This window comes from Ipomoea nil, unplaced genomic scaffold (assembly GCF_001879475.1).
Source record: "Ipomoea nil cultivar Tokyo-kokei standard unplaced genomic scaffold, Asagao_1.1 scaffold1074, whole genome shotgun sequence".
Taxonomy (NCBI): domain Eukaryota; kingdom Viridiplantae; phylum Streptophyta; class Magnoliopsida; order Solanales; family Convolvulaceae; genus Ipomoea; species Ipomoea nil.
This window is the reverse complement of record NW_017617502.1, coordinates 778,709-839,604: the sequence shown is the minus strand read 5'-3', so window position 1 is coordinate 839,604 and position 60,896 is coordinate 778,709. Positions and strand designations below refer to the sequence as shown.

The following is a 60,896-nucleotide window of genomic DNA, read 5'->3' as shown; positions in this document are numbered from 1 at the left end:
TTAGTATAGTATATAAAGTTTATATATTTAAAAACTATATTTAAAGTACTATTAAACACACAAACTTAAATCTAAAAATAAAAAAATACTAAAGAAAATAAGCAAAAAAAAAAAAACAAAAAGAGTTAGTTTGACTAATGAATAGGAAGTTATAAGTATGACAGATAAAATGAGACAGATGGAGTAATTATGACTGTTGATTTTCACGCTTGTTGATGCGTAAACGGTTATTAATTAGTCTTTATTAGGGTCAAGTTTTTTTTGGTCAACCATAACTCCATAAGAGGGTGTATCATTAGCAGCTCGCACGGGCTTAGTTCACTGGTTCAGTAGGCAGTATTTGGGAGAAGAGACCAAGATTCGAACTTGGACAGTGATAGTATGGGTCTTTATTAGGGTCAAGTTTTTTTTGGTCAACCATAACTCCATACAGGGCCGTATTTTAAGTTTTGGTGGCCCTGTTCTGGTAAATAAATGTGGCCCTACCGAAATAACAATTTTTAAAATTAATACATGAAGTTTTAAACCTTTGACCTCCAAGTTATAATACAATAAATACACATTCTTACCATCTCTTCATAAAACCTTTTAAGTTCAATTGAAAACTTTTAATTTTTATTTTTAAACTAGTTAGGTAAAAATTAAATATTGGACGTCTAAAATTTGGGGTCCTGTGCGTTAGCCCAGCTTGCACAGCCTAAAATCCGGCCTTGACTCCATAAGAGGGTGTATCATTAGCAGCTCGCACGGGCTTAGTTCACTGGTTCAGTAGGCAATATTTGGGAGAAGAGACCAAGATTCGAACCTGGACAGCGATAGTATGAGAATTATGCCCAAAGTGGCCAGATCCCTTGTGCGTACCGACATTTGGCATGTCTGTTAAGCTATTGAGTCACCATGATTTACATCCTCCCAAATGCTCTGTCAAGTCAAGATGTGAAGGCCCTTGGAGTTGAGATTCAACCTTTTTGGAGAAGGGTGTATCATTAGCAATAATATCACCACCACGTCTTGCAATATTTTCCATTAAAGTAAAAACATATAACAAATCTTGACTTGAACAAAATGATCTCATTTAATGTGATTGACTTGGGCCACTTATTGAAATACTAGTCTTTTTTATGCGAGATATGTAAAAATAGATGTCAAATATGATTATACAATTATAATTTTTTAATTTATATACTAATCTTTATAAAATATTTTAATATAACTATGATTTTAACATTAAGTGTTAATATTTGACAATTGCTAACATATATAAGTACATGATTTTAAAACTAGTATTTAAGTAATATATAAGTACATGTGAAACTAGAAGTTTGAACTTGAGAAACAAATTAAAATTTCTTGCCAAGCACCTTGTGTTCGGATGACACCTCTATGACACTCCTTGAGGGAAGATCACAGGATCAAATCCCGGTGGTGGGTATGGACTCTTTGTGTTTCAGTAGGTTGAAAATGTAGTTATGAACATATACTGCATTGTAATAGAGTCAATAGTACTCAATAAAAATAAAAATTTCTTTAGAAGTTAACATTACATAATAAAAAATAATATATATATATATATATATATATATATATATATATATATATATATATATAATTATAATTATAATTATAATAGCAAAAATAATAAATATGCATGAGAATCTTAGATAATTTAAGAATTGTGAGGGAATCACATTCCTTTCAAAATTCAATGTGGAGGGGGTATGTTGCCCTCCCCGTGTGTTTTCCTAGGTTATCCTGAGTCGTTTCGGGGGCATAGATGCATGAACTTACAGATTAACAAGGTTTATGTGTGTAGGCATGTAAGGTTTGATAAAACAGTTTATCCTTTTGCTATTAAAAATACTGTGCAGACATCTCAATCGGCGCAACATCATCCGTTGGCTGATTCGGTTCTTCGTCCCGCGGCTACCGTTTCTACGTCTCTCGGCATGGCTGCCGTCCGACCTAGCTCCATCGACAACGACCCCGTGCCGCCTCCACAGCTGCATGCTGCCACCGCCGATCACTCGGCCTCGCTCGAGCGTGAGCCACGTGACCAGGCGGACCAGCCTGTGAAATGCCCTCGCGGGAAGATGGTTAAGTCCACAGTTCGGACTCATGAGATGCGCACTCGGAGCCGGTCTTAGGCTCCACCATCAGCTTTAACGGTTCATGTTTGTCCGTCAGATCCTACTTGTTATACTGAAGCCGTTAAATATTCAGAATGGCGTGAGGCTATGGATCAAGAATTTAATGCCCTCCTACAAAATCAGACATGGAAGCTGGTGCCATCTCATCCAGATATGAATATTATTGGGTGTAAGTGGGTTTTTCGTACAAAACGAAAAGCTTATGGCTCCATTGAGAGACATAAGACAAGACCTGTCAGGACTTCTTTTACACGTTCAGTCCAGTGGTTAAACCAACCACAGTCAGGTTTGCTTCTTTCTCTGGCTTTATCATCAGCTGGGTGGTCTATTAAGCAATTTGATGTTCATATGTTTTCTTGAATGGAAATCTCTCTGAAATTGTGTATATGAAGCAACCACATAGGTATATTGATCCTTACTATCCGGATCATGTTTGCTTATTAAAAATGTCACTTTATGGATTAAAACAGGTACCTAGAGCCTGGTTTAACCGTTTGCACACCTTTTTACTATCTATTGGTTTTCAAGCATAAAAAACGGATGTGTCCTTATTTTACTATTCTTAGGGATCTGATTGTGTATATCTATTGGTTTATGTAGATGATATACTTATGATGGGCAGCAATACGAATCTAGTTACACACCTAGTTTCAAAACTCTCTACTGCTTTTAAAATTAGAGATCTTGGTGAGCTAGGATTTTTTTTAGAATTGAGGTAGTCAAATGCAGTGATGGAATTTTGCTTTCCCAACAGAGATACATGCATGATATTCTAAAACGTGATAGAATTGCAGAATGCAAACCATTGTCTACCCCCATTCCCACATCAAAACTCGTGACTTCCAGTACAGTGTTGCATGATGATCCAACACAGTACATGAGTTTAGCTGGTGCATTACAGTATCTAACTATCACTCGCCCTAACCTCTCCTTTGCAGTCAATCAATTCTGTCAACATATGCATGCCCCTATAATTGCTCACTGGGAACAACTGAAGAGAGTTTTAAGGTATGTGAAAGGAACTGTTAATTTTGGTCTACGTGTCAGACAGTCATCCTCAAGAGAAATTCATGCTTTCTCTAATTCTGACTGGGCTGGCTGTCCGGAGGATAGAAAATCCACAAGTGGCTTTGCTGTTTTTCTTGGGTCTAATCTCATATCATGGGTCTGCAAGAAGCAAAGAACTATTGCTAGATCTTCTACTGAGGCTGAATATAAAGCTCTAGCAGATGTTTATGCTGAGGTAATTTGGATCATGTCCCTTCTACGCGAAATTCATGTTCCAGGTATTTCAGTCCCTAAATTATGTTGTGATAATCTCGGAGCTACATATATGTGTGCCAATCCCATCTTTCATGCTCACACCAAACATGTACAAATAGATTATCACTTTGTGCGCGATAGAGTTGCTGCTGGTGAAATTCAAACTTCATCTCAACAAAAGATCAACTTGCAGATCAGACATATTTACCAAAGCATTGCATGGTCCTAGATTTTCTTTTCTCAGAGACAAGATACAAGTTACAAGTATACCATGTGCTTGAGGGGTAATATTAGAACTAGTATTAGGATTCTTGTATTTGAGTCATAGTATGACTCCCTATTCTAATCTCCCTGTGATTCCTCTTATATATATATTCTCCTTACATGTACATTATAATTATTGTTCATAATATACAATTTCATAAGCTACCGTTCTCATTGGTGCGATCTTTGATTTAATTAGGAAACTCAGGTCAATGAAAATCTAATTTAATAATATATAAAAAAAAAATATGCCGTGAGATAACTAGTCTAATTTGTATGGCTTGATTTGGAAGAGTACGTCCATGACCATGACATCTTAAAGATAGCTAGTATGGCTTTGATTAAGACAAAAATTGTAGCTCTTACCTGAAGGTGTACTTTGGGTAATGCATAGCTAATCGGTTTAAATAAAAAAGATTAATAGATAATTCATTTAAAGAGTTAAATTTGAAATTTTGTGGTTATTAAGTTAATAATTCGACTAACTCAATTAAGATTGGCCCATAGTTAGTCTAGCTAGTCTATATGGTCGTGGGGAAGTTATGTATAAGTTGTCGTCGTAGTCAATGACTATAAGTTAGATTAGTCAAGTCCTTTTGCATGTCAATTTTTCAGACACTAAAGTCATTACACGTTAATACATACTCGTATTTTCTTGCCCAAACTTCACGGCGTGCATTATTTCCATACCTTAGCGGCTTAGTGTGTATTTTCTTGCCCAAACTTCACGGCGTGCATTATTTCCATACCTTAGCGGCTTAGCTTCATCACTTCCTTAGGTTAGAGTTAATTTCATTTTTGATCCTAAATTTATAAGTGACAATTTATTTTAGTATTTTTTTTAAAAAAATATCTTCATTTGATTCTAATATTATGGGATGATTATTTTTGGTCATTCATCAACAAAACTATTTAAATTTCATAAAATACAAAAACATTTAGATTTTCAATTATGATTTCTATTCAAAACAAATAAAATAAAAATATAGCAAGTTGGCCCACTTTATATTAAAAAAAAAAAATCAAAATGTCCTTGTATTTAACGATATTTTAACGATTTTGTTGACAAAGGACCAAAAATGATCATGTCACAATAATATTAGGACCATAAGGGAATGTTCTAAAAAAAGAAGAAGACTAAAAGTAGACTGTTACCTATAAATATAGGACCACAAATGAAATTAACTCTTTATTGCTAAGAAAACTTTAATTTTCTTGTCATTTGTGGCAAATTATATCATTCACCAGGGCGCACAATGCATTGTGCGTCATGACACAAAACGATGTCGTTTCTATAAGTTGGGGGAGTTGATGTGACGGACGCTCCGTCCGTCCAATCTCGTTACAGTTTTATTTTTTTGTTTTTATTTGTATTATGTTAAGAGTTTTATGTGTATTATATTAAGAGTTCATGTATATTATGTTAAGAGTTTATGTGTATTATGTGTAAGAGTTTATGTGTCTTATGTTAACAGTTTATGTGTATTATGTTAGATTATGTGTATTATGTTAGGAGTTTATGTGTATTCTACTATACAATTCTGTACATACGAAACAAGGAATTTTTTAGGGCGCACAATGCATTGTGCGCCCTAGTGCACGATATACCGATTGGTCATTTGGCGAGCTGTCATAGGCTCCCAAATTAAAACCTTACAAACGTAGTAGCGGGAGTAATGATCGATCCCACGAGGAGTAACTAGTTTAATTTTTGTACTTAAGAAAATGATGGGGATTTGTAAAATAATGAGAATAAAGATTAAATAAAGGAGAAATTCAGTGAACGAGAAATTTAAATAAACGAGAAATCGATGAATAACAAGATATTGAAAGCACTCAGAATAGAAAATCTTGGTTAGTAAAGATCCACCACCGGAATTAACACTGATCATTGATTCAAAATGTAATTAATATGCAATTGAATATTTGTCGTGAAATTATTTCATTTCCATTTTCCCTTAACTGTAGATAACTAAAGCACACACGGTTTAATTACCCATAACTACTAAATAATCTAAGACAAGTGCTACATATTTAATTTAATAACAGCAATAGGAACTAGGAAAACCGACAAACTAAATAACACAAGCACAAGCGATTGCATTTAATTTAGGAAAATATTCTCCCTGAGACTAATTATTACTAAAGCTGTCAATAATTAACCTCAGTTGCTACTGAATATTAAAATAATTTGTAGCAAACATTAACTAATATAGCAAATAATTATATCAAATAATTTAGAAGAATATTTAATACTCAAATGCATAAAAAATTATATAATAAAAATAAATAAATAATCTCACAGCATAATCAATTCCGGGACTTCAATCCACTAAACCAAGCTAGAGAAATTAGCTACACAAGAACATTAATAACAACTTTAAAGAAAAAGAAATAATAAAAAAGGAGAATAATGAACGTTGAACAAATGAAATTTTCTACTATTTATACAATTCTCAAAATAGATCTAATTATTCTCCACCGTCTAATTTTGCTAATTTTTCTCGCCGCACGACATGGTTTCCCGGAATTGTCGCTCGCAATCCGAATAGTGCCATTGACGAAATCCTGCTCGCTGATGTGCCGTACCTTTGTACTGAATGAAGAAATGAAGGAAAGAAGCAACATAGATATAATGTTAAATTTTGTTTTGTCTTTTTGTGCCAAGCAATTAAGAATTGGACCAAAATATAACTTACTTAAATTATTAACTAAATAGTATTATAAAACATTTATTTAACTAATTAATTATTAAAAAGAAATAATTAATATATAATAGTAAATAATTAATAAAAATATATTATAAAATGTACGTAAAATAAGAGTATAAAATATGTCTATCAAATTCTCTCACACTAAAACGTTTGCTTGTCCCCAAACAAAAATATTATTTGCAAAATAAATTAAAATGAAATTCTTAAAACTCATAACACATTATGAACAATAATCTAAAACACCTTGCAATTAATAAGTTAGCACCCATGTTCAAAGATGGAGAGAACTAAACAAGTAAGCCCTCACAGGGATATCGCTCATCACTCAAGTGTTTGATGGGTATAGATTTCTCTCAAGTTCATTCCTACAAAATTGTTCTACCATAGGCTTGCATATCTTCTCAATCACCACTACAAGAGTCATGCATGACACAAATCATAAGGAATTTCCATAGGTTGTAATGGGGCTAGGGTTAAGGTAGGGAACATTTTAGGAAAGTAGCTTAAGCAAAAGCCTTCAAACTAGAGGAGCAAATAAACACACAGAATCCAAGATCCTTGCTCAACACCCTCAGTTTTTCATTCAAAGCATTTCCCATTGACACTTCAACTATCATTCTAAAAAATAAAGATTTCCTCAATATTACCATAAATTCCCCTTGCTTCATTTATTTAGAGCTAACTTCAGAATCAGAACAAACTACTGAACCTTTCTCATTTTTCCATGAATTTTCAGCAACATTTTTTTTTTCTTTTTTTCAACATATATTCATCTTTTCTCCCATTTCTTCATTTTTTTCAATTTTCATACTTTTTTTTTTTTTTTTGAAATCATGAGCTGTCTTCGTTTTCTTTTTCATAGAAGACTTACGACAAATTGACAATGAAGATACAACCCGCCTCATTCTCAATCATATTAACAAAAGTAAGTGATTCCCCTCACACTTATTCTTCACAACCTCACGTAGATTACAAGAATAATCCAAAATTTGCTCTATTAGTTATTCAGCTGGGTGAAGGCATTATTTTAGATATAAAAGGCTTGTAATGTGGTTCAAAATAAAGAAAAGAATAGCCGCAAAGCTCAAAGTGGGTTAATAAAGGGAAATAAATCATAGGACAACCCGATTATTTGGCTAGTGAGGCTCAAGATCAAATAATGACCTTAATCACACTTGAATCATGCATAGTCAAACTAGCTTTAAAAGAGAATCAACGTAAGTTCTAGAGAAACAAAATTATGGAAGAAATCACACAATAGAAATAAAATAAGACCGAAGTGTCAGTCAATGACTCAAAAACTCACGGGTTTATTGCTTACTTAATCTAGCCACTACATATCAAACATGAAATGTTAACAAACTAATCACAACTTGCCAGACTATTTATTCAATCACGTTATGAATTTCAAGAAAAGAAAATATAATTTTTTTTTAAAATAATACTTTTTTTTTAATACAGAAAATAGTAGTAAAATAGTAGTAAAATATTTCTGATTTTTTTTTTTTTTGGCATAAGCAAACAAAATAAATAATCAAACAAATAATAAATCTAAATTCCCTCCCCCACACTTATTATCAACATTGTCCCCAATGTTGAATAAAACAATGCATAAAAGATGAAGGAAATCAAATTAAAAAAAAAAAAGAATATTGAACAAAAGAAAAAGAATGGAACAAACTCCCCTTGGGTTGCCTCCCAAGCAGCGCCTTTGTTTATCGCCGTTGGCTCGACTTATGATTTTTCTTTAAATTTCCATCGTCTTTTCGAGTACCTTTGATGATTACGATTATTCAAAGAAATAGTCCCTTCATGCAGATTAGTGCTCAAAAATGATTTATTATTTTTTTCTTTTTTATTAGAAGCAATTTCATCGAATTTAACAAAATTCAAAGAATCAACAAAAATTAAAAAATTATCATCACTAGGAGATTTCATGGTATCATAAGTATTAAAACTCACAAATTTACCATTAAACTCCATTGTAAGCATACCACTATGAATATCAATTTTTGTTTTTGAAGTTTTTAAGAATGGTCTTCCTAACAAAATATGAGAAATTTTATTATTATTTTCCATATCAAACACATAAAAATCAGTAGGAAAAACCAAGTTATTAAGTTCAACAAGCAAATCCTCAATCACATCCCTAGGATATGTAGTAGATCCATCAGCCAATTGAATTACTATACTAGTTTTACTTAGGGGTCCAAGATTTAAAGAGGTATAAACAGAATATATATGGCATGACATTAATAGAAGCGCCTAAATCTAACATAGCTTTTTCAAGTTTCACACCACTTATCATGCATGGAATAGTAAACATACCTGGGTCTTTGCACTTTTCAGGAAGATTGTCTTGACTAACCATAGAGACATTCTCTTGCACTTTCACTTCCTGAACTCTTTCTTTATTTTGTTTCTTTTTCAAAGTGCATAACTCTTTTAGAAAATTCGCATAGCGAGGTACCTTTTTCATAGAATCTAACAATGGTTTATTGCTCTCACATTCACGAAAGGTCTCATATAAATCATTATTTGAGTTTCCTCTTATTGTTTCTAAAAGAGCTTGAGAAAATGGGGGTATTAGTTCATAATCAGAAAAAGATGAAAGCTTACCTCGGGACTTCTCTTTATTGTTGGCAATATTTCCTATACTTGTTTCCTTGTCTAAATCAACATTCTTTTCCATGGGCATACCTCTCACAGTAATTGCACTTACATTCTCTTTAGGATTAACAACCGTTTGAGATGGTAATTTTCCAGAACTCTGTGCCTCCAACCGACTTACCGTAGTTGCTAGTTGGCCCATTTGTCTTTCTGAGTTTTGAATACTAACCCTTGTTTCTTGAATTCTAGATCTTGTCTCTTGAATACTAGATCTTGTCTCTTGAATACTAGCTCTTGTCTCTTGTTGGAATTGTTGAGTCTCTTGTTGGAATAGTTGTGTTTCTTGCTGAAACTGCAAAGTGTTAGTAGCAAGAGATTTAACAATATCTTCTAGATTCATACCTGAACTAGAGCTTTGGGCTGGTTGTTGTCTTGAAGGAAATGATTGTCTATACTGCTGAAAATTGGGTCGATTTTGAACAAACTGGTTCCCTTGTGAGTTTCCATAGCTAAGGTTCGGGTGATCCCTCCATCCAGGATTATATGTATTGGAAAATGGATCATACTTACCTTGAGGTTGTCCAGGAAAACCTCCAGCCATGTTAACATGTTCAATAGGTTCTTCTTGAAGAGTTGGGAAAGTATCAGTTTGGTGTCCAATTACCGAGCAAATTCCACATGCTTTTACAGTTGGCATATTGCCTATAGCTAATTGACGAACAAGAGTAGTTAAACCAGAAATTTGTTGTTCAAGAGCATAAATATTTACCTCATTCACTTGGTTAGATGGTTGGACAAGTCTAATGCCAAACTGTTGAGAATTTGCTACCATGTTTGCATTTAGATTTCTTACAGCATCTGGTGTCTTGTCAACTAAAACACCTCGCAGCATCTCGCAGCATCAATCATGCTTCTATCAGTCGGAAAAAGTCCATCATAAAAGTACTGAATGAGTAATTGGTCACTGATTTGATGATGCGGGCAACTTGCACAAAGCTTTTTTAAACGCTCCCAATATTCATACAGTGACTCTCCATTGTTTTTCCTTATACCACATATTTTCTTTCTAATGTTGGCCGCCCTTGAAGCAGGGCAACATTTCTCAAGGAATGCTGTCTTCAGGCCGTTTCATGTGGCGATGCTCCTGGAAGGTAGATAGTATAGCCAATCCTTCGCTGAATCTTTCAAAGAAAATGGAAAGACTCTCAACTTGATTTGTTCTTCATTAACCCCTGTGGGTTTCATGCTTGAACACACCACATGAAATTCCTTTAAGTGCATGTGAGGATATTCACCTGCAAGTCCATGAAAAGAAGGCAAAAGATGAATTAATCCAGATTTTAATTCAAATTGCACATTAGCATCTAGAGCAGGGAAAGTGATGCATAAAGGTTGCTGAACTAAATTTGGAGCTCCAGGCTCTTTTAAAGTCCGATTTTGAGCCATGGGTTCTTCTTCTGAATCAGAATTGGTGGAAGATTGGGGACCGGTGGCCAAAGCGCTCTCCAATTTCCTCCGAGCTTGTTTCCTTAACCTGCGTAGAGTTTTTTCAATTTCTGGATCGTACGGCAAGATTTCTTGATTAGCATATCGAGTTATAGGCATAAACCGTTAAAGATAGTGCAGCAATTATGTAAAGTAATGAAGGCAAATTTTTAATTTTTTTTTTTTGGGACAGATGAATGAAAAAAAAAAACAAATAAATAAATAAATAAGTGAATACAAAATAAACAAGAAAATCTCCTCGGCAACGCTGTCAAAATTTGGTGGGCTGTCGTAGGCTCCCAAATTAAAATCTTACAAATGTAGTAGCGGGAGTAAGGATCGATCCTACGAGGAGTAACTAGTTTAATTTTTGTGCTTAAGAAAACGATTGGGATTTGTAAAATAATGAGAATAAAGATTAAATATATGAGAAATTCAGTGAACAGAAATTTAAATAAACGAGAAATCGTTGAATAACAAGATATTGAAAGCACTCAGAATAGAAAACCTTGGTTAGTAAAGATCCACCACCAGAATTAACACTGATCATTGATTCAAAATGTAATTAATATGCAATTGAATATTTGTCGTGAAATTATTTCATTTCCGTTTTCCCTTAGTTGTAGATAACTAAAGCACACGCGGTTTAATTACCCATAACTACTAAATAATCTAAGACAAGCGCTATAGATTTAATTTAATAGCAGCAATAGGAACTAGGAAAACCGACAAACTAAATAACACAAGCCCAAGCTATTGCATTTAATTTAGGAAAATATTCTCTCTGAGACCAATTATTACTAAAGCCGTCAATAATTAATCTCAGTTGCTACTGAATATTAGAATAATTTGTAGCACAACATTAACTAATATAGCAAATAATTATATCAAATAATTTAGAAGAATATTTAATACTCAAATGTATAAAAAATTATATAATAGAAAATAAATAAATAATCTCACAGTATAATCAATTTCGGGGCTTCAATTCACTAAATCAAGCTAGAGAAATAGGCCACGCAGAGACATTGATAACAACTTTAAAGGAAAAGATATAATCAAGAAGGAGAAGAATGAACGTTGAACAAATAAACTTTTTTTTTTTTAGAATAACTGGAAGGGAAAAACCCAAAAGAATACAATCAGTGGCTGTCAACTTGGCGCCAGATAGGCACACCAAATCTATCTTCTTCTATGATCTGAGCAATCTCATCTGTTACACTACTAATGATCTTAAGTCCTAGGGTGGAGCCGGCTGATTTTGCTAGGTGGTCAGCAGCAGTATTCTGTTCTCTTGATACATGCATCACTACCCAGTTTGTAATGCTTGTAAGTTCCTGTTTGCATGCATGGATTATGTTACTTGCAATCGTGTCTAGCATCCCACCCTCATTGATGCCCTTTACAATGGTCCTAGAGTCGCTCTCAAAGCAAACTTCTTTTAGTCCAAGAGAAGAAGCTAATTGTATACCTTTCAACAATGCCCAGGCTTCGGCCACTTCGATCGAACCGGCCCCAATTGTATAAGTGAAGCCTTTAATCTAGCTACCTTGATCATCCCTAATTAGGCCTCCACATCCCGCTTGCTTAGTAGTGGGGTTATAGCAGTCATCTATGTTTACCTTAACCCACCCATGTGGGGGTTTAGACCATTTAATAAGCCTCCAGCTGCGTACAGAATTTCCTGCGTTCACCTGGCTGCTTCTATTGAATGCCTCATTAATTTCTCTGACTTGTCTTTGAATCCAATATACTTTTTGGGAGACTCCCATCTCTTTACCATTAAAAATCCTATCATTTCTCCATTTCCATAGCCACCAAATGGTAGTGGCGAAGGTGATTTTGTGGCTGTGGCTACGCCTATTGCAGTTCCAACCCTCTAGTCCTGCATCGAACCAATCAAGGAATGACATTCCTTGCGTTGTATTAGCCATGTTAGGAATAAGTGCCGTCCAGATTTGCCTAGCTTTGGGACAGCACCTTAAAATATGCTCTGTAGATTTTATCGTGATGCAACACAAGTCACACTTGTCGCTGGCAGAAAATCCTCTTTTAGCTCTATTTTCATTGGACATGATCCTGTTATGCCTCGCAAGCCATAAGAAGATCTGGATCCTGCTCGGAATTTTCAGCTTCCAAATATTGGTCCAATGGCGTTCTTCGGGAGGGGCATGTGGGTTGCTCAGGAGAGCATAAGTTGATGATATAGAGAATTCCCCAGACGAGCTGGGGCCCCAACCATTAATGTCCTCTAACTCTTCCTCTTCTAAAATAATGAAAGCCGCTAGCTTCTGTATGATATGGTGTGGCAGAAGATCCATTATTTCCTCCCACTTCCAACCATAAGAGGCAACCCAGTAATCTGCCACTCTGGCGTACAGGATTGGTAGTGGAAGGGATACTGACAAGTAATTAACCAATGGTTGTTGCTCGATCCAAGGTTCCATCCAGAAAAGAGTTCTTCTGCCATTCCTTACAATCTTCTTATTCCCTTTCACAAGTATTGGGACTGCTCCCAAGATTCCTTTCCATGCGTTAGACATGAGAGTCTTTGGTTGCCATGTGTTGGGGTCGAGACTCTGGACATTATATTTGGCCTTCATAAACTGTATCCAAAGGCCCTCTTCACCCATTTGGATCCTCCATCTAAGCTTAACCATAAATGCTATATTCATAAGTTCTAATTTCCTTATTCCTAGACCTCCAGACCCAATTTCCTTTGTAATAGTTTCCCAAGCCACCAGATTGCATCTCCTACTTCCAGCATCACCTCCCCACAAAAAATTCCGAGCTAGTTTTTAAATCCACCTGATTACCCCTAAAGGGATAGCCATAGACTGCATTGTATAAGTTGGAATCGCAGAGAGCACTGATTGCACAAGAACTCTTCTACCTGCCAAGGAGAGAGTCTTCATTTTCCAGCCTGCTAGCCTTCCTTGAACTTTATCCATTAGACCCTGGAACGTGTCCTTCTTAAGTCTACCATGATGAGAAGGGACCCCAAGTATCTTCCCAGGTTCTCCGTGGTTGGAATATTATGGAGATCTGATATTGCGCATTTATCTTCAGCAGAGGTGTTTCTTGAGAAGTAGATAGATGACTTGTGAAAATTCACTCTTTGTCCTGAGCTATCACAAAAGGATTCAAGGTACTGTTTAATTACCGTTGCTTGTTGCAGAGATGCCTCCCCAAACAGCACCATATCATCCGCAAAGAGAAGATGAGAGGCGCATGGACCATTCCTGGATAATCTGATTCCCTTCCACCATCCTCCTTCCACTTTCTCAGTGATTAAGTGGCTAAGCCGTTCTATACATAGTACAAAGATAAGCGGTGAAATAGGATCACCTTGTCGAATGCCCCTAGATGGCTTGAAGCAGTGTGATTTCTGCCCATTAAACGAGATTGCCATCCTTGTACTTATAACACACCCCATAATATGTCTGATCCAGATCTGGTTAAAACCTGCTTCCCGAAGTGTTTCCTCAATAAATTTCCATGAAAGCCTATCATAGGCCTTTTCAAGGTCTATCTTTAGGATCATCGAACCAATTCTCCCTTTCCTGTGGCTAACTGAGTTCAGCACTTCTTGGTAGGCAACAATATTGTCCACTATCTGTCTTCCGGGAACGAAGCTTGATTGGTTGGGGCCAACAAGTTTTTGGATTGCCAGCTTAAGTCTGGTGGTTAGAGTCTTGGATATTACCTTATAAGACACATTACAAAGGCTAATAGGCCGCAGCTGTTTCACATTCTCGGGGCATTGAACTTTTGGGATCAAGGTTACGATCGTGTCATTACACCCCTCCGGAAGATACCCTGAGTTGAAGAAGTCCAGTACGTAATTAGTCAGCTTGTCTCCCACAACTGTCCATAGATATAAACTTTCAAAATAGATATAATTTTTCTCCACCGTCCAATTTTGCTAATTTTTCTTGCCGCACGACATGGTCTTCCGGAATTGTCGCTCGCAATCCGAATAGCGCTCCTGCATCCTGCTCGCTGCTGTGCCGTACCTGTGTACTGTATGAAGAAATGAAGGAAAGAAGCAACATAGATATAATGTTAAATTTTGTTTTGTCTTTTTGTGCTAAGCAATTAAGAATCGGACCAAAATATAACATACTTAAATTATTAACTAAATAGTATTTTAAAACATTTATTTAACTAATTAATTATTAAACTCAAAAAAAATAATTAATATATAATAGTTAATAATTAATAAAAATATATTATAAAAATGTACGTAAAATAAAAGTATAAAATATGTTTATCATCATTTGTCAAGTTGGAGGCAATATCTTTTCGAACTTCAAAGACTTTGAAATTAATGCTCTTATGTTTGTCTTAGGTATGGCCCGATCTCCAAACTTTTTAAAAATCTTTACCTACTAATAGAGTCGTCAAAACGGACTAGTCTGACCCATACGGGCTGACCCGTCTCGGGTTAGGCAGCACACAGGCCCGGCCCGGCCTTTTTGTTTACACGAGTTTAGGATTTACAACGAAACCCGCGTAGTGACGAACTGACGGGCTAAACGGGCCAGTCTGCCAGCCCATCCAAGAAAATAATAAATTATAAACATTATTATTATTAATTTATTATTCAAATTTCACACACCTATCTATTTATCTAATATTCTAAATTTCTAACACAAAATTACTATTTATATTCAAAGAGTTGAACACAAAAATCAACAATCAACATTCAAAGTTTTAAAAGTTTCAAAGTTTTCAAGTTCCATTGTCCATACTTAGATTAATACATTCTTCATCTTCAAAGTCTCAAAGTCCAAAATAATTAAAACAAGTCTTAAATTGACAGTAAACTAGTCTTAAACATTAGAATTTAGAAGCCTTCAATCAATCATCAATCATCCATAGAGTCCATGGCGACCATGCATCATCACTATCTTCATTATAAAATCAATCATTATAAATTTATAAGTAACCATATTAAGTTATTAACTATTAAATTTAAACTATATAATAATACATTAATACATGAGTTAATAACCAAAATGGTCCCCCGACTATGCCGTAATTACCAATTTAATACTCGATTATCATTCTTACCCAATTAAATCTTCAACTATGTAATCTTTGCTTAATTTAATCCTCTGTTAAGTTGATGATAAAATTAGAGGTAAAAATGTAATTTCAACTTTCTCCTTCGGCCCGCTTGTGTACCTGAAGAGTTTCATCGACTCCTCATCGTTGAAGGCGGTTTCTGGTGCGGGAGATGATGATCAACATCATCCAGGAGCTGGAAATCACCATCAACGCGTGATCCACCCAAGAACCCGGTCCCCGGCCCGGCGGCTGGTCTACTGCTAACCCGCTACGCCGTGACCACCATAGAAAACGCCTGCTGCGACAAAGAAACGCTGGATCAAGTGTTCATAGAGCAATAGAGCATCTGCGGGATAGTAGGGGGTGAGGTGGAGGGAGGAGAATCGCCTCTGTCCCCCTTCGAAATGCAGATAGCGAGGGCAATAGAGCTGCTGGACGCGAACATTCACGAAAATTAGAGCTACGTACGAGGCCATAACAATAAACATGGCGATACCAATGAATGCATGTGTTTTAGGGGCCAGCAAAGGATCATCGTGGAGTTGAAGGAGAAAGCGGGGATGAGACATTGGATGAAGAAGCAGGAGGAAGCAAAGTTAAGGTTCTTGTGAAGCGGGGCAACAAGCAACAAACAAAGCAGATGAGCGTGGAGGGGCTCATCTCCACCAACGGGAAGGTGCACAAGCCAATGTTGAAGGAGAAGTTCAAGACCTTTTGCTCCTGTCTTTGTTTGGCGCACTTAGATGAGAGATGAAGGAGAAAGCTTATGAAATTATATTTTTATTCTTAATTTTAACCATTAATTAACAGACAAATTAACAGAGGACTAAATTAGATAAAGATTAAATAGTTAAAGACTTAATTGTGTAAGAATAGTAATCGATGATTAAATTGATAATTACAGCATAGTCGAAGGACCATTTTGGTTATTATTAATACCTTCATTCATTAATCATCAATCAACATTAACAAAATTAGAAGCCCTGCAATCCATTGGTGGATCATCAATATTGGTCATGTTTGGTAAATGGTTGTTAGCTGTTAGCTGATTGTGTTAATTAGATGGTATAACTAGTTGATAACATTAGATGTTGTAGAAAAGTATTTGGTAAATTAACTGTTAGTTAATAGTTGTTTGATATAATTTCTTTTCTAAAAAAGCTAATTGAAAAAGTTGTTTGGAGTAGCTTTTTGAATTTTAAGATTTTGGAGTTGCAAAAAGCTAATTAACCAAACACTATTTTAACCAAATCAAACAATTAATAGTGGTCAAATAAACCAAAATTGACTTAAAATAAATCATTAGAGCATCCACACTAGTAGTTATTTAGGAGTTATTTCTACATGAATTCTCTCCACTCAAAGTTAATAGCTGATGTGGGGAGGAGTTATTTCAAAAATATTTCTTATGCAAAGTATGGTATATTTGTGGTCCCAATAAGTGAGAGAAATAATTAAAATATAGTCTGTTAAATGGTGGGTGCATAAAAAACTGAGAAATAACTCAAAATTGATGTGGAGAAGAGTTTTTTGTAATTGAATGAGATGATAGAGGATGAGGTGGATGCTGGGACCCACAAATAATTGAGAAATAACCTCAACTGATAAGGATGCTCTTAGAAGTTTATAAGTATTCATATTACATACTAAATAAAGATTAAATAATAAGACATTAATACCTTCACAAGCAAATCATTGCAACCAATTGCGAGTGCAAATGATTGCTTGAACATTTTTGTAGAAGAGGGATCATCTATACTTTGTTAGAGCATCTACATCAGAGGAGAAATGGAGGAGAATTCACTTCTTTTGAGGCCAAAATGCCATGGTGGCAGAAAGAGAATCAAGAGAGAGAAGGGGTGGGGAGCATCTGCAAAGGTTGGGATATTACTTTGCCCAAGAAAAAGAATTAATGATGAAGTAGAGAGAACCAATAGAGAAATGACATGCTTATTTTTTATAGTTTTTTTTTTTATAAAATCAGTTTTGATTTTTTTTCCTCCCCTCTCACATTATTCTCTTTCCTACTCACTCTTACATTCTCCCCCTAATATCCCCAACTGATAAGGATACTCTTAAGACTCTTGAACCAATGCTAAAAGAACTTTCACTAACAACTGTAGTGATTGGAATGCTCAATACATCAATAGCCATTTTGGATAGACATGAAAATCTTCCTTGACTCTCCTTCCAATATTGTAAAATATCCATGTTCATGTGTCTCTTAGCATCTAGCTTCCCTTCTTCTAGATATATATCTAGCTTAGATTTTTGAGAAGCATGAACATCACTAGAAAAATCAATAAAGTCCTTCACATTTACACAATAACACAATTGCATTAATCACAATTAAAAATAATAAGCATACTAAAAAAGATATTAAATATTTTTATTCAAAATACTCACACCAAAATAATTGACTTGTGATGCTTGAGAGGAATGAGAAGCACTAGCACTTGCTTGAACACTTGTAGAAGATGCATTATATTCATTGACATAGTTGGAGTTGGAATATAACTTGAACTTGTCTCATAACAAGCAAAGAGCTCATACGTATTTTTCTTTACTACATCCAACTTTTTCCAACCCTCAGGATCAACCTTTGCATAACAAAACTTTATCATTTCTATGTTAAATCTTGGATCAAGCACAATATCAATGGCAAGAATAATACTATACTCACTCCAATACTTGTCAAACTTAACTTTCATTCTTGTTGACATTTCTTTAATTAAAAAATCATCATTACTTTCCTTCTCTCTCAACAAACGCTCTATTGTGCAAATTTGCATAAAATACAAATTAGCAGTAGGATAAGAAGATCTAGAAAATAGTGTAGTGTTGTCGCGTTGATATAAAATGGAGCCAAGAAAGAACAAATCAGTTCCCCTCTCTTCCAATCCTCACTTGATGGACAAGTGATCTGACAAAATTCATGTCATGTAATATTAGACTATCAAAAGCACGTTTGTACTGCAAAACACTATCTAACATGGCATAAGTTGAATTCCATATAGTGGGGACATCTGTCTTCAAACTCACATTAGTATCAATTCCTACAACTTACTCAACACACTTAGTAAACAACATTTTTCTTGACTCTGAATTTTTCACATATTTGATACTTTCCTTAATCTTGAGTAAACTAGAACTTGCAGCTTTTAATCCTTCTTGAACAATTAAATTCAGTATATGTGCACAATATCAAATGTGAAAGAACTGACCATCACACAACAAACTATTCTGCAAAGATAATGTTATTTTATAATATTTTGCATACTATCATTTGCAGAAGCATTGTCCAAAGTCAAAGAAAAAAATTTCTTGTCAATTTTTCATTCTTTCAAACAATCCAAGACTGCTCCTGGCAACTCTATACCAGTGTATGGAGGCTCAAATTTGCAAAAAAAAAAAAAAAAAAAAAAAAAAAAAAAAAAAAAAAAATCTTACTATTTAACTTCCAATTCATATCAACAAAGTGAGCAGTAATACAAATATAGCCTTCAATTATTCAAGCAGTCCAACAATCACTAGTAGGCTACTAGTCTACTACCTATAAATTGTTTAATTTCGTGGTTAAGTGTATATATATATATATATATATATATATATATATATATATATATATATATATATAGGGGTGATCACATGTGGCCATGTTGTTAGGTGTGGTCATATGGTCAATTATAGGCCATTAGATTAGATAGATCCAATGAATCATATTAATCAAGATTTTTCCAGTATTTTCGCGCACATTCTCCTACCCAGCAAACTGCAAGGGTAAACTCATCATAAAACACCGGAATAGGGAAAATCACATTGTTGTGTATTTTATTACATTATTGGTGTATGTTGTCAACACTGTTGGTGTATTCTGGAACCCGGCCGCTATAAATGGCCACTGTAATTACTATAACACGGGAATACACCATTGATGTGTTTCACTGTGGTGTGTTTTATTACACTATTGGTGTATGTTGTCAACACTGTTGGTGTATTCTGGAACCCGCCCACTATAAATGGCCACTGTAATTACCATAACACCCCCACTTACCAAAATGCGCGAAAATTCTCAAAATTACCAATGTCGTTAAATTAAACTGATTCAATGACACAGATACGACCACACGACCACATATGAGCGCACTTCTATATATATATATATATAGCGCTTAAAATTAATGTTGGTTCTCCCAACATTTTTTTTATCAAATGTTGTTCTATGCACACACGCAAAATTAAACTTATTTAGGTTATAGACATATATCAGGATAAGTAAAATAGATATCTTATACTCTTATGGTCCGTTTGGTTCACCAATAGTTATGCTGTGCAACCAAATGCACCATGCGCATGCATGGTGCATACGATGCAAAACGATGTCGTTTTAACTAAAAACGCGCGTCCCACTTAAAAAAAAAATATCAGGTTCGATTCTCGGCAATAGCATTATTGTGGATATATAGTTATGAATTTATGGATATTTAACTCATTCATTGTAGATATTTACTTCATTCATTCACTGTGGATATATAGTTATGAATTTCTGGATATATAGTTATGAATTTATGGATATTTAGTTCATTCATTGTGGATATTTAGTTCATTCATTGTAGATATTTACTTCATTCATTCACTATGGATATTTAGTTCATTCATTGTGGATTTTTACTTAATTCATTCACTATGGATATATAGTTATGAATTTGTGGATATATAGTTATGAATTAATGGATATATAGTTATGAATTTATGGATATATAAAAATGCTATTGCCGGAAATCGAACATGATTTCTTCTTTAACTGGGACGCGCGTTTTTTAACCAAAACGACGTCGTTTTGCATCGAATGCACCATGCGCATGGTGCATTCGGTTGCACAGCATAATTTGAGTTGGTTCACGAAATAGGCTGGGAATGGCATAGCATTCCCAGTAATAGGCCTATTCCTTTGTTTGGTAACCATTTCTATTACCAGGAATAATATTCCTGGTAATAGCCTATTACCTCAAATAAGGTAATAGCTATTACTAGGGGCCCCCCTGGTATTAGGCTATTACTGAACGCTCAGGAATAGATTTTATAATCTATTTTTTTTTTACCCCTTTCTTTAACCTAATTTTTTAATCCTATATATAAATTTATCCTATTTCACCACCGTCGTCGCCACCACCACCACCACATTCAAATAACTTAATTCAATTTTCAAATATAAAATAGAAACATAATATTTATTAAAAAAATTATTTCACTATGACTCAATTCATATATAAATATAGAGTTAATTCCATTTTTAGTCATAGATTTATTAGGCTCTGTTTGGCAAAGTTTATTTATGAGCTTATAGCTTATTTTAAGCTACTAATAAGCTATAAGCTCTGTTTGGTAATGTTTCTAAAATAAGCTAGTAGCTTAAAATAAGAGATTATTTTGAAATGGTACTTTAGGTAGCGTTTCAAAATAAGCTAGGAGCTTCCTAACTTTATTTCCATCTTTGTCCTTATTATTTTAAAGAAATGACATCATTTACCCTTCCCAATTAAAATTTTTTTCTCTTCTCTTTTATCCGCAACTTTTATCGCAATTATTATTATTATTATTATTATTATTATTATTATTATTATTATTATTATTATTATTATTATTATTATTATCATTATCATTATCATTATCATTATTATGAGATGAAGGAAATTCGCAACACTATTGCTACTTCATTATGGGACGATCTGCGTGCGCCAAAAGAGGAAGTTGCGAGTGGTGAGCTTCATCGAAACGAAGTGGTGGGCAGTGTTTAGGGAATTGGTGGTGGTCGACGTGGGTGTGGCGGCACTCACAGTACGTTCCGATGAGTTTGTAGACATCGTAGAAAATACAGGAGAGAGAAACGAGGCTTACTGATACCAGATGAAAGTAATCAGTTTGATTGATCGATAATTCTCTGTCAATTACAATACTAGAGACCTATAGGAATAGGTTACTCTAAACACTCCTAAACAATAGGCTAGACTATGCCTACTTCACCTACAACCACTACTACAACAAGCATATAATATAACAATAATATAAACTTTATGAACAGTTCATGATTATGCTAATAATTTTATTTCAAAATGTTAATTTTTTTTGAAGACAAAATGTTAAATTTTAATATGTAAACAAACTAATTTAAATTTTATGAAGATTTCCTTTTTGTCTTTTTACATTTATCAGCTTATCAAAAAGTTAATTTTACCAAACACTTTCAAGCATTACAGCTAGCTTAACAGCTCTTCAATTTTCAGCTCCTAGCTTATAGCTTTTCAGCTTTCAGCTAGGTTTGTCAAACATAGCCTAAGTGTTAGTCAACTTTTAGTCCTTTATTTTTAAAATATCTCTTTTTAGTCATTTATTATGGCATGATATTTTTTATCTTTCGTCAACAAAATCATTTAAATTGCGTTAAATACAAAGACATTTTGATCTACTCAATTCTAAGTGTTAAGTCCTTTTCTTTTTTCTTTTTTCATTTTTCTTTTTTTAATTCTAGATTTATATGTCATTCTACTTTTAGTCTTTTTTTTTTTTCAAACATCCTCGTTGGTCCTAGAATTTTTCAAAACATCCTCATAAGTATTACATTTTTCCTCGTGAGACGGGTTTAGTCTAGTGTATTAGAGATAAATTGATTGTTGCTTATGAGGGAAAGTATAATATTTATATAGAAAAATGTAATACTTTTGAAAAAAAAATAAATCAAAATGTAATATTTAGGGTTGAAAAGGTATGACAAAAATGATATACTAATTAGTCTGTGTATAGTATGGGCTTAACCTTAAAGGTGTCTCCTACAAATTAGGGCACAGTTTAATGATAAAATTGATCTATAATGTCAACACATTTTTTTAGCTTATATTAATTTATGCATTTGTAGTATAAAACTTGTGCACCTATAGTATAAAACTTGTGCACTTCAAAGTAATTATTCTTTGCACTCATAGTATAACGTTGTGCCCTTAATTATAGTATGGAATTTATGTAATGTAGTATAGAACTTGTGTACTTTCATAAAACTTTTACACTTCAAAGTTAGAAAAAATACTAAAATACCACAATATTTTTTCTAAATTTCCCTGCATTCAGGAGAGTTGATACGGACCAGATCAAGGGCTGAGATTCGCCTTTTTTTATTTGATCATATGTGAACATGCTAACTGCACAATCATTTATTAGGGAATGCATAATCAGACATTACAAGATGCATAATATATAGTTCACACACACATACACAAGTAAACTTGTGGATTAATCTTGTGCGCTTGTTTTTATTTATTTATTTGTGTGGCTTAGATTTGATTTCCTAATATGACACATATTGGTCTTTTTTTAAGTGAGGGTAGACCAATGGTTTTTTTTTTGTGACCATATTTGTTTCCTATTTTCTTGGAACATCACGCAAATTAGAGTTGCGATTTCTTCATCATTGTCTCATTGATCGAGTGTTCGTCCATGAAAAGTGATCAATACTTTCTTTTTTAAATGCACTGCATATATTACATAAATGCACCAATACTACTACGTGAAATGGTAATTGCTAAACGAATGCATTGCGCATTCATGCAGGAGCTAGACTAGTTGTGCATTCGTGTAGTACTTACCGTGCATTACTAAGAAGTCAACATGTTCTCACGTTAATTTATATTCTCACATGGAAATAAATCAATATAACAAAAACTTGTGTGAGACCGTCTTATATCTTTGATTAATGAGGTCAAACATTTGACCCATTAATAAAAGATTTGACCCATAACATAAGTAAACCATGTCTTTTATTCAAAATAAAACTACACAAACTAAAAAGGTGCATACATATTCAGCAAGCCAAACAAGAGCATGCGCTGCAAGCGAGCTGGTGCCTGGTTGGCTTGCCATCAACATTAGGTTTTATTACATATCATATAATAATAATAATAATTTTGATCACAAAAACGAAGGAAAAAGCTAAGAGAATATTATTATTATTACAGCAGGGTTTTGATGTCACTGGCTATGCTTTGGGAATCGAAAGAAATCCCATACAGTCCTCTCCTAGCTAGCCCCGCGCAATACAACCCATTCTTGCCCTTCCAGTGCATAGGGAATTCTGGATTTGGAAGCCCATCCTCATTTAATAGATACTCATCGCCCTTCAACCCACAAAATCAATACAATTCAAATTAGTTAGTACAATAGATCAGATATACTGGTTCAAATATGAACACTGTTTCTTATGCGAGCTCATAATAGATATACTGATTCAAATGTGGACAGTGTTTCTCATGCCAGCCTACCATTAGATATGTAAAAATGGAAATAAATTAATTTTTGTAGTTATGCAACTGAAAGAAATTAAAGTATAAATATTTTTTAAAAAAATTACATCAAATAATAATAATAATGATGTTGGATATTTAAAAAAAAAAAAAAAAAAAAAAGTATTCAATAGTGATAAAGAAACCTGAAGCCATTTGTTGGTGGATCTTTTGAAGCCAGTAGCAAAAACAATAGCATCAAAGGGATGTGAGATGCCATTCCGAAATATAACATCGTAACCGTTGATGGATTCCATCGCAGGCAACACCTGTCATCATACACCATTCATCTATCATATTTAAGAGTTATTTTGTCAACTATTTCCACACATTTGCATGTGCGTTACAATTATTAGTTTACTTCCTATCTGCCTAGGTAGCTACTTATTTCAGTAGTGTATGGAGTTAGGAGGATGGGTGTGTTTGGTTCGCACATGGAGATTGGAATACGAATGGGAATGAGAATTATATATTTGGTAATAATAATAGATTTTAGTGAAAGTATTTACATGTTTGATAATAGGATGCAATTGAAATGATTACTAATATTGATGTTTGGTTGTATATGACCTTTGGAATAAATGTTTTAAAAATACAAAAACAAAAAAAGTCAATTGATCCTAATATAATGACATCCAAAACATCAATATGAACAAAAAAAATTAAAACGTAAAAATTAAATTATTAATGAGATGGAATCATGAAATGATACCCTTTTTTAATTAGAAAATGAGATTTTTAATTGAAGGGGTAATCAAATATAATTGTATTTTAAAAAGTTGTCAATCAAACATTAACTATGATTTTGATTCTCATTCCTAGTGATGTGTAACTCATGAGCCAAACACACCCTATATACTGTTACGCAATTTATTTCTGCATGCCTTGCATGCAGGGCCGGATTTTAGGTTTTTGTGGCCCTGTTCTGGTAAATAATTGAGGCCCTCCAAAATCTTAATTTTTAAAACTAAAATATGCGAGTTTCGAACCTTTGACCTTCAAGTGAAAATACGTACAATAAATACACATTGCTACTAGGGGTGTCAATGCGGGCCAACCCGCCTCATTAGGCCCGCCCCACCGCGGGCTTTTTATTTGGCGGGCTTCTGCGGGCCGCCCCACGCGGGCTTGCGGGTTTCGCGGGCTGGACCGCGGGCCATCACTTAAATTAATAAAAAAAAACATTAAATAGTATATAAACATGTTAAAATCGCTTGAAATATGACACTATTTATTGGTCGTTCTTTCGCATCCTTACGGTGTATGATACACCTCAATGCACCGGAAACTTCCATAAAATCCATAAACCTCGCCCAAATCTCCTGGATCGATACCGCGCGTTGAGCAGAACTGTAGAAGGGTGATCAAAGATAGGGTTCAACATCACACTCTATTTCTCTCTCGGCTTCAGATTTTCCCCCTACAGTTTCCGTCTGTGTATAATACATATATAAATATGTATGTTTGCTGGACTTGGAGTTTAGTAATTCATATATATGTATGAATTGATGATTTAGTTTTAGTAATTGTTTGATAGAGTTGGAGGCGGATGGAGACGGGAGAACCGAAGAACTACGTACTCTAGGAATTATTGAATTAAGAATTGGCGAAGGATTATTGAATTATTGGCCGAATTTCTCCCCTTCTGCATACTCTTAGATAGTAAGATCTACACATTGCCTAAGAATTAAGATATTATATATCTGATTTTTTTTAAAAAATAGATATTATATATATAATTTATTTATTTATTTTTAAAATATGGCCTGGCCCGCGGGCCGGGCAGCAACCCGTTAGGCCCGCATTTTCGTGAGCCTAATTTCTTGCGGCCCTAACCCGCCCCATCGTGGGGCGGGTGCGGGCTAACCCGCGAGCTTCGGCCCACTTTGACACCCTTAATTGCTACCATCTCTTCATGGAACCTTTTAAGTTTAATTGAAAACTTTTAATTTTTATTTCTAAACTAGTTAGGTAAATATTAAATATTGGGTCTCTAAAATTTGAGACTCCTCTAAAATTGGGAGCCCCGTGCGATAGCCCAGCTTGCACATCCTAAATTCCGGCCCTGCTTGCATGTCGCCTTCCATTCCCCTATGCTTTTTATCATTTCCATTACACTAGATCCTGTCTGTCTTTCCCTACAACTAATCCTATGGAATTTTAACGTAACTGTATTCCCAAGGTTCAAATCAAACCTCTAGTTAAAAAGAACAGAAGGTGCTTGGCATCAAACACAAACACAAATATATTGAGAACAAATAATAGGAAATTAATTTTTAAATTTTAATATCATATATTATTTCGTTTAATTTTATAATATAATATTTAAACATTGACGTTAATAAATGAATTAATGAGGAGAAATATATATACCTGAATCTGACCGGACTTGACCTTAGCATGGGTTCCGACGTCGAAGATGGGGTATTTTCCGTCCTTGACTTGGGCTGTAAAGGGAGGCTCTTTTGTCCTTTTCACCCCATAATATTTGGCGATGTCTCCATATACAAGCTTGCTAAGCATCAACATGACCGAGTTAACTATCCAATACGGCATGTGATACTTCGACATCGTTACCGCCAAGTATCCAATTTCTCTTGTTATAATGTGAAACTGTAATTATCTATATAATTAATCAACATACACACATATATACATATATGTATGCATTAATGCAACTTTTCAAGGTGTTAGACCGAGGCCGGAGACAGTTGGGGAGGGGGACCGTGGATGTTAAGGTTAAAAACACTTTTTTTTTTTTTTTTAATTTTCTCAATCTATGTAACCCGAGTTTTTCACGGTAGAACACATTGACTAATTTCCTTATTAAATTGTAGGCAGCTCTCAGAGTGACACAATCATGTGCTTCATACCCAAAGTCAAGAATCCATCTCTTGAGGTTTGGTTAAAGATAAATAAGTCACTTCCATTCAGTCACGCTACATAACTAGGTTACATTAGAGCCTTACTGCGCACACCTAGATTAACTCTATTCGTGTCAGTGACATTTAAAAGGTGATAAAGTACTTGGTCCTTAAATTCGAGATCTTTGGTTAAACTAGAATAATGATGTGCAAAAGTAGAAAATGATTAAGAAGTTAAAGGAATGGCATTGTGTCCAGATCAAGAAATTAAAAATTAGCAGTGTGGGAGCAACCTCTCAAAGTGAGGGGATTTCTTGTGCGCAGTGAGCACTGGTCTAGCCTCTGTGGTTCATGTTCAGTTGAGTTACCATGATTTACATCTTTCCAAATGCTCTGTCGAGTCGGGATGTGGGGCCTTAGGGTTGGGGTTCAGCCTTCTTTTTTGGATGAAGAAATTAAAAATTAAAAGAATATTGTATAGTTACCGGGCTACGGACGACGATGGAGGTTTTAGCACCGTAATTGCTGAGATCAAGAGCAATTTCCATGCCGGAATTCCCACAACCCACCACCAAAACTCTTTTGTTTCTATACTTCTCGCCGTTCTTATACTGCGTAGAGTGAATGATCTCTCCCGCGAATCTCTCAACACCCTTTACCTCAGGGATAAAAGGGATGCTTGCTTCGCCGGTGGCCACCACCAGGAACTTGCCGGAATATTCCTCCACCTCTCCGGAATCCGCCATTCTCGCCGTCACGTTCCACTTTCCAGTACCCTCATCATATCCCGCGGATTCGACCGCCCTTTTGCACCGAGGGATGATGTTGAAATTGGAGACGTACTGGTCCAAGTAGTTTATGAACTGTTCTCTGGGAACATAGGTCGGAGCAGTCGCCGGAAAATGGAAGTGGGGAAGCTCACAGAAGTGCTTAGCGAGGTGAAGATGGAGGCGGTCGTATGCGTATTTCTTCCACATGGAAGCGTAGCAGTCTTCTTTCTCGAGGAGAATGTTTGGGATGGAGAGGCGGTTTAGACATGCAGAGGTGGCGAGGCCCGCCGGACCGGCGCCGACGATGATCACCGCCGCTTCTTCTTTGGTTGACATATTTTCTGTGTGTTTATTTTGGAAGTGAAAACAAAGAGAATAGGTATTAGGTGTGAGTGCTTGAGTAAATTAAAGCGAGATCTAAGGGTTATTGTATACTACAAATGTACAATGCATGGTACCGCTATAAGTATTGCTAGAGACTCATCTAGACAAAATTAGAAGTATTAAACATGGTCCAATATATTCAAGGACTATGCTAATAATCTAGAAGTAGACTTTAATTTGGGAGTCATCATTACATGCCCACCATTATATCCTAAATTGTTCCCAAGGACTTCCCACACTCCGACTCGACAGAATATTTGGAAGGATGTAATGGATTCAATGACTCAACAGACAAGGCAAAATTAAATGCGAGTGTACATAAAGAATCTGCCAACTTTGGACATATTCTCACACTGTCGCTGTTGAAGTTCGAACATTAATCTATTCTCCCAAATACTCTAATAACACCCCCAAATCTATATTAGAGATAAAGGCAACAAAAGCTGGAAATACTAAATAAAGTTCAAAAGCTTGAGATAAGTAAATGCGGAAGCAAAATCAATCTATAAGGGGTGTTATGCCACACTTAGGCCATACTACTTAAATGCTAAGACAAAAGTCTAAAACATCAAATCACAAATAGCATAATCCAAAAGCTAACATAAACTGAATCATTACAACCCACAAATGTCTACGTAAAGCCTCACAGGCCACCAGTCTAAAAGGAGAACATTAAAACAACTAAAAAGAGGAATAGAGCTACTATCATATATACTATCGCGCTCACGAGACTGGATTCTACTCCATACGTGAAAACAATTTTAAAATATTAGCGAAAGATGTTAAGTAAATTTCACTCCAACAGGTAAAACTACATAAATATACATTTGATAGCCAAAATAAGTTTTGAGACTTTAATACATATATAATGTCTAGCCAGCTCTACAAGAAGGATTCAAAACACTCACACTCAATCAATGGCATGTATATCAATTAGCAAGGTTCTTAATATTAGTTCCAACCGTACCATCAGTCCATCCAAAACACCAGTCCAACCACAACACAAAAATAGAGTCGAAATTCACTACACCTATCCAACGGAACCGAAGCTCATATCCACCAATACAAGGAGACGAAGCTCAATTCCGCCAATTCAAGTAACCAAAACAAAGCATACATATATAGATATGGTCCCAAAGGATAAATACTACATGGAATAGGTCAAGGGTAATGGTTCAAACACAAATCAAGATAAAGATATTCAAGAATAAGGGAAATGGACTTGGGTTTCATATAATATAATATATTTATATATAACATTAGGTGGGTTAGGAGTTTTAAGTTTTTAATAATCATTTATAAAATAAGTGCAAGCCCACCATAGTCTTGAACAATAGTTATGTTGTGCAACCGAATGTACCATGCGCATGGTGCATACGGTTCAAAACGACGTCGTTTTGATTAAAAACGCGCGTCTCACTTAAAAAAAAAAAATCAGGTTCGACTCTCAGCAATAGCATTATTGTGGATATATAATTATGAAATTGTGGATATATAGTTATGAAATTGTGGTTATATAGTTATGAATTTATGGATATTTAGTTCATTCATTGTGGATATTTAGTTCAATCATATATTGTGGATATTTAGTTCATTCATTGTGGATTTTTACTTCATTCATTCATTCATTGTGGATTTTTACTTCATTCATTCATTCATTGTGGATTTTTACTTCATTCATTCACTGTGGATATATAGTTATGAAATTGTGGATATATAGTTATGAAATTGTGGATATTTAGTTCATTCATTGTGGATATTTAGTTCAATCATATATTGTGGATATTTAGTTCATTCATTCATTCATTGTGGATTTTTACTTCATTCATTCATTCATTGTGGATTTTTACTTCATTCATTCATTCATTGTGGATTTTTACTTCATTCATTCACTGTGGATATATAGTTATGAAATTGTGAATATATAGTTATGAAATTGTGGTTATATAGTTATGAATTTCTGGATATATAAAAATGTTATTGCCGGGAATCGAACCTGATTTCTTCTTTAAGTGTGACGCGCGTTTTTTTAACCAAAACGGCGCCGTTTTGCAACCATATGCACCTTGCAAGGTGCATTCGGTTGCACAGCATAATTTGCGAGTCTTGAAATCAAAACTCTTTGAAAATATAAATATGGGCTAGTATATATATATATATATATATATATATATATATATATATATATAGACTTTAATAGTTGGGCTCCTGTATTAAAATATCTTAGTAAATATTCTCGGCTTGAAGTTGGGCTTAGAATACCCTACATATGCAATCGTTATATCCTATACCATGGCGCACATAGTACTGTGCGCCGCGCGCCTCCCAAAACGACATCGTTTTGAGGTAGTGTTGGGAGGCGCGGTAGGAAGTTGCTGAGATTATGTGTATTTGTTCACAACGTTATGTGTATTTATTCACAACGTTATGTGTATTGGTTCATACAGTTATGTGTATTTTTTATACAATTATGTACATTCTTTTTATACAATTATGTACATCCGAATTAGAAAATTTGTATGTATTATGTTAAGAGTTGATGTGTATTATGTTAAAAGTTTATGTTTATTATGTATTATGTTAGATTATGTGTATTATCTTTTAAAAAGAGTATGTATATTTTGTTATATAATTATGTACATTCATGTATAACATTATGTGTATTCTAGTATAACATTATGTACATTCTTGAACAGCGGGTTTTTTTTAAAGAAAAAACTACTGCCATTCACTGGGGCGGGAAATTTAAAAAAAAAATAAAATTAAAACGACGTCGTTTTGCATCTGGGCGCATAGTGCAACGCGCGCCGTGGTGTAGGATATAAATTGCCCTACATATGTGTTAGGGATTATTTCAATTAGAAAGTTGGGGCTTAAATAAAATAAATACGGTAGGTAATTTCAGCAATCGTTATGCGTTGGACCCGTGTCCAGCATGTTTGCTGGACACGGGTAACAGTGCCGTTAGGCACTGTTATCTCTTTTTTTTTTTTTTTTTTTTTTTTTTTTTTAAATTTCAGACCGCTTTGTTATAGAAGTATATGTTCATAATTTTATTACTATATGTTAATAACTGTACATTCATAACTCCATAATTGTACGTTCATAACTCTATAACTGTACATTCATAGCTCCATAACTGTACATTCATAACTTCATAACTGTACATTCATAACTCCATAATTGTACATTCATAATTTTCGAAGCTCTATGTTTCACAATTTTAGAACTCTATGTTCATAATTTTATCACTATATGTTCATAATTGTAAGTTCATAATGTTAGAGCTCTTTGTTCATAATTCGATCAATAACTGTACATTCATAATTCCATAACTGTAGATTCATAATCTCATAACTGTAGATTCATAACTCCATAACTGTAGATTCATAACTCTATAACTGTACATTCATAATCTTCGAAGCTCTATATTCACAATTTTAAAGCTCCATGGTCATAATTTTATCACTATATATGTTCATAATTGTAAGTTCATAATGTTAGAGCTCTGTGTTCATAATTTCATAATTTCATAATTGCATAACTGTACATTCATAACGGCATAACTGTACATTCATAATCCAAAAAAAAAAAAAAAAATAACGCCGTTAACGGCAAAACGTGCGCGATTTTTTTTTTTATAAACTAAATGACGCGTTTTTTTTTAAAAACAACGTCGTTTTGGGCCCGTGTCCACAATTCATTGTGGACACGGGTCCAGGGCATAATTTGCCTAATTTCAGAAATAAAATATTACGAGGTGTTACAATTGTCTACTGAATTAATGAACCCGTGTTAGCAATATGCAAATTATATTATGCACTGCGGTGCATAATTGATTATGCACCGCGCGTCTTTTTTTTTTAAATGAAAATAAACAGTGTTTGTTTCCGCCGTTTCGCACTCTTTTGTAAAAAGTAACTCTGTTATTCAGTGTCATTTTGTATACACTGCAGTTTCAGTTCAACACAACTACAGTTTCATTTCGATATAACTATAGTTTCATTCGATATTTATAGACTCAAATATGTGAAAATGTTATTTAATTTTATTTTATATACACTATAGTTTCATTAAAACAGAACTACATGATCATTTTGATATAAGTACAGCTTCATTGTACTATATACACTCAAATATGTGAAATGTTATTCAGTTTCATTTTATATACACTGCAGTTTCATTTCACTATAACTACAGTATCATTTTGATATAACTGCAGTGTCGGTTTAGATATACTATAGTGTCAGTTGGTGTTTAATACACCAAACAAGCGGACTCCGTTAACTCTAACGGTGGACCGTTTCTTTACTTAAAGAAACGGCGCCGTTTTTTACCGCGGTGCACATGAACCGCGGTCTATAATATAACGACTGTTAGCAATAGAACAGATGATTTAATAGTGGTAGATAAAGAAACCTTCTTCCCCCAAATAAAGAAACCTGAAGCCATTTGTTGGTAGATCTTTTGAAGCCAGTAGCAAAAACAATAGCATCAAATGGATGTGAGATGCCATTCAGAAATGTCACATTGTAGCCGTTGATGCATTCAATCGCAGGCAATACCTGTCATTATGACAATGAAAAAAATTTGTTTGAGACCGTCTCATTGTGAGTCGATCTAGTCAGATCAGATCGGATTAAGATCAAAATATAATACTTATACGTACAATTGTCATATTTATATGTTCAAATGATATAATAATCAGAAATAAAATGTTTGCTACTTATAAAGGGGTGAATTCCATTTTTGGTCCTATTGTTATAGGGGTCATTCCAATTTTAGTCCACCATAATTATTTTTGTCACATTACGTCCACTATTATTAAAAGTTTTTCAATTTTAGTCCACGAAAAATCTTAAAGTGGACTAAAATTGGAACACTTTTAATAATAGTGGATGCAATGTGGCAAAAATAATTATGGTGGACTAAAACTGGAAAAACCCCTATAACAATAGGACCAAAAATGGAATTCACTCTTATAAAGGTAAATGTAATACTTTTACATTTCAATTTAAAAGTATTATATTTTTCGTTATAAAGGACACTTGCCAACATTACTTATTATGAAAAATATAATACTTTTAATTACATGCATCAAAATGCAAAAGTATTACATTTCTCCTTAAGTAACAGAAATTTTATTCCTGATTAGTATTACATTTGAGCATATAAGTATGACATTTGCATGATGATTCGGCCCAACCCGACTCGTCTCACGAATAAGGATTCGTGAGACGTTTAAGTGTGAATCCTTGCAAATTATTATGTAGAGCATCCACACTAAAGGTTAATAATAGGTTAATGTCAGATGAATAAACTTGAGTGTGGATATTAAAAGATGTGGGGTGGGGTTATTTGAGGGAAGAATCCTCTTGCAAATGCAAAAATAATGTCAGATATTAAAAAAAATAAAAATGAAACACAGGTGCGTGCTTGGCGCGCACCTTGCGCCCCACCGCGGGCTGGCGGCCACTCTGACATTAACTCCTTTTTATATATGTACTAGTTTTTTACGCGCATTGCGCGATTGGGATAATGCCCAATGTTTTTTTTTTTAAATAAGTAAGATTATATATATTGAAATTGTTCATGCATAGATAATTGAAGGTTGAATTTGCGTATTTAAGCATTGTAGGAAGTTGTAAATCACGGTGACTCAATGGTTCAGCAGACAGGACCAAATGCCAGTGTGAACAAGGAATCTGCCCACTTTGGACATAATTCCCGCACTGCCGCCGCCGAGGTTCAAACCTTGGTCTCTTCTCCCAAATACTGCCCACTAAACCATTGAGCTAAGCCCGTGCGGGTTAAATAGGTAATTCTAAGTTTACAAATGCAAGATAATATAGTCAAGATTGATTATAATTGTCAATAAAATAATTGTATAGGTATGGTTGAAACCAAATACGGGACATAAGGGAGAACAAATAAAAATTAGGGCATAAAATATTAAATATATATTTCTATTGTTTGAGGAGATTTCGACATTAGGATTTGTGGTTAAGTTCTATTAAGACTTTAATATTAGAATTAGATTAATGGTGTAATTATAATTCTATATTAGACGTTAATATTATAATTAGACTAACGGCGAATTAACGGTATTTAACGAAAAAGTTAAATGGATAAACATATAATTAAGGATAAATTAGAAATTTTTTTTTAAAAAATTAAAACCTGAACAATTTGAACCATTCATTTGATTTAATAATTTGGCGGTCATTTTTTCTACCCAATGTTAATAATTAAATAAATTCGTTGGTCAAATCCGTTAATATAATCCGCGCGCTATCTGCTGATTGTCAAACAAGGACATTGCAAGGTAGTTCTCACTTCAATTTGTTGTGTGATTTGAATACTCTCTTTGTCACAAAATCTCTCAAGTAGTTAATATGGTTGGCTTTATTAATTATATTTTTTTTTTAATTTTTTCATGGTATTAATAAAATACTTGGTAAATAAATATATAGCATTATTTTGTATTATAACTTTGATATTTAATTAGAAAAATAGTGCAAAAAAAAGATAATAGACAATGTAGTGAATATAATCAATTGATGAATTTGAATGTAAAAATTTTTACATTTGAGAAAAATAAAGACAATATAACTAATGAAAATATTTCTCTTAATTAATTTATTGATAATGAATAATTTTTTTTCACTGAATTAAGACATTGTAAGGACAATGTAGCGAATATAATCAATTAATAAATTTGAATATAAAGAATTTTTATATTGTAGAAAAATAAAGACAATATAACTAATACAATTATTTCTCTTATTTAATTTATTGATAATGAATAATTTATTTTTGAATAAAGACATTGTGGACACATAATTCTAAATTAAAGAAATGCATATCTATAATTTTTTGTTGTAGCTACTAAATTATTATTTATATAATTTAATAAGAGTAAAATAGAGTACTAATTATGCCAACTTTGATTGGGATGAGGTTCGAACCTAAGACCTTTTTTTTATTGAAATCAATGAGTAAGTTAACGGTGAACTAACGACAATTCTTAAAATTTTAACGGAATTAGTAACGGTGTGTGGGTATTTTAGGAAATTTTAGTGTAAAATTTAAATCTTATCAATCTTTTAATCAATCTGAGTCATTCATTTGATTAAAATCTGTGACCGCCATTTTTTCTACCCATTATAGGCCTAACTCTCTTGGGCTCTTATTAGTATATATATATATATATATATATATATATATATATATATATATATATAGTAGATATATTTTTTTTTTGTTTAAAAAGTCAGATTTCTTTTATTTTTTACTTTTTCTTTTTCCCCACATTTTTCTCTCTTTCCTAATCACTCTTACATTCTCCCCCTAATATCTCATAATGTTGCTCTTAGGATTTTTGACTTTTTTTATTTATGCAAAAACTCTTATATCTCATGAATCCCCATTAATGAGAGAAATCGATCGAGTTTTTCGTAAGCATTATATTTTTTCTCATAAGTAAGTCTTCAATCATATCCCTAAATATTACTACGTATATTTTAATTGAAAAATATTATAATTTTTCTCAAAAGTATCACATTTTTCATAATATGTATTACACTTTTTCATACAAGTAATAATCAATTTATCGATGATTAATAATACACTTTTCTGACCTCATAAGTATTACGTGTTTCCTCATAAGTAATAATCAATTAATATATCCTTGATTAGTATATCATTTTTGTCATAACTCCTCAACCCCTAAATATTATATTTTAATTAAAAGTATTACATTTTTATTCAAAAGTATCACACTTTTTTATATAAATATTATACTTTCTCTCATAAGTGATAATCAATTTATCCCTAATTAGTATTACACTTTCCATCATAAGAATATTACATTTAATTTCTATCTAGACTCAAACTGTCTCACGAAAAAGAATTTGTGAGACGGACTTAGAAGAGAGTCACTCTTTTATTTAATATATAATTAACTTGCCTGTCTTTATATAATTGCTCCTTGTGTATTGGTTTTAGCTAAGCAGTTAACTTGTAATTGCTCCTTGTGTATAAATAACTCTTCTTGGCAACATGAGAAGGTTGCTAAGAGGTGAGAGGGTGAATTCTTGTTTTTACTTGCTTAAGTTCCTTACAATACAAAAGGTTGACTTTGACGGTAAATTCGTGTATGTTTGTACGTCTGTTACATTTGTCCCATAATTTCTCCAAACACTTAGCCTAGAAAAGTGAGTTTAATTTGTGAGGTTGACTGCTTAGCTAGAATTCTGGACTAATTTGTGAGGTTGACTGCCTAGCTAGAATTCTGGACAGGATGTGTGGTTAACAATTCTGGACAGGATGTATGGTTAACAATGAGTACATCAGAGCATAGACTTGACGGTTTGATGATAAAACTGATCTATAATATGACTGACGGGTAGATTTGAACCAATAAACTGATAGAAAAAGACCTGAAATATCTCGTGATTTACACTAAAAAAAAAAAAAAAAACAAAAAAGTTACCACCACATTTTTTAAAGCTTATATTACTTCATGCACTTTTTTTTTTTTTTTTTTTTGAGAAAATAGTACTTCATGCACTTGTAGTATAAAACTTGTGCACTTCAAAGTTATTATTCTTTGCATGCAGTTGTAGTATAACGTTGTGTCCTTGTAATATGAAATTTATGTAATATTGTATAGAACTTATATGCTTGTTCTATAAAACTTGTGCACTTCAAAGTTAGAAAAAATTACTAAAATATCACAACAATTTTTTTTTTTTTTTTTATAAATTTTCCTCCATTAAGGAGCGTTGAACTGGATCAAGTCAATGGCTGAGATTCCATCCCTTTTTTTTTTTTTTTTTACCTCTGCAACTCTTTTTATTTGATCCCATGCATGCAAACATGCTAACTGCACAATTAGTTATCAGGAATGCATAATCAGACATTACAAGATGCATAATGATAGTTCACAAACACACACACACACATAAACTTGTGGACTAATCTTATGCATTTTTTTTTTTCTTTTTCTTTTGCAACCCATTGTTATGCGTTGTGCATTGTAGGCTGGTGAATTGTGCATTAGTGCACTTAGTGCGGTGCATCGTAGAATTATTGATAAATATGTGATTTTAGAAGGAGGGGTGCACCGTAGGCTGTCGCTGGCTGCGCTATGCATTGGGGTACGGTGCTAGGTGGTCCTTCATAGGACTGTGAGTTTTGCATTGGTTAGGTATTAGTCCATCACTATTGTAGTTGTGGCGCATTCTAGTGCTAGTTGTGTATTATATTGTTGTTACAATGTTTTTGTCGTGAAGTTTTATTTTTTGACTTCTAGACGTGGTGTTAATATTAGTAATTAAAAATAGTTGTTTGTTTCAATCAATATTGTTATAAAAGAAACATGTTTGGAAGACTAATATGGCCGTTGCTTGAAAGACTAATATGCATTTGCGCAAATATTCTTACTATTTTATCCTCTTAATTTTCTTAATCTAAGTAGATTTGTTGGTTGTGCATCCTTTATTTTTAACGATCTAGATTACCACACGTTCTCACCTGGGAGGATATTCTTATGAGCACGCGCGCGCACACACACAAAAAAAAAAAAAAATATATATATATATATATATATATATATATATATATATATATATATATATATATAGAGAGAGAGAGAGAGAGAGAGAGAGAGAGTTAGGATCATATGAGAACATACATGTGTTTAGGTGAGAACATGAGAACACTTCATGTGCATTCATATAATATTTTTAATGGTCTAGATTAGATTAAGTGTGTGCGAACGCGCATTAAATGTGTGCAAACGCGATTTAATGTGTTTGCACACATTTAATGCGCGTTCGCACATACTTAATCTAATCTAGACCATTAAAAAATATTATATGGATGCACATGATGTGTTCTCACGTTCTTACCTAAACACATGTTCTCACTGGAACCCTACCCTACCATATATATATATATATATATATATATATATATATATATATATATATATATATATATATATATATTGAGTACTACTGACTCTATTATAATATAATGTAGTATCTATCTATACATACTTTATCAACATATTAAAAAACAAAGAGTCAATGCTTCCGCGCACGCGCGCGTACACATGTATGCAGAGGCGGACCTACAGTGGGGGCAGTGGGGTCAGCTGCCCCCACTCACCCCACCCCCACCCCTTATATAACCTTTGTATGTATATGTGTATATATAGTACAAGTTTTAGTATTAGTATTATAAAATAGAGAAATTTTAACAAAGTGTAGCCTGGCCTAGTTGGATGAGCGCGTGGGTGGACAAAATGCAGGCCTGGGTTCGATTCTCCTCTATCTGTTGTCAGCATTTCTTTTTCTTATTATTCCACTATTAACACTACCTTTTCACATTTTCACTATTATTAATAGTACATATTGCTTCAACACAATAATATAATCTTCATTTATATATTAATGATGAGATGTGTAATTTATAATGAATCTTTTATTCAAATTATTTTATCAAATTGATTCTGTTCATATTTTGTTATGAATATTTTTCTTTTCTTATTATTCCACTATTAACACTACCTTTTCACATTTTCACTATTATTAATAGTACATATTGTTTCAACACAATAATATAATCTTCATTTATATATTAATAATGAGATGAGATGTTTACCCAAAAAAAAAAATGAGATGTCTAAGTTATAATGGATCTTTTATTCAAATTATTTTATCAAATTGATTATATTCATATTTTGTTATGAATATTTTTATAATGTTTTGATGTGTCATTATTTATGGATATACTTTTTAAGTGTTTCATTTCTTTTTTCTAATTATCAATTTTGCTAATATTTTGCCCCTGCTGCAAAAAATTCCTGGGTCCGCCACTGCATGTATGTATGTTTTCTTTCATATCATATCATAACATAAGTAAACCATTTCTTTTATTCAAAATAAAATTATACAAACTAAAGGTGCATGCATATTTAGCAAGCCAAACAAGAGCATGCGCTGCAAGCGAGCTGGTTGGCTTACCATCAACATAACATACATTAGGTTTTATTACATATCATATAATAATAATTTTGATCACAAAAACGAAGGAAAAAGCTAAGAGAATATTATCATTATCATTATTATTATTATAACAGGGTTTTGATGTCATTGGCTATGCTTTGGGAATCGAAAGAAATCCCATACAGTCCTCTCCTAGCCAGTCCCGCACAATACAACCCATTCTTGCCCTTCCAGTGCATAGGGAATTCTGGATTTGGAAGCCCATCCTCATTTAACAGATACTCATCGCCCTCCACCCCACAAAATCAATACAATTCAAATTAGTTAGCAGAATAGATATATATATGTGTTGGACATTATATTATATATGTGAAAAATGAAACTAAAAAAGAGAACTCATTCAACAACATAACGTATATTGTCAAATGAAACTGTAGTATAATTAAAATGATATTTTGGCATTGCTATAATGAAACTAGTGTAGGTGGAAAATGATACTAAAAAAACAGAGTAATATTATTAAATGAAACTAAAGTGTAATTAGAATGATACTTACTTCATGGACCACACTACTATATGGACCATGGTCCACAATAAAATTTGCCAGTTGTTCAACACTTGAAATTAGCAACTCAGTGCCACAATAATGTTCAAATAGAGAGTGATGAGAAACAAGGGAATTAATTTGTATGAAAATAATGAAAGTGTATTTATTTGTCTAAGCTGGAAAGCTTAATTAAGAGCTGATTGTGAATCTGACTAGAAATGGGTAAAAACGAATTATTATATTTCACTTAAATTATAAGTTTCTAATACGTTATTAATTCTACTAAATTAATTTTTTTTAGTTATGCTACTGAAATAAATTAAAGTATAAATATTAAAAAAAATTACATCAAATAATAAAAATAATAATAATAATAATAATGTTGGATATTTAAAAAAAAAAATTCAATAGTGATAAAAAAAATTAAAAAAAAACAAACAAACAAAAAAAAAAACCTGAAGCCATTTGTTGGTGGATCTTTTGAAGCCAGTAGCAAAAACAATAGCATCAAATGGATGTGAGATGCCATTCAGAAATGTAACATCGTAACCGTTGATGGATTCCATCGCAGGCAACACCTGTCATCATACACGGTTCATCTGTTATCATATTTTTCTTAGTACTATGGAGTATCAATTCTATTAGCAGGTAGTATCTGTTCAATATATATACTTTCCCTAACTATTGTAATCTAAAGAGTCAATAAATCACCACCGAGAGTTCGATCCACCTTCTTTCAAGAAAAGTTACTGAAATGTCACCTGAGCACAAGTGTTTTGTATCTTTTTATCATATTTAATTGAAGTTATTTTGTCAACTAGTTCCACACATTTGCGTGTGCGTTACAATAATTATTAATAGTTACTTCCTATCTGCCTACTTATTTCTGTACTGTATGGAGTATATACTGTTACAATTTATTTCTGCATGCATTAATATTGCATGTCGCCTTCCCCTATGCTTTAATTATCATTTCCATTACACTACAAAAGATCCTGCCTGTCTTTCACTTTTTTTTTTTTTTTTTTTTGTGGCTTCTAATCAAACACACATATATTTTTTTTGAGTATTATTTACTCTATTCAAGTGTAGTATCTGTTCAGTATACTTTCTCTATCAGTTGTAGCTCAATTATAGCCCAAAGAGTTACACGCCACTACCAGAATTCGATGCTATGACATTCCCTCAAAAAGAGTCCCAGATGTGCCAATTGAACGCAAGCAAAGTGCTTGGTATCAAACACAAACACAATATATTGAGAACAAATAATAGCAAATTAACTGTCATTTTTAAATTTTAATATCATATATTATTTCCTTTCATTGATGTTAATAAATGAATTAATGAGGAGAAATATATATACCTGAATCTGACCGGACTTGACCTTAGCATGGGTTCCGACGTCGAAGATGGGGTATCTTCCGTCCTTGACTTTCGCTGTAAAGGGACCCTCTTTTGGCCTTTTTACCCCATAATATTTGGTTGTGTCTCCATATACAAGCTTGCTAAGCATCAATAGGACCGAATCAACTATCCAATACGGCATGTGATACTTCAGCATTGTTAGCCCCAAGTATCCCATTTCTCTTGTTATTATGTGAAACTGTATATATATAATTATAATTAATCAACATACATACATACATATATGTATGCATTATATTAATGCAACTTTTCAAGCGGTTACCTAGAGGACGGGGACAGTTGGGGAGGGGAACCGTGGATGTTAAGGTTAAAAACATTTTTTATTTTTTATTTTTAGTTTTCTCAATCTGTGTGACGCCAGTTTCCACAGTCGGACATAGTGACTAATGTTCTTGTTAAATTGTATGCATCTATAAGGATAAGACAATGAGCCTGAAAATTTAAGAGTGTTTTATACCCAAAGCCCAGAATCGATCTTTTGAGGTTTGGTTAAGGATGAATGAGTCAATCAGTTCCACTCAATCACACCCCCTAGCTAGGTTACACTAGAGCCCTATTACACATACCCAGATTAACTCTGTTCGTGTCAGTAAGACTTAAAAGGTGACAAAGCACTTAGTAAAATTCAGATCAAGGAATGGCATTATGTGAACTTGTTTCCTTATGGGGTACTCAATGTCAGATCAAGAAATTAAAAATTAAATAAATATTGTATATATAGTTACCGGGCTACGGACGACGATGGAGGTTTTAGCACCGTAATTGCTTAGATCAAGAGCAATTTCCATGCCGGAATTCCCACAACCCACCACCAACACTCTTTTGTTTCTATACTTCTCGCCGTTCTTATACTGCGTAGAGTGAATGATCTCTCCCGCGAATCTCTCAAGACCCATTACCTCAGGGATAAAAGGGATACTTGCTTCGCCGGTGGCCACCACCAGGAACTTACCGGAATATTCCTCCACAACGCCGGAATCCGCCATTCTCGCCGTCACGTTCCATTTTCCGGTACCCTTATCATATTTTGCCGATTCCACCGCCCTTTTGCAGCGAGGGGCGATGTTGAACCGGGAGACGTACTGGTCCAAGTAGTTTATAAACTGTTTTCTGGGAACATAGGTCGGAGCAGTCGCCGGAAAATGGAAGTTGGGAAGCTCACAGAAGTGCTTAGCGAGGTGAAGATGGAGGCGGTCGTATGCGTATTTCTTCCACATCGAAGCGTAGCAGTCATCTTTCTCGAGGAGAATGTTCGGGATGGAGAGGCGGTTTAGACATGCAGAGGTGGCGAGGCCCGCCGGACCGGCGCCGACAATGATCACCGCCGCTTCTTCTTTGGCTGACATTTTCTGTGGGTTTATTTTGGATGTGAGAAGAGAATAGTTAAGCGAGATCCAATGTAAGGGTTATTATATAGTACAAATGTACAATGGTCCCGCTAGATCGATCTGAAGAACGTATATCCATACCACTTGTCAAAATCTATTCACCATTTTAACTACAAACAATTTCTAATTTTTTAAAACTAAATAAATAACACAAATTAGAAAAATAATAGTTTTTCACTCAAAGTAACACACGAATTCTAAAAATATTATTTACCTTTTGCATATTCTTAAAAAAAAAAAAATACATAACTCATTTATGATTACCATTATCATTATATATATATATATATATATATATATATATATATATATATATATATATATATATATATATATATATAGAGAGAGAGAGAGAGAATTTCAGCAATGGTTCTCCGACTATATTGATTTTTCAAAATTACTCCTCGATTTTTAATTTGGACAATTTAGATCCCTTGACTTTTGAATTCTTTCCAATATTGGTCCTTCCGTCATATGAAAGTTAAGTGGACGTCAAATGAAGGGGTAAAGTAGTCCATTCACCTAGCTACTTAGTGTATAATTACTCGTATTTCTCCTTTGTATACACGATATATACGAAGTTAATCATTGGAAAGAATTCGAAAGTCAAATGACCTAAATTGTCTAAATTAAGAGTCGGGGACTAATTGTGGAAAATCAATATAGTCAAAGGAACATTACTGGAATTAACAATATATATATATATATATATATATATATATATATATATATATATATATATATATATATATATATATATATATATAATTGTGTTCACGTGCGATGGGCTTTCTCAGGTGCGATTGTGCAGTTGCTTTAGGTGCGTGGTTTTCTTTCTTAAGGTGTGTGGTTTGTGTGCTTAAGGTGCGTCAGTTTTGAAACTTAAGGTGCGTCATCCTAAAACTTTAGGTGCGTAGTTTTCCTTCTTAAGGTACGTTATTTTCTTTCTTAAGGTGCGTGATTCTTATGCTTAAGGCGCGTAAGTTGTTGAAACTTAAGGTGCGCCATTTTAAAACTTTATGTGCGTGGTTTGTGTTCTTAAGGTGCGTCTTTTTTGGTTAACCGCACAACAGCACAGGAAGCTATACTCGCACCAAAACCCTTCCATATATATATATATATATATATATATATATATATATATATATATATATATATATATATATATATATATATATATATATATATATATATAGGGATGCACTCAGGTGCGAATAAGTTCCCAGGAAGAAAATGCGAACGAATCAGCGCGCGACACGTGTCCAGATCTAATAACTTAAAAAAAACGCGGTGGCATTTTCGTAAATAATTAAACATCGAAGTGCAAGTAAAATCACTTACAAGTGCACCTACTTTCACCTAGAAGTGCATGTAATTTTGCCTTGTTAGCATTCACTTCCCGCAAACATTCATGCACCTGGGTGTGCTTATAACTATAGGTGCAACTACTTATAATTATAGGTGCACCTACTTATAATTATAGGTGCACCTACTTTCACCTATAAGTGCATGTAATTTTGCATTGTTAACATTCATTGATATGAGTTCAGTGGGTAGTAATACCCTTGAAAACCACCCGCAAACATTCATGCACCTAGGTGCAACTACTTATAACTATATGTGCAACTACTTAGAACTATAGGTGCAACTACTTATAACTATATGTGCACTTAGTATTGATGCTCAGTGTAAATTTTTACTTGCACCTATAATACATTTTACATGCACTTGTAATACATTTTACTTGCACTTCGATATTCAATTATTTACGAAAATACCACCGCGTTTTTTTTTAAATCAGTGTTTCTCATTCATTTGATCTGGACACGTGGACGAACAGAATTCATTCCTATTTCGCGCCTGGGCAATGCATACGCACTTGAGTGCGATTCTATATATATATATATATATATATATATATATATATATATATATATATATATATATATATATACGGTCAAGATCTGAGGAGTGATGCATCCGGTGCAGTAGTGGAGTGATGTATATTTATATTTATCAGATCAAAGTCATTATAAACTACAAAATCAAACAAGATTAACGGTACATAATGATAAATATGTTCGCATGTTAAAATATATTCTCATTTGAATCATATGTGTGCGCGTCTGGATGGGCGCGCTTCATATGAGACAGTCCATCGAAATGAGAAATAGGACAAAATCGTGACCACACGATAAAACAAATGAATGGTTGTGATTTGATGGTAAGCTTTTAATGTGAATCCTTAAAAATAGGTTGATTTAATATTGGAATGGGCAATCCAAGGCTGATTTAATATTTAATATATATATACACACACATGTGCGTGTAAGATTGTAGGGTATATGTCTCTTATTCCTATCGACATTCTATTCTCAAGAGAGTCGTACATTATTTTTTAAAATATCGTATGTTACAAAAAACCAAAAAAAAAAAACACAATTAAAAAAAATCAATAAAAGTATACTATTTAATTTTTAAATTTAAAAATAGAAAAAAAAATATTGTTAAACAATTAGGTATCTGGGTAGGTCATAACTATAGAAGACGACAAATTATTGTGTGATCCATGGTCTACACAATTCTGTGTGGACCATAACAAAAAATACATTTTTAATATATTAAAAGTATATTATTCTTTTAATACACGAATAATGTACTTTCATTGAATACGTTGTACATTTTTAATATATATTAAAAGTACATTATTTGTGTACTGAATGTACAATATTTAAAAGCATGATCCACACAATAATGATGGATAGAAGACACCTTTAATTAAACAAATTTTTATGTGGATCATGGTCCACAGAGCGTTGTGTAGACCATAAAAAGAAGAGTATATTTTAAATATAATAAATTTACATTATTTGTGTATTGACTGCAGTGTATACAAAATAATGTAATTTCAGTACTCAAATAATATACTTTCCATTAATACAAGATACAAATTTGAATATAGTAAAAGTACATTATTTATGTATTAAATGTACATTATTTGATAGTATACAAAATGATGTACTTTCAGTAATAAAATAATGTACTTTATGTACACAAATAATATACTTTTTATTTGTGGTCCATAGAATAATGATTGCATTTAAGCATGTACTATCCTCAGACCTAATCCGCGTTCACACTAGACCTGTTCAATTATGGGAAAAAATGTTGCCTATATTAGATTTTTCATACAAGAGGTGGTTTTGAGATCTCGATTTCGATTAAGAGGTTAGAGTGCACGATGTCTCATGCCAACCAAGTTGGTTATAGAAATAAAAAATTTAAACCATACCTTAATTTTTTTTTTTTTTGAAAGCTACCTTAATTAGTTTACCGGAGTAACAAAAGAATTTGAAATATATATTTTTTCTCTCTTACCAAATTCTCCAAATGAAAATAAAAACATAGTTCACCTGTCGTTACCACTATTATTAGTCCATTACAATCATATATATGAAATTTATCTTTAAAAAATTTATATATATGAATGCAAGTTATGTCCCTTATTTTTATCCTTATTAGGCTAAGGGCCAAAGGTTATTGTACATCAATTTTTAAAATATTATGTATTACATTTTTATTAGGAAGAAATACCATTATTATATATAATAAAAGAACGTGCGTGCTATCTAGTGGTAGTTGCTTTTTTGTTGGGTTAATACCCGATTTGGTCCTCGACTATTAAGATTTCATTACTTTGATCTTCGATTTTTAAATTTGTTCAATTTCATCTTCAACTATACAATTGTTAATCAAAATATGGTCCTAATCGGGACTATTTTGGTTTGGACAAAAGACTATTTTAGGTAAAAATTACATATTTGAAAATGAAATTGAACAAATTTAAAAGTCTAAGACTAAAATGGCGAAATCCTAATAATCGATGAACCAAATCAGGTATTAACTCCTTTTGTTTCATGCTAGTTTTGAACTGATGCCATAGTATTTCAGGATGGTTATGTAATTTTCATTGAGTAGCGTGTCCCGAGTTATTTTGTAGTAGTTTATTGCAATTTTAAAAATTTGTGTCACAAAATAAAAATTGATGTGTCCAACAATAATTTAGTGACAGTTTTGACTATCACAACGACTAGTAGTTGTGTTCTAAATTTGTCGCTAATAATATCTAATTACTAATTTCTTAACATTGGTGGATGATGTTGTATTCTAATTAGTGATATGACTTGTCTGTCTTGGGCAATGTTATATTTAAAATTCAGGCTATAGATTCATATATGAGATAAATCTTAATATATATAACCTATAGCAAATAATTGTTACCATCAAAAGCAAATTGAAAAATTGCTCTTGTATAACATTACATAGCACCCACACACAATGTATATGGTGGTCTCAACAAGAAAGTGTATCGCAATATTATATATTTCAATTAAGTTTTCAAATTCTAGGCATCAACGAGATGCAAATGCATATGACATATTCTTATCTTCAATAGTAGGCATAATAAAAATTACCTACAGAGATAATCACTATTTTTTTTTTTTTTTGAAAACCTAACAACTCTGGTATATTAATGAATGAACGGAATAATAGAGTCAGGAGGGACAAAGTCCCAATACATAGGTTGATCCTGATCGAAAGCTAACGAAGCTAAGGTATGAGCATGTAAATTGAAAGTTCTAGAAATATAATTTAAAGAACATCATGTAAATAACGACATAGATGTCCTGCACTAGTCCACAATTACTCCAATGTAGGACAGAGTAGCCATGCGGCTTGAGTGTAACATGTTTCGTAGCTCCATGCAATCCGTAAGAAGGTCGACTGTCAATATATTCCAGTCTTTAAGCCACGAGAGGGCTTCCTTGCAAGCCAGTGCCTCTGTCATAAGATGTGAGAAAGCACCCGGGAGGTTGCCAGATTCTGCCGCTATAAATGACCCATCGTGACTCAGAAGCACAACTCCATACGTCGCTTCCCCCGTGGGTTGCTTGTAGCCGACATCGAAATAACACCTGGGCTGATGATGTGTCTCGTCGAGCGACGTGACCGTGGAAGTCGGCTGTCGCAAACTGCGATTTACTTCAATGTATGCTCTCTCGGCCCTTGCTGCCGTCGTGACTGTCCATCCAGGCCGTGGAAGAGCCTTCTCCCATACAGCTGAGTTTCGGGCTTTCCACAAGTAATATAATACGCCAACTGCCAGTCTTGTCTGATCCTCCGTCAAAATATTCAATACGCCTACGAGCCATGATGAGAAGAAATTAGTTAGGATATTCGTGACAGGTAATCCCGAAATATTCAAAACCATCTTAGAATAATCACATAGAGTCAAAGCATGCATAACATCCTCATGTGCCTGCCCACACATTGGGCATGTAGGATCCACTTCCACCCTCTTTACAATCAGATTATTAGTGGTGGGAAGTATGTCACATTTAGCTCTCCACAAAAAAAAAGTCTTCTATTTAGGTGGTACCTTTAATTTCCATAATGTAACCCATCTATCAAAAGCACCTGGGTTATCAATAAATTCCCCCATAATATGTCTGTAGGCATTTTTCACTGTGTACATCCATTTTGGGTCTCCCACCTAATACCATGAGTCCTCATAATCTGGGCTTACAGGTATCCTGGTAATCCGGGCAATATCCTCAGGAATGAACAAATCAGAAAGAATATGTAGATCCCAGGTATTTGTGTTTTGATCAACTAGTATTTGCACCCGTGCGATGCACGGAATAGATTTGTTGTAATATATTAAGAATATATAAATTAATATATAATTATTTAAATTAGAACATCAAATATTATATAGTGCAATTTTGATGTTATCATTGCTTGAATTTGTGCAAATATTTGATCAAATTAATAGCTAATGTCTAGATGTAAGCATGCGGTGCTATAACTTTGAAGATTTTATTTATCATTGTTTAGTATTTTCATAAATTAGTCAAATGTGCTCGTTCTCTAACAACTCAGTTATATAAATGAATTGTTATCCTTATTCATTTGTATGGAAGATATGTGTTTTTTGTCTAGATATATAGCAATTTTTTCATTTAAAAAAAAAAAAACTTAATATCACTGATTATATTTAAACCTCTTTGTAGACGACAATGGTAGTGGCAACACAATCTTGTTCATCTTCGCCTAGAACTAACACCTTCAATCTATCAGGACGGATTACTTTGGTGAAAATATATAATGGTAGAATATTACTCAATTAGTTATACTTGTATATTTTCAATCAATTAGTAATATCATATTCATTTTCAGCCAATTATTCTTTTTTATTTTCAGTCAATTAGTGAATTAGAATATCAAATGCAGTGTTATTTTTTACCTAATTTTCATTCCATTTTTAATTGATGATGTAGATATTATTATTAAAATATTTCCGTTCCATTTTTAATTTACCTTTACTATTATTCAGGGGCGGAGCCAGCATGGGGGCAGCTGCCCCCCCCACCCCCCACCCCCACCCCTACCCCTACCCCTACCCCTATATTATCCTTGTATGTATATATGTATATATAGAACAAATTAAAGTATTAGTAAATGAAACACAGAAGTGTTAACATGTGTTGGTTTAGTGTAGTTGGCTGGGCGGGCGTTTAGCCTTTTGTTAGGTCGAGGGTTCGAATCCTGTGGTGCTAGTAAATTTTATGACTATTTATTATTAATTGTTAGGCTATTGCTTCAACACAATTTCATATATATAAAATGAGATGTGTACTTTATAATTTATTTTCTATTCTAATTAATTCATCAAATTAATTATGTTTCATATTTTATTATAAATATTTTTATAAAGTTTTGATATGTTTTATTTTTTACTTATATATCCAAAAATATTTATAATTATACTTCTTTAAGTGTTTCATTTTTTTAAAACTATTTTTTTTTTTTTGTAATGTTCTGCCTCCACTGACAAAAAATCTTGGCTCCGCCACTGCTATTATTTAAAATATGCATTTACTATTGATAATGTAGAATATTAGTATTGAAATATTTTCCTCCAATTTCTAATTTCCATTCCATTTTTAATTAACATGCAATGATCTGACCATTTCTTTTTTTTTTTTAGTCAATTATGGATCCTTTTGCAGTCAATTATTAATATTCATTTTCTTTTATATTTTCAGTCAATTAGTAATATTAGATTCATTTTCAGTCAATTATTCTTTTTAATTTTCAATAAATTAGTTAATTAGAATATAGATGCAGTTATATTTTTACCTAATTTTCGTTCCATTTTAATTTAATGATGTAGAATATTATTAATGAAATATTTTCGTTTCATTTTTAATTTACCTTTACTATTTTTGGAAATATGCCTTTACTATTTGATGATGTAAAATATTATAATTGAAATATTTTCTTTCCATTTTTAATTTTCCTTTACTTCTTAAAAAAAAAAAAAAAAAAAAAAAAAAAAAAAGACTTTGGACTTACCAATACTTGCCCACATTGATGGCCAAATAATTATGTTTGTAAGAGGAGCAATTTATATAGAGGAGCTCAAAAGCTCATCTTTCCAGACAATTTTAATGTGAGATCAAAATGATACCACATTATTTACAAAGGAGCCAGTGGCTCACTTTTGTCTTCTTCTTATTTTTTAATTTTAATTTTATTTTATATATCGTTTTGTTTGGATTATTATTATTATTGTTATTATTATTATTATTGATTAGTTGTTGTTGTTATTATTGTTATTGTTATTATTTTAATTTTAATTGTAATTTAATTTTATTATTATTACATTATTACATAGGGTTTTTATTATACTTCAACAATAATATTATCAATTATATTATAGAATATAATACCATACATAATAGTACTAATTATGCAATATTACCCATTAATAGATTTTATTTAATTTCCATTTGACATTTACATACCAAATAAGTTTTACTACAAAAGTTTGGACGGGAAAAATGAAATAGGATGATTTTATTTATTTATATATATATATATATATATATATATATATATATATATATATATATATATTATTACCCTAATACCAAATTTATAATTCTGACTTTAAAATTCTTATTATTATTATTATTATTAACATCAACATTTGATTAGTTTTATAAATTCTGTGTAATTTATATATGCACTATGCATAAATTCTTAATTTTCTAGTATAATAATATTTTTCTGCCCATATATATATTAAATATTATTAATTGTATATAATATCTATATATAAATAATGGATGATATTACAAAAATGCCCCTATATTTTGGGGGTAATTTGGCTAGCAGGATTTTACTTTTAATTATATATAGAATAGAATATAGAATATAGATTTCCGTTCCATTTTTAATTTACTTTTACTATTGTTTAAAATATACATTTACTATTTATGATGTATAGTATTATTATTGAAATATTTTTGTACAATTTTAGTTTCCATTCCATTTTTAATTAAAATGCAATGATCTAAGCATTTATTTTTTCATATTAGTCAATTATGAATCATTTTTTTATTTGCATTCAACTATTCTTTTTCAATCAATTATTCTTTTTTATTTTCAGTGAATTAGTCCATTAGAATATTAGACGCAGTGATATTTTTACCCCATCTTCATTTCTGAAGGGGATACCCACATATACAATTTACACCTACACCAAGGCTCAAACTCTAGAACTCCCAGATAGAGGAGCAACCTAATACCAATGGACCACAAGGTCCTTGGTATTTTTAATTTACCTTTACTATTGCTTAAAATATGCATTTACTATTGATGATGTAGAATATTATTATTGAATTATTTCCTTTTCATTTTCAATTTACCTTTACTTGATGATGTAGAATATTATTATTAAAATATTTCCGTTCCATTTTTAATATTCATTCCATTGTTTAAAATTGTGAAAGATTTATGACATAATTGTGATTTGATGTATTATACTATATAATATCAAAATGCAATGATCTGACCATTTCCTTTTCCATTTTAGTCAATTATGGATCTTTTTTTTTTCAATCAATTATTAATATTCATTTCTTAATTTATGTTTCCTTTTCTATTTTTAATTTTAATTTCTGTTTCGTTTTCTATTTTAAATTTCCAGTCAATTATTAATATTCATTTCTTTTTGTTTTACGTCCATTCCATATGTTTTTTTTTTGAATGCTACTGACTCTACATTGTTGTATCTGTTCAAACATACTTTCTCAACCTAATGAAAAGCACAAAAAGTCAACAACGCCTCCACTGAGTCTGAATCTCATAACCTCCCACATATGAGAGGTCATTACATGTCCATTCCATTTTTAATTTACCTTTATTATTTATTATTGTTTCATTTGTTTGGGTAGGAAATCAAATAAATATAATTTTGTTTTTAATTATAGTATATATAGTATAGAACCTTTCAAAAAAAAAAAGATACTCCCTCTGTCCCATTTTATGTGTCTTACTTTCCTTTTTAGTTTGTCCCAAAATGTTGTCCACTTTCCAAAATTAAACATCACCATCATTCTACTTTTTTCAAATTACCCTTCTAGCTTTTGCTTTCTTTATTGTTTTTATTTCTAAAAGTGAAAAAGTGAGGGGCATAATTGGAAAGTGCATAACATTTACTTTAATTCATTAAAAAGCGTGCAAAAAGTAAATGAGACATCCAATTCGGGACGGAGGGAGTAGTATAGAAGTATATATACAGATATAGATATAGATAGAGATATAGATTATTATTATTATTATTATTATTATTGACTTATATCGGATTCTATTTTCCTTTTTATTTTTTTATTTTTTTATTTTACTTTTTTACCACAAACCATGTTATTATTATTATTATTATTATTAAGCGAAATTACTAATAATATTATAGGTAAATTATAGATCCTTTTGTATTAATTTATTTATTTATTATTATTATTATTATTGAGTTACATATCATATTTCATTTTTTTTTTTACTACAAACCTTGTTATTATTATTATTATTATTAAATAGATTATGGATCCTTTTCCATTTGTCCTTTTTACTCTTAACATTATAAGTAAATTATAGATCCTTTTGTATTTTTTCATTTATCATTATTATTATTATTATTATTATTATTATTATTATTATTAATTAATTAATTAGTATTATTGACTTACTTATCAAACTCGATTTTCTCTTTTTACTGCAAATCTTGTTATTATTATAAATTAAGTGAATTAGGGAATCATTTTCATATTTTCTTTTTTACTCCTAATATTATAAGTAAATTATAGATCCTTTTTGTTTTTAATAATAGTGTAATAGAAGATGACACTTGTGCATAGATGGCACTTGAGTTAGACTGAGGTTGTGAGTTTGAGCTTTAATGAAGGTGTTGTTGGCTCTTATTATTGACTTACAAATGAGATTCCATTTTCCTTTTTTACTTTAAACCATGTTATTATTACTATTAAGTGAATTATGGAATCTTTTCCATTTTTCCTTTTTTTTATTCCTAATATTATAAGTAAATTATAGATCCTTTTGTATTTTTCCACAACGCCACTTCTATTACCAACTCCAGCCACACTCATGATCCAATCTCAGGATACCATAGAAGATGGGTGTTTGCACATACTAATCCCGGGTTTGCTATATAGTTTATTCAAACACCGATGTCTTGAATCAACCCAAAGCTTCCTTTGTGCCAGAAATTCATAAAAATTATGATTTCTATATCAAACACTTGAACTAAATCACCTTATTGACCTCAAAATCATCTTCATTTTCTCAAACACTCCCAACAAAATCTGGTTTTTATTTCAGCCCTTTCAACACCCAAATACCCTTTACATTAACACAACCACACCTAATCATACATCTCTACTACTCACAAGAATATGCTCACTTTTGCAAGAATAGAGAACTAAAACTAACCAAAGTCAAAAGATTCAATCTTTATAACTCTATCAAACAATTTTTAAAAACCTAATCTAATATTTCAGCCACTAAAAGACCTTGACAATAATGAAAGAGTATAGAATACAAAACTCAGTGTTCACTCAATTTGCTCATTAATTCACATTCTATGAGCAATAAATCTCACTTTCAAATATAAATTAACATAATCCATCCAATATAAACAAATTCAAGAAATCCCCACTTATTCAAAAAATTCAAGAAAAAAAAAAACAAAAAAGAGGGTACAGTTTTCCCCAAAAATTAAAGCAAATTGAAGAGAGAAAGCCATTGAATCATTCACCTGGGCTGATTGGGCAAAGATCACATTCATCTTCCAAGATTCAATAAAATTTCTGTCTTTCAACCTCTCAATGCTATCCCACGAAAAATGTCACCATATGCATTCCAAATAATGTGTGTGTATATATATATATATATATATATATATATATATATATATATATATATATATATATATATATATATATATATATATATATATATATATATATATATATATATGAATATAATATAAAAAAATGCTTTGAATATTATTTTCGTTTTTAGTGTATTCTTATCATGCTTCCCTTTGTATCTGTTTACATATATACAGAATTCGTCCCTCTTCAAACTTTATCCACTTGATGAGCAAGGAAATCTATCACTTCCCGATCAATCTTTATAGATCTGTATCTTCTCCACAAAAATAAATTAAAAAAAAAGAATATATCAATATTTTTTCTTACGAATCTGTTTTCTTGTTTAAAAATCAAAAAATACAAAAAAAAAAACAAAAAACAAAAAACAAAAACAAAACAAAACAAAACAAAACAAAACACAAAAAGAAAGAAAGAAAAAAGAAACTAAGATAATGAAAACCTCACCCGTGCAAAATACGTATCAACCTCAACTGTGGAAGATCACAAGATAATTAGCAAAAGTCAATGAAATAATTAACCTTAGTTGAGATTGTGAAATTGATGAGTTGTCTATGGTCATATAAGTTGTATTTATACACAATAGATGAGATCAAAAAAGCTTAGTATTGAAATTATAAAATGGTAAGATATATTAAGAAAGGTAAAATCTTCCAATTATTTATTTTCTGCCCAACAATACACGGCATTCCATATATATACACATTATGTATAAGTATAGCTTTTATATATAAATAAAATACTACACACTAATTAGCTTAATTAACAATAATTACCTTAGTTACTACATATTGTATAACTGCATTGTTCTTCCGGTTATTTATCTCTAATTATTTAATTAATAAAATATTACTAATATAATTATTCCTAATATATTTGATAATAAGACTGCGTATAAAAAAGGTAATAACATTATTATTATTATTATTATTATTATTATTATTATTACATAAATGCCCTTAAGTTTTGGGGGGAAAACTTGGCTTGGAGGATTTTACTTTTATATATATATAGATTACATAAATGCCCTTAAGTTTTGGGGGGAAAACTTGGCTTGGAGGATTTTACTTTTATATATATATAGATATAGATATATAGATATAGATATAGATATAGATTAGGCCAACCACCAATGCTTCCCTTAATTCACTAGGCATAATAAAAATTACCTACAGAGATAATCAATAATTTAAGTTTAATTAATCTATGACATTTACCACATTCCAGTTTATAGTTTGACATGGTATAACAACATTACGTAATATGATTATATTGCCTACCATTCATAATAATAATCCATTGACATATTATACGCTCCCACAGATATAATATATAATATTAGAGTTGATTCCATAAATAGTTCTTTGATTATTGACTTTTATCAATTTTTATCATTTGACTTTCAATTGGACCATAAATGGTCCATTGACTATTGATCTTTACTAATTTTCGTCATCAACTTTCAATATGACCATAAATCGTCCCTTGACTATTGATTTTGTTTCAAATTTGGTCCTTCAGTTAAATATCTATTTAATAAACATTACATTTAAAAATAATAATGTAAAAATTAGCTTGTTGTTGAGATGAAAAAAATGAATTCGTAAATTTAATACACTGAGTTCATCATTGTGAAGAACTAAAAGTTTTACATTATTACCCTTAAATTTAATTTTTATTAAAATTATATTAACTAGAAGACCAAATTTAAAAAAAAAAAAAATCAATAGTCAAATGATCACTTATGGTTAAATTGATATTCAAGGACAAAATTTGATAAAAATCAATAGTCAAAGGACAATGTAATGGAACAATACACCGATTTCGGCCATCAACCGTCTGTCTATATAGGCAGGATTGTCTTTTTTTTTTTTTTTTTTTTTTTTTTTTTTGTTCTCAAAAAAAAAAAAAAACAGAAAACTCACTCGGAGTTCCTGACACCGACAGTGGAGTTGTCAAACGATGAAGGCTACGAGAAAAAGCGAATCATGGAGTGATATGGAAAGTTAGGATTTTCGTGCAAAAGTACAAGTCGAAAAAAAGTGTTGATTTGGGAATTGGGAGTTAGAAGACAAAAGAATAGTTAAAGCATGATTTTTTTGTATTGATCTGACTGTTTTTATATTTGCGCTATTTTTTTTTATTTGCGCTATTTTTTTTTTTATTCTATTGTTTATTATTTTATGTGAGTATAGTTTGAAACCCAACCAATATAATCACTCATCAACACTGTCAATATTTAGTTGAAACAATTCAACAACTTTCAAAATTTTAAATACAATTAAATTAATTATATAATAGTTTTAATAAAATGATAATTCAAGAATAAAAAATATATATGATAAATATAGATGTATGGTAATAATGATGAAGTCATCAATGTTAGATTAAAAGGTTATAGAGTTATAATGGTGGAATGGTATTTTTGTCTAACAAGAATGTAACAAGGACAATTTTGTCTAATAACATCGAAAAGTAAGATGTATACATTTATTAGCATACAAAAAGAGAGACATAAATCAAGGATATAACCTAGATTCTATTGAGACTTATTATGTTTTTAAATTTGATATGAAAATATTTTAGGTTAGTCTACAAATACTAACAACAATAATAATGTTCATATATATAACTGACCCTTCAAATGAATAATAATATTAGAATAAGAAATTAATATTAGCAATGGCAGAATCCTAAAACAGAAGAAAGAAAGGTGAAATATATGCTGCCAGATCATAAATAACATGACACGAGAGCCAGTTTTGCCCGACAAAATCATTCGAAGAGCATAATAATAATAATACAGAATGGTGTTTTGTGTTCTAATAATCCCCAACTCCATTTATTAAATTTTGATACACCTAACAAGTATAAATAACCAAAACTCCAACAAATTAAAAACAATATTTCATATTAACTTATAACAAGATATGAGTAGAGTGCATAATAAATGAGAAAGAATTACAATTATGAGATCGATGTAAACCTTTTTCTTTACTTTCTTTACAAGAACTAGGAGAATTCCAGTCTCTACAACCTGCTTGGGAACAGGAACTCCGATATTGTACTAGTGTTGCTTGCTTGCCAAGTAATTTAATTACTCACTCTTTCCTTTTCCTTTTTGGAAATTAAAAGGATTCAATTTAACTATTACTTTCCTAATTAAACTTTCCTTCTCCTAAACCTAATGGGATTATACTTCTGACTGTCCTATATATATATGCATATCTATTTCATCCCAATTAACACATACACAATTTGTTAATACACAGGTAGGGAGAGTAAATTTTCTATTCTGTCACAATGATGTCTGATGTCCTTTTCGAGATTTTGACTCGAACAACCTTAGAAACAATGGATACCTGTAAGGTTGTTAGTAAGGAATTGAAGGAACTCATCAACGACCCATAGTTCATGCAAACCTACAGTCAGAAAACGAGAAATATCTTTGGATATTTTGTTCAAACAGTCAAAGGAAATCGCCATCTATCCGAATTTGTCCCTGTCAATCCAACCTTGAACGTTCAAAATAATATTTCTATACAATGCTTTAAGGATGACTTGAAGATCTTGGCATCTTGTAGTCAAGGAATTCTGTGCTGTAGAAAGTATGAAAACAGGTCATATCAATACTATGTTTGTAAGCCCAGCACTAGCCAACTTGTTGCATTGCCTAGTCCCAGGAAGCCAGGCCAGCTATTTGAACGAGTTGCTTTGACAGTGCTTAAATCAAAACCTTTTCACTATCAAATAGTCAGATTCTCGGAGGATCATTATTCGTCATCAGGACAAGATAGTTACATATGTGAGGTTTTCGATTCCAAACTTTGGACATGGAGGCAGTCCAAGAACCTTGTAACGGAGCAATGCACGGTTTTCGGCCATCAACCGGCTGTCTGTATAGGCGGGATTGTCTATTGGCTTACGAACAAAAACACAGTTTTAGCCTTCGACTCGACAACAGAAACTCACTCTGAGTTTCCCACGCCGACAGCGGAGTTGTCGAGCGACGAAGGCTACGAGAAAAAACGAATCATGGAGTACAATGGGAAGCTAGGGTTTTCGTGCGAGTACAAGTCGGAAAAACTGTTGCTTTGGGAGCTAGAAGACAGAAGAAATTGCAAGTGGAAGACAAAGAAAATTGTGGGAATTGATAAGGATGAGAAGAGGTTGATAGGTTGCAGCCTTGCAAACATGGCTTTGATGACTGGGTATAGGCTTCAGGTGTATGAACAGAGCGGTCTGTATTTTCCTATGGATATTTTTCCCTTCCGTTCGGACTGGGAGCCAGTTAATTTGAAGGGAGATGAGATGACTGGGTTTTGAGGGTCGAAATGATAGAATGTTTTGTTCTGTAATTTTCATGTTCTGTAGTTAGTTAAAGCATGCTTTTTTTGTATTGATAATGTTTATATATTTGAGCTATTTTTTTTATTCTATTGTTTATTATTTTATGTGAGTAGTTGCTATTGAGGGAAGACAAAATAAAAATAATAATAATAATAAAAAATGGCTAAAAGGTGATATTGGATGTGATACCTTAGCAGCAACTTCCAAAGATTTGCGGTAAAGATCATTCCCTGGATCCTGCAAGAAAAAATAAATAAATAATAAAGTACAGAGCTAGGTTTATATCAAGTTAAAATGTGTATAATCACTTTAAAATAATATCAAGAGCAATCAACTAATATTCACCGTCTCCGTGTCTTGTGCAACTAGTTACAGAATGTTTGAAGTGTGCCTACTTATGATTGATTTATACACGGAATATATTCTTTAATGGATAGATAACCCAAGCAACCCGATGATTTATCTGGAATTTCATATGGATCCACTCATTATGAGATAAAATCATATCTTAGAGAAGCAAATTAAAATCCAAACATGCTGCCAAATCACACAAGTGAATACAGCATGAGCATCTATAGAATATTAGAATGGAAGTCAGGGAAAGTTTGTCACATCTGCCAACTGTTTTTGCAAAAAGAAGCTTAGTTTTCTGCTGTTAAGCTCACTTTACTTTCAAAGACTGTAATGAATGAAAATGGAGAAAAAAAAAAAAAAAAAGAAGATAAAGTTTGTGTAAACATATTGTGAGTTCATCAAGAAATTAAATGTGTTACTTTGTTTAAACAGCTTAACCAAGATTCAAATTTCACAGAGGACATTCATAGTTTTACAATTTTTCTAAAGACTTTTCCAATAAGGTTGCACGTTTTATTGATGAAGACACCAGATTTCTTGTATAGAACTCCTTGTCCTTCTTCCAAGCAAAATACAATACTGGTCTGGAAATGAGAATGCCATTGAGTTGCAGATGAATCTAAAGAACATGTATGCTAAGAATTGAGAAAACCAAACTTTTGTATGCTAAGAACGTTCAAAACATCAAATCTTTTAAACTTCAATTCCTGGATATCATAAAGAAGCACAATAAGCACTTGAGATCAAGCAAGAAACAGGGAAATTTAATTTGGGGCAAGGATTTAATTAGCCAGCAGCAGTTGAAATGAACAACCACACAAGTACATAGTTAGTTAACCCTCCCCCTCCCTATATATGTTTGAATCCAATTTTCAACTATAATTCAGTCATGGCAAGGTAACATCATGAATATGAAAACAAACCTTAATGGAACAGAAGAGCAGAAAATAGGAAAGTTTAGCAAAAAAAGAGAAGAAACATACCTACTTAGCCGGGTCTTCAATTGGGAATTCCAGAAGCAGAGGTTTAATTTTCCTTTTGGATTTGTTACCAAAGCCAAAGGCCGAAAGAGCACAAACCTATAAAACCCGTTAAAAAGGACTAAAAATTTGAAAGGGAAAGATAAAACCTAGTAGATGAGGAGAAAAGCCTAGATGCAGCCAGAAAAATGAGAAATAGAAGTCTTATCATCGCAGGAGAAGACGAGCGGCAGGGCAAAAGGCGGTGAGGAAATCCGTCACCAATGCGCCGGAAAACACCACCATGCCGTCGGAAAATTTGTCAAAGCCACGAGTCGTTTACCACCGGACCAACCGATTCACCGTTGCTCCTTCGTCGTCGCCGCTGCTCAAATCCATCCTCCTCGTCGTCACCGTACCCCAATAGCTTCTAATTCTTTAGGCTGATGAATACCTTTTCAAGGAATTGAAGGAATCACCTTAGCAGCTACAAATTAAAATTACCTTGACAGTTTCGATCTCAAAATACATCCAGAGCTCATCCTGTTGTTAGGTTGATCCAACGTTGCATCAACATTATATTCAACTTTAAGTTTTTAACCATCCCATAGATCAGAGGACTTCGATCTTCCATTTCTCAGTGATGTTACCCTCTTAGCTTCCTCCATCTTAGCTTCCTCCAACGGTCCAACTTAAAATTATCTTAACGATTGGCATCTTTCCAGCATTGTAGATGTGCTTTAACTTCCACCAAACCTTAAGGAAACTTGAAATTTGCAGATTTTTCCCACAATATTATAATAATAGCTAGGGTGGAAGCTTCTAATGAGCCTTCTATAACAACTTTTTTCCTTCAATTTGATTGAGTTAGACGGAAATTCTAGTGAATCACTAAATTGAGTGTGATTTTAAAAGTCATAAGACAAAATCAATGAGAAAATTAAGTAATAATTCATATTAAGGGGCAGAGCTAGCAGTGCACGCATTTGTGTTGATTTAATCTAGTCCCCTGGTGTGCTTTACTCCAATTTAAATATAACGAAATCATCTTTTCCCCAAAAAGAAAATAACAATAGACATAGTTTCTCATCTTTGTTGAATATAGACGGTAAATTAGGTGTATCATTTAATCAATATCCAATATGTGATTTTAATTAATTGACCAAAGCTCATGTTAAATTTTATATTGTATATTTTTTAATACACTCTAACATAATCATAGTATATGTTTAATGATTATGTCAAATTTGATTGGGATGGGTTCGAACCAAAGACCTTCCTTATGAAAATCAATGAGTAAGTTCAGAATAATATATAGGTAACGGAATATTATATTTCGTTACTAAAGTTTATGGTGGCAAAACGCATGTGTATTTAGGAAACGTAATTGATATAATAGAGGGTAAAGTTGGAAAATATATTTAAAAAAATACGAAAATCAAAATAATATGAACCATTCATTTCAACCAACAATTATACTAACATTTTTTAGTTCTCGTTAAAGACCTAACTTTATTGGCTCATATTAGATTTATTATATAGATCAATAGGTAAGAATTATGTTTTGTGCAATGGCACAATGTGAATAAAAATATAATTTTCTCAATATTATTTTTCAATTTATATAGAGATAATT

At 32.4% G+C, this 60,896-nt stretch overlaps 3 protein-coding genes and 1 long non-coding RNA gene across 4 annotated transcripts; 2 read left to right on the top strand and 2 right to left on the bottom strand.

Annotated features, from left to right (window-relative positions):
• Positions 1–22,723: 22,723 nt before the first annotated feature.
• Positions 22,724–33,144, top strand: LOC109182565. The gene is made up of 3 exons (XR_002054384.1): positions 22,724–22,736; positions 26,101–26,103; positions 33,060–33,144. It is a non-coding gene; the product is annotated as an uncharacterized LOC109182565 (long non-coding RNA).
• On the bottom strand, positions 23,341–27,891 carry LOC109182564 (probable indole-3-pyruvate monooxygenase YUCCA10). Its single transcript, XM_019332717.1, has 4 exons — positions 27,236–27,891; positions 26,260–26,499; positions 24,033–24,155; positions 23,341–23,721 (listed from the first exon to the last, which is right to left on the bottom strand). Exons 1-4 carry the CDS (start codon positions 27,854–27,856, stop codon positions 23,557–23,559), a joined length of 1,149 nt encoding a protein of 382 aa, XP_019188262.1. The 5' UTR covers positions 27,857–27,891; the 3' UTR covers positions 23,341–23,556.
• Positions 33,145–38,816: 5,672 nt separating the features above from the next.
• Positions 38,817–42,258, bottom strand: LOC109182563 (probable indole-3-pyruvate monooxygenase YUCCA10). The gene is made up of 4 exons (XM_019332716.1): positions 41,617–42,258; positions 40,830–41,069; positions 39,922–40,044; positions 38,817–39,209 (listed from the first exon to the last, which is right to left on the bottom strand). The coding sequence occupies exons 1-4, from the start codon at positions 42,235–42,237 to the stop codon at positions 39,045–39,047; spliced, it is 1,149 nt and encodes a 382-aa protein (XP_019188261.1). The 5' UTR covers positions 42,238–42,258; the 3' UTR covers positions 38,817–39,044.
• Positions 42,259–56,900: 14,642 nt separating this feature from the next.
• LOC109182600 (putative F-box protein At1g19160) lies at positions 56,901–57,923 on the top strand. Its single transcript, XM_019332749.1, has 2 exons — positions 56,901–56,961; positions 57,067–57,923. The coding sequence occupies exons 1-2, from the start codon at positions 56,901–56,903 to the stop codon at positions 57,921–57,923; spliced, it is 918 nt and encodes a 305-aa protein (XP_019188294.1).
• Positions 57,924–60,896: the final 2,973 nt, after the last annotated feature.

What these genes read in the sequence shown, in the direction of transcription:
- LOC109182564 (XM_019332717.1), bottom strand. Translation starts at nt 27,856, where the DNA reads ATGTCAACCAAAGAAGAAGCGGCGGTGATCATCGTCGGCGCCGGTCCG. An exon ending in TCAAGTCCGGTCAGATTCAG is followed by an intron (nt 24,156 to 26,259) that starts GTATATATATTT and finishes GTATGATGACAG; the next exon opens with GTGTTGCCTGCGATGGAATC. An exon ending in CCACCAACAAATGGCTTCAG is followed by an intron (nt 23,722 to 24,032) that starts GTTTCTTTATCA and finishes TGTGGGTTGAAG; the next exon opens with GGCGATGAGTATCTATTAAA.
- LOC109182563 (XM_019332716.1), bottom strand. Translation starts at nt 42,237, where the DNA reads ATGTCAGCCAAAGAAGAAGCGGCGGTGATCATTGTCGGCGCCGGTCCG. An exon ending in CCATCGTCGTCCGTAGCCCG is followed by an intron (nt 41,070 to 41,616) that starts GTAACTATATAT and finishes ATATATATACAG; the next exon opens with TTTCACATAATAACAAGAGA. An exon ending in CCACCAACAAATGGCTTCAG is followed by an intron (nt 39,210 to 39,921) that starts GTTTTTTTTTTT and finishes TGTGGGGTGGAG; the next exon opens with GGCGATGAGTATCTGTTAAA.
- LOC109182600 (XM_019332749.1), top strand. Translation starts at nt 56,901, where the DNA reads ATGATGTCTGATGTCCTTTTCGAGATTTTGACTCGAACAACCTTAGAA. An exon ending in CTTAGAAACAATGGATACCT is followed by an intron (nt 56,962 to 57,066) that starts GTAAGGTTGTTA and finishes TTGTTCAAACAG; the next exon opens with TCAAAGGAAATCGCCATCTA.